The 72,089-nt window shown below is 34.0% G+C and overlaps 2 protein-coding genes and 1 pseudogene across 4 annotated transcripts; 1 reads left to right on the top strand and 2 right to left on the bottom strand.

Moving 5' to 3' along the window:
- Window positions 1-29,156: 29,156 nt before the first annotated feature.
- Window positions 29,157-30,528, top strand: LOC120142364 (annotated as a pseudogene).
- Window positions 30,529-31,633: 1,105 nt separating this feature from the next.
- LOC120142380 (phosphatidylinositol:ceramide inositolphosphotransferase 1-like) lies at window positions 31,634-40,881 on the bottom strand. 3 transcript variants are annotated; one of them, XR_005517843.1, is made up of 13 exons: window positions 34,730-35,118; window positions 34,555-34,644; window positions 34,149-34,235; window positions 33,979-34,047; window positions 33,752-33,832; window positions 33,340-33,411; window positions 33,151-33,211; window positions 32,946-33,048; window positions 32,564-32,659; window positions 32,440-32,486; window positions 32,193-32,320; window positions 31,959-32,096; window positions 31,634-31,925 (listed from the first exon to the last, which is right to left on the bottom strand). XR_005517843.1 is itself a non-coding variant. In XM_039157087.1 (13 exons), exons 2-13 carry the CDS (start codon window positions 34,760-34,762, stop codon window positions 32,016-32,018), a joined length of 948 nt encoding a protein of 315 aa, XP_039013018.1. In that variant the 5' UTR covers window positions 34,763-34,939; window positions 40,871-40,881; the 3' UTR covers window positions 31,634-32,015. The 3 variants fall into 3 exon arrangements, 2 of the variants coding, with proteins under 2 accessions (XP_039013018.1, XP_039013017.1); XM_039157087.1 differs by adding an exon at window positions 40,871-40,881 and having other exon boundaries at window positions 31,634-32,096; window positions 34,730-34,939; XM_039157086.1 differs by having other exon boundaries at window positions 31,634-32,096.
- Window positions 40,882-45,354: 4,473 nt separating this feature from the next.
- LOC120142353 lies at window positions 45,355-46,141 on the bottom strand. The gene is made up of 3 exons (XM_039157063.1): window positions 45,995-46,141; window positions 45,616-45,913; window positions 45,355-45,515 (listed from the first exon to the last, which is right to left on the bottom strand). The coding sequence occupies exons 1-3, from the start codon at window positions 46,139-46,141 to the stop codon at window positions 45,370-45,372; spliced, it is 591 nt and encodes a 196-aa protein (XP_039012994.1). The 3' UTR covers window positions 45,355-45,369.
- Between the last annotated feature and the right edge of the window lie 25,948 nt (window positions 46,142-72,089).

Genomic DNA, 72,089 nt, shown 5'->3' with positions numbered 1-72,089 from the left:
GTTCCGGAATCATTGACAAGTAAGATCGATCAAGGGGAAAGATAAGAGATTGGAATTGACTAGTGAGGCCAGGTGAGTTCATATTCAATAGTATATATGATGTGCGATGGAAATAAGACTTGCGATGAGTCTATTTCTTGAAGTGTTACACATGAATTCATGATTAAAGGCATGAGTTGAATATGCATGTATGTATGCTTGATTATATGAATTGATCTGTTCTTTTATGTGCTCTAAGTGATATGACTTATAGGTATTTCTATTATAATGTTACATGATATGTTATGTATGTTAAATGGATTATGTGATGGTATAAGAAATGATATGAAATATATATGTGAAAACAAGTATATGTTATGAGATAAGATCTATGTGATTACATGCAACATATGATATTAGATATATGTTTACACATACATGTGGTATGTGACAGAAAAAGAAGGAACATGTGATTATGAGATCAATGATTACACGTACATGTGATACGTGACTGAAAAGAAAAGATATGTGTTTATAAGAGAAAGCATATGAATAAGTAATGTGAACTGTTATAAATGATAATGCCCATGTTATGTGATATGAGAGCTAGGGGTATAGTTGGCATGCCAAGGGTCGAGGGTTTACCTATGTTCTTCGGGACATATGGATTGTTTACCTATGTTCTTCGGGACATATGGACTGTTTACCTATGTCCTTCGGGACATATGGACTGATTACCTAGGTTCTTCGGAATCTATGGACTGGTCCTTCGGGACATTGATCGAGCTGTGGTGACAGCACATGTGTGCACAACCTCAATGTACTCACATACCTTAAGTTCTCACTAGTGTACATGGGCTAATAAAGTGATTAAACAAGCATACTGAATGTGATATGTATACGATGGGTTTATAAGTGGTTTGAAATGTGTTACGTGAACCATATGATGTTGTGTGTGTACAGTGTTTGATTGAAAAGGTTAACAATAAAAGTATGTGATTACATGATAAACTGTTAATGATGAATTATGTGTATGTATGTATTTACTGTAATTAATCTGATATGATTTTATATGATACGAAGAATGCATGGAATTGGTATAACATGATAGAACAGAACATGCATGTATTGATATATGTTATGAAGTGCATTATAAGTCGTTATGCCTCACTAAGTCTTCGACTTAGCGTGTGATTGTTTCACACGTAGGTTTCGAGAAGAGTAAAGAGTAATGTGGAGCAAGACAGGTCAGTTTTCCTTACCAAATGTCAGATCAGAAAATATATGTACTGTATATAGAGTGTAGTTGGCATGTAGTCTAAAGACATAAATTGTATGAACTCTGATATATATTTTGTAAACGTTTTGAATAAGTTAAATGTTATCAAAGTTTTTAAATTACTCACTATTTTATACGAATAAATGTTTGAAAAGTCAATGTGACACTTCATACTCATATCCGGATCGGATACGGGTTGGGGTGTTATATTTAATGGTATCAGAGCTAAGGTTTAGCCGATTCTCGGCATAAACCGAAGTCCAAAGTGTCATAAAAGGTGTACATGCCAACATAGATTGAAAAATTTCTGATCTGATAGTGTAAGGAATATGTTGTCTTGCTAATAGAATAAGAATAGTTTAATACAGTAGAAAATCCGATCATGATAATTTCGAAGTAAGTGAAAGGTGATATTCCTGATTGTGATAGCTATTAACCTGCCCTGGCCAGGCAGGATGAAGAGCGGACACCTCAGGAAATGCCTAGTAAGATCAAAAGTTGATTTCAGAAAGCTGAAATCATATCTGAATAATAGAAAGTTTTCATCGTTTGGAATCGGAAACACGATATAGAGTAGTTTTGTTATTATGTGGATAAGATAGAATATGGTGAACAGGTGTCACCATAAGAATGTTAAAAAGATCTAATGACGTGATGAGTACGTATAGAAGAACTCAAGGATAAGTGCATCAGTGACAAGTGTATAAGATGTATAAAGTCAGAGCTTATGAGTTTGAAACGAAGTGATAGTATTGCGCATGAACAAGATTATGTTTATGATAAGAGTTTACAGTTAAGATGGAAAGAGTTAGCATTGGCTAACTAGAGTATGTGATAAAAATGTACTGGAATTATAAGATTTTAAGATATTGTCAGGATATGATAACCAAATCCGCAATGGATCTGGATACAGTTGCATATTTGGATCATAGTAATGTGGTATAGTAAAAGAAAAGGAAGTAAGAATTTGTATATTTAAGTAAAGCTGAGGATTGATAAGAAGAGTTTGAGAATATGTATATCGATGATCAGATTATAGGACACAGGAAGTCAGAATGTTGAGTTTGAGTAAAAGAAATTTCAGGATGTATGAGAATAGAGGTGAAATTGATAAGTTGAGTAAGCGAATGTTGAGATAATTTAGATTGGAAAGAATGTATATGATTGGTATAAGAGGGCTTGTGCCCTAGACTGAACAAAAGTTATTATCTAGCTGTCAGAGTAAAGGTGCTAGAGTTTAAGATTGGAGGAAAGATATAGTGGAGTTAATTGATTATGATGTGAATTTGAATTAGTTGTATATTCTGAGCAGATAGCTATGATGTAGAAACAGAGATAAGTATTGCATGGAACCTTCAGGAAGGAAATACAAGTATAAGAAATGATAAAGAATGAAGTTATGTATAAGAAATAGGTTATCAGAGTAATGAGGATGCAATGAAGATTGGTACATAAAGATGAGTATAAGTGATAAGACAAGAGTATGTGAATATGAAAGGAAATATATGATTTATGTATAAGGAGTAAAGAAATGAAAGGGATTGATTTAAAAGAATCAGATACGATAAATATGGAAGTACAGAGGACAGTTTTGATATAGAGTGATGAGATGAATGTTACTGTCAACGTGATGAGTGACATTATATGGAATTTTAGAAAGGTCAAAGGAAAAATGCATAATCGAATGAGAGAAAAGACAACAATGGATTGGTATTACTGGTTATTGTTTATATGATAAACAACAGAAGATGAATGTATAAACGAAAAAGATAGTTGGAAAACTAAAGGATTGAAAAGTAAGTTTCTGATGATGACAAGAAAGAATAAGTCAGGGAAGCAACATAAGAACATTAGAAGATATGTTCTTATTAAGAGGTGTAGTGAAAATTCGAGGGCGAATTTTCTTAAAAGGAGGGGAGATTTGTAACATCCTCAATACCGGGTTAGTGACCAAATTGTAAAGTTTCAGAATTTGGTGACTAAAGTAGAAGAATGAAATAATTCAATGATTATTTGAATATATATATTGAAGGTTATTTGGTAATTATTAAAGGAAATTAAGGGTATTATGGTCTTTTCCTTTAAAAGATATTCTTCCCCCTTTCATAAGAGTGAAAACTTGGGAAGAGAGCTATCTGGAAGCTTTCTTCTTCTTGCTTTCTCTTCTTCACGTGTGGCTAGCTACAAAAGGTAAGTTTAATTTCAGTTGGTTAATTCTTAAGTTTTAAGCTTAGTTTTGATTCTTTGGGTATTAAATAAGCTTAAGGAAAGCTTATATGGGATTTAAACAATAAGATAAAGGAATTATGAAGGAATTTGCAATATGAGTTTTTAAGATGAAATTTTAATATGGTATGGTTGTTGAAGTTTTATGGATGAATTTGACTTGTCATCAATCCAATTAAGAAGTATGAAGTGTTAGAATTAGAATTAGAACACATTGAAAATTTGGTATGATTTTTGAATCTCATATGGAAGATAGGATTTTGAGGTTTAAGATGAAATAAATGAATATAGATTGGTTTAAGTATGTGTATTAGAGTTAAGAATGAAAAGGGGATGATATATGAAGTGTTTGAGTGGAAATGAAGTAATTTTCGGGTTGAAAATATGATTTCTGGGAAAGGGGAATCGATACCCATTCAAGGGGAACCGATACCCCTTCAAACGAACAACATTTCCAGAATGTCATTAGGGAATCGATACCCCCTTAGTAGGGAACCGATTCCCCCTAAAGGAAAAATGTGCATATTGGTTTAATAAGTTCGTTTAAGTTGCTAGTATCCAATTACAAGGTGTAGGTATCTAATGATTGTCTTAAAATGTATAATTATGTAGATTCAGAGCCTAACCAAGTTTCGGAATCATTGACAAGTAAGATCGATCAAGGGGAAAGATAAGAGATTGGAATTGACTAGTGAGGCCAGGTGAGTGCATATTCAATAGTATATGATGTGCGATGGAAATAAGACTTGCGATGAGTCTATTTCCTGAAGTGTTACACATGAATTCATGATTAAAGGCATGAGTTGAATATGCATGTATGTATGCTTGATTATATGAATTGATCTGTTCTTTTATGTGCTCTAAGTGATATGACTTATAGGTATTTCTATTATAATGTTACATGATATGTTATGTATGTTAAATGGATTATGTGATGGTATAAGAAATGATATGAAATATATATGTGAAAACAAGTATATGTTATGAGATAAGATCTATGTGATTACATGCAACATATGATTAGATATATGTTTACACATACATGTGGTATGTGACAGAAAAGAAGGAACATGTGATTATGAGATCAATGATTACACGTACATGTGATACGTGACTGAAAAGAAAAGATATGTGTTTATAAGAGAAAGCATATGAATAAGTAATGTGAACTGTTATAAATGATAATGCCCATGTTATGTGATATGAGAGCTAGGGGTATAGTTGGCATGCCAAGGGTCGAGGGTTTACCTATGTTCTTCGGGACATATGGACTGTTTACCTATGTTCTTCGGGACATATGGACTGTTTACCTATGTCCTTCGGGACATATGGACTGATTACCTAGGTTCTTCGGAATCTATGGACTGGTCCTTCGGGACATTGATCGAGCTGTGGTGACAGCACATGTGTGCACAACCTCAATGTACTCACATACCTTAAGTTCTCACTAGTGTACATGGGCTAATAAAGTGATTAAACAAGCATACTGAATGTGATATGTATACGATGGGTTTATAAGTGGTTTGAAATGTGTTACGTGAACCATATGATGTTGTGTGTGTACAGTGTTTGATTGAAAAGGTTAACAATAAAAGTATGTGATTACATGATAAACTGTTAATGATGAATTATGTGTATGTATGTATTTACTGTAATTAATCTGATATGATTTTATATGATACGAAGAATGCATGGAATTGGTATAACATGATAGAACAGAACATGCATGTATTGATATATGTTATGAAGTGCATTATAAGTCGTTATGCCTCACTAAGTCTTCGACTTAGCGTGTGATTGTTTCACACATAGGTTTCGAGAAGAGTAAAGAGTAATGCGGAGCAAGACAGGTCAGTTTTCCTTACCAAATCTCAGATCAGAAAATATATGTACTGTATATAGAGTGTAGTTGGCATGTAGTCTAAAGACATAAATTGTATGAACTCTGATATATATTTTGTAAACGTTTTGAATAAGTTAAATGTTATCAAAGTTTTTAAATTACTCACTATTTTATACGAATAAATGTTTGAAAAGTCAATGTGACACTTCATACTCGTATCCGGATCGGATACGGGTTGGGGGTGTTACACATCTTAGGGATTGCATAGGTCCTATTAGCAATCTGACGATCATATCCGATAGGGCAAACTCAATTGACAACGATGTTAGAAGGTGTTTCCCAGATGCTTTTCATGGACTTTGTGGTGTTCATTTGTATAGAAATCTAAAATCAAGGTCTGCTGGTATAAAAAATCACAAATGGACATACTGCAAGGCTGTAAAAGCTTATCGGGAAGTGGATTTTAATAAGCATATAAATTATTTAAGATGTGTTTTGCCTCAGTGTGCTCAAACACTAGAAGATGTCGGGTTTGAAAGATGGTCAAGAGTACATCAACTTGGAGCAAGATATGGTTTTATGATATCTAATAGTGCAGAATCAATCAACGCTCTAAGTCATCTCCCGAAAATTACACATTACTATGTTAATGGAGTTTTTTCGAGCCTCTATTCAACAGTGGTACCACAAGAAAAGAAACCATGCAGGTATTATTTCTTTAAATTCGTAACTTATCATATATTTTACTAAGTATTATTTATTTAAATTTACACGAACATTGGAACATCGTGTTACACCATGGACTGAAAAAAAGATAACGAAACGTGTTGTGAAGTCAACGTCATGGAGAGTTGAACCATGTTCAAACACTTTATTTGAAGTACTGGATAATAACTTAAATGGGCTTGTCGATCTAAATGCAAAGACGTGTAGTTGTATGAAATGGCAAACATCTGGTTATCCGTGTGGCCATGTTATAAAAGTTGCTCTTCATCTAAACCAAGATGATTCAAGAGCATACGCTATGGATTGCTACACTACAGAAGTATATCGACAGACTTATGCCGAGATTATCTACCCTATTCCACATCCTTCTGAGTGGGACATACCAGATGACTTACAAACAGTTTTGCCACCAGCCATGGACAGAAGGCTACCTGACCGACCAAAAAGTCACGATCGTATACCGTCTAAGGGTGAAGAGAATAAGAGATCGACATGTAGTCGGTGCAAGGAAAGTGGTCATACAAGGTTGACATGTGGATCACCAATGCCATCACAATCATCTTTTCCTCTACCAAAATATGGATCCTCATCAAAATCCAAAGCTCATATGGTGTCAAGCAAAAGGCAATCAAAATCGCAATCAAAATCAAAATCTCAATCACAACCGGCTTCACCTTTTGGCACTATTAACTTAGGTGATTTTTAAATGCAAACGTTGTATTATGTGTTTTTTATGTGTAAACTTTTAACATTTTCAGTTAGGCATATATTAGTAACTTGAGTTTGAACATTGCTATGATCTGTTCAGTTGTTATCACTTATTACACATTCATTTGAATATCGCAACGCGAATTTGACTATCGCAATATGAATTTGACTATCGCAACGCAAAAATCGCTACGCGAATTTGACTATCGCAACGCGAATTTGACTATCGCAACGAGAAAATCACAAAGCGTATTAGACTATCACAACGCGAATTGACTTTCGCGTTGCGATTTTGGCTTTCGCATTGCGATTTTAACTTTCGCATTGCGATTTTGAGTTTAGCGTTGTGAAAGTGTACATTTAACAGGTCTTTTGCCTTCAATATGTGCAGATTGAAATCAACAAATCAACTTTTACATTTCAATCAATTAAACAAGCACAAATAAGAATTATTTACACATCAATTAAACAAATCAACTTTTACAAATCAATTAAACAAGCAAAAAATAATAATAATTCTTATTTTCCTCATCAATTAAACAAATCAACTTTTAAGAATCAATTAAACAATCAAAAAAAGTGTACCCCAGACAGTTGTTTATGCACCCATACATCAATTTCACGCAGCTCACTTCAGGATTAACCTGCAGAAACCAAACATTTGCTCAAACAACACTTTCTACACATCTAAAACCAACAAACATCAAATTATTGAATTCTAGGTACTTAACAATACTTTCATTTGACTTACCAATTGTTTATGGACACTTTCATAATGCGGATGCAGGTAGGCAACGTCTCGCATATATCGCTCTAGCCATAAAATGCCGAAACCACAAGTCTACTGCACCTCTATCTCTATCGGTGGGAGGTAGAAACTGTATACTTCCTGTCGTCAAACGCTCCAAGCACATGCATACGAGAGTACCATAATCCCCTCTGGCTCCCTGCGTTTATTGTGGTGCGGTCTCGTCTCTGATAACTGTAACATTGAACTTCTTTAGCTTATTGTTTCCAGAATAAGTCCAATAATTAATAGCATCCAAGAATTTAGCCAAATGAGAGCTCCATCCCTTAATAATATCTCTCAAATCAGACAATGATGATATGTAATTTATCATGCTGTCATATACTATTATCTTCAGGGATGGAAGCTGAAGCTCGACGAGAAACTAATGATTATGTTCCAAAACAGGGATAAACACCTGCAATCATAAGTAATAATTCAATTGCGCACTTATTTATGAACACCTTTAAAATATTTAAAAAATAAATACTAACCTTATCGACCTCCCACCTTGCAGGATAAAGTTTAGCTTGTCCATTACCCAACACATGTGATTCATCTCGTTGATTCTTCAAGTGAACTACGTGAAAAGACGTCGGCATAATTGTATATCGCGTACTTTTTTTATTTTTCCTCAGTTTCCTTATTATTAGAAGACGTAACACTCATGCATCAATATGCTGTTTTATAAAAAAAGACATATATTAGTGAATTACATAAATTTTAAAAAAAATTAATCAAAATGAAATATAAGAAAAATATAAGACTTACCCCCCATCGAAATAGCCATTGTCTTCAACCCCTAATAACAGACCCCACCAAGAATGATCAAGCAACAAATACATATCATCATTGAGTTTGTATATGTCAGCGTAACACCCCTGGCTCTGCTCATGTAGATAAAAATCAACTGCGGTCTTAGCCCAAAGGGTATTATCCAGAATTATTTCCGGTAGTTTTCTCCTATCCACTTCATCTATCGGAATGGTACTGGCCGGTAACTCATACGAAAGCCAACACTCATCCATCATGTCCGGCACGTGAGAGGATTTCTCAATAATTCGACATATTACGCCGTGTGAATCGGGCTCTTGAATGGTGGGAGAGACCTCTTCAACGATGACAGGGGCCTCTTGAACGGTGGGAGAGGACTCTTGAGGGATGATAGGGGCCTCTTGAACGATAGGAGAGGCCTCTTGAATGATGACAGGTGAGTCGGGCTTCTTCTTACGGAGTCTTAACGGATACGTAATGGCACATGCATCGTCTGATGTGTGGACCCCGTCGTGCAAGAAAAACCCGACATAAAGCATCCACCTTATCGAGCCATTAAAAATAAATTAATACATAAATCAGTAAATAAACAGACATGATATTAAACAGTGAAAACAAAGACAAATATGTTTCAAACTTGTAAGGTATTCACCTAAGTCATTATTCTATCATAGTTCAAAAAATGCATCAGATAACATTCCAGAAGTAAGCACTTATATAAACATTTAAAAGGACAACATATAGGTTTAGTGCATGTTCAAGGATAACATAAAGAGTAGTAGTTTATTTTTGAAACTTAAATTTGCAACACTGAAGTTAGTATCTTTGTCTTTTTGAAGTAATGCAATCCATTCAAGTTTCAATTTGTAGAAGAAGAATAGTTTCTGAAACTTAAAATCGCAACATGAAACTTAAAATCGCAACGCGAAAATGACTATCGCAAAGCGGAAATGACTATCGTAATGCGAATTTGACTATCGCAACGGGATAATCGCAATGCGAAATAAAAATCACAACGCGAAACTAAATTCGCGTTGTGATTTTCATTTTTGCATTGTGATTTTCACGTTGCGGTTTTTATTTCGCAATGCGATTATCCCATTGCGATAGTCAAATTCGCGTTGCGATTTTAAGTTTTGTGTTGCGACTATTCTTCTTCTGCAAATTGAAACTTGAATGGATTGCATTACTTCAACCAAAAGACAAAACAAAGACAAATACTAACTTCACATGGTTAGTTTAGAACTGTTTAGCAGTATTGGCAGCAACCGAATAAATTTACTAAGCAATCTAAGTGAAATACGAGTAATCAAGTTAAATATGAAAATCTCTAAACTTACCTTGTTGCGTAGAGTATGAACCTCATTCTACAACGATGCTACCATCTCACGTAGAGCGGCTACCTTACCACGTAAAGTAGATACCTCATCACGCCATGCACCATTGTTATCGCGTAAAGTACCGACCTCCTCACGCAAGGCATTGACCTCATCACATAACTCCCCTAACTCATCCCGTAGAGGTGGAGGTGGAGAACAGGGAGATAAATGTCGTGGCATCTTTGCCGGTCGCCTATCATGAGGTGATGGTAGAGAAGAGGCTCGATGATGTGACGGAATAAGTGATGGCTCTCGTTGTAGAGGTGTATAGTGTGGTCGATCAGGTGATGGCTCTGGGTGAGGTGATGGCTCTCAAAGTGGAGGCTGCTCATCATCCGTGCCATCAAAAAATGCTTACTAGCTTGCCACCAATTAGTGGCAAGCTCAGCCTCCGTGGGTGTTAGCCTCTGTAATGGAGTGTTGGCCTCCTAAAAATATAAAAGCTCAAACAAAGTTAAACGTGTACTAGTAATAACTTGTTTATATATAGTAGTATTTGTGTTAACTTACATAATTTATTGTCGTATACCGTAGTAACTCTTCCCAATCCAACATCCGCCGTTTCCTCTTCCAGGAAATAGCCCTAGGAATATCATTTGAAGTTTTTAATGCATATGTATGTATGTCGGGAAAAGCCTCAAATATCCAACTACAAACATATAATACACAACAGTAATTGTTAAAATTAATTATAATTTTGGAAACATTATATAGAAATTCTTACCTTAAAGGCCCAAATAAAGTCTAACAAAGTATATTTGGAACCATCGCCACGCAAACTTTTTCGGTCATCAAAGGCAGACGACAACTTATTCCATGTAGCTTTCCATAGATACGAACCCCATGAAAACATGTTCCATGCATTTAGGTCCTCTACCAATAATATTAGGTCCTTAGGAATAGGTTTTCTGGCCTCTCTGCCTAAAAAGTCGGCATGCAAAAGTACTAAAAGGTATACTCGGACAACATTGACGTCATCCATCCGAGTAAAACCATCTTTCTTATTAAATAATCTCGTCAAGTCATCGACGTGTAAATTCAGCTTCTCCATTGACAGTTCAGGAAAAACCCGGGATAACCATGATGGGCGGGTAATATGACTAGTGTATCGACCTACATCATCGTGTCCGAAGCGTAGACCAGTGATTAAGCAAAACTCCTCCCGCCCAAAACACATATACGCCGGTGGAAAATGAAACCATATCTCTTCATTACCACGTTTTATACTCTCGGGTAGATCGCTAGTCATGGTCTGAAGCCACAAATGGGTAAACATAGCATCTCCACCCGGATGTTGTACTTTCAGCCATGGCCCGAAGCAAGTATCCTCAAACAATTTTCTTTATACAGGTGAAAACTTCGACGCAATTGTAGTGACTAGGCTTATTTTATTCCTTAACGTCAATTGAGCCGAAAAAGTTCTACAAAAACAATCAAACATACAAAGTTATATACCAAAAACTACATTGTGAAGATATACCAAACAATAATAACATAAAGAGAGTAGTAATTTATTCTTTAAACTTAAATTTGCAACACTGTGAATTTCGTATTTGTCTTTGTTTTTTGGTTGAAGTAATGCAATTCATTCAAGTTTCAATTTGCAGAAGAAGAATAGTTTCTGAAACTTAAAATCGCAACACGAAAATGAAAATCGCAACACGAAAATGACTATCGCAACGAGATAATCGCAACGCGAAATGAAAACCGCAACGCGAAACTAAAATCGCGTTGCAATTTTCATTTCGCGTTGCGATTCTTGGTTTCAAATAGTCATTGTCTAAAATTGAAACTTGAATGAATTGCATTACTTCAACCAAAAGACAAAACAAAGACAAATACTAACTTCACAGGGTTAAAGACTAAACAGTTTAGCAGTATTGGCAGCAATCGAATGAATTTAATAAGCAATCTAAGTGAAATGGTTAATCTATTATTAAAATTACCAGTAAATTTATCATCAATTTCAATATGAAAAACCTAATAATAATCAATATGAAAAACCTAATAATGCAAAAATTTCAAAATAAAATAATTAAAAAAAACTAACTCTCGGTGGTTGATTTGGTTGATTTTCCATTTCTGACCGTGAATGATTTGATGGTGGCTCTGAGAGATGGAGATAGACGGATTTCGTCGGAGATGGGGACGGATTTCGTCGGAAATGGGGACGGATGTCGCCGTAGAGAGTGAGAGATGGAGATAGGACTGAGTTGTGATTTAGGGTTTTAGGTTATGAGTTACGATTACGGGATATATTAATATTCGTGTTTGGAATTTGAAAATAAAATAAGCGTTGCGATACTAATGGCGCTTTGAAAATCGCATTACGATAGTCAGAATCGCGTTGCGATTTTCGCGTTGTGAATCTGGAAACTGATTTGCGATACTGGAGATCGCGTTGCGATTTTATTGGTCATTTTGGCAAATCGAAAAAAAGTTTGTCAAAATCGTATATTATAAGGTATTTTCGGTCACTGAGGTTATTTTCTCTAATTTAAAATACATAAAATGATAAAATTATCTATCGTTATTTTTTTATATAATCACTGGTATCTTATCTATTAATCGATTAATATGGATCGGGTACTATAGAGATAATGGTGACCCTCCCAATCCAGTTTACTTCATTTGTAATTGTTAGGATTCAAACTCTTAACTTGTTTATGTTATCTAGTACCTAATCCCACTAGACCAATTAATTTTAATATTTTTTTTTGAAGTATTTTAATTCTTAACATTTTAATTTTTTTTGTCGAAATATCATAGGTTGAGAGTAAACAGATTTTTAATATCTAATATTTAATCGTGCTTGATAATCATATTAAACCGTTTACGTTGAAAAAGAATGCTGAATATGATAAATAAGTCGATGTATCCTTATCACTTCTGAAAAGATTAAGTTTATTTTATTTTTTAATAATCTGTATTTGAAAATTTTAAATTATTAAATTTTATTTTTATTCAAATCTCTTAAAATTATATAAAACAATATATTATGTACATTTAAATCTAGGAATTTCAAAAATTAAGGTTTATTTTTATTAAAAATATAATTAGTTCAACAAATGATTTTATATTTGAGTGTATACCATTTTCTTTATATAACTTTAATTAATCAAAGGTTTGAAAATGTCAATGTAATTTAACGAATATATTAAAATTTATATAAAAATATATAAAATTTGTGAGAATGAAAATATCGACGGTAAACGGTGATCGACGACAATAACAATGAAATGGTGAGGGACAATTGTAAACTTTAGTTATAGAGTACTTTTGTTATGAAACAAGAGAACCAAAAAGAAGAATATTGAAAATGATAAAATTGATATCAATTAGTTGGTTCAAGTGGTAAACAGCTTAATATATCATTTAATCAATATTCTGAGAACTACTAACTCAATTGATTTTAACTAATTAGTTAACATTTAACGACTAATAGCTCAAACCACTTAACATTCATCTTACTTCTCAATTGTTCAACATCCATCGTTTTTCTCTTATCCTAAATTCAGAATTGATTGAACAACCTAGAACCGAGAAGAAAATCATAATCTTTACGTTCATCTGATTAACTATATTCATATAATGTTTTCACAGTATATATTTGAAAGATGTTTTCTTTCTTATCTTCTTTTTTTAGACTTCTATACAGTTTTCTTTTTCATCTTCGTTATCCTTCTTCATCACTAATTTAGATCGTCTTTTAATTAAAAATAATGCGATTAAAGTATTAGCTTCTGGGTGTAAGATGAAACTTGTTTGAATAAGAAGATATTTTCATGTCTTTGAGCAAGAAAAAATACATTTTGTGTTAATTTTGGAAAGAAAAAATTCACAGTTAAGTTATGACAAAGTGAACAATGCATACACGAGAAGTTGATAAAGAAGGAACGACTAGAAGTGAGTTACTTTAAGCATGATGGTAATTGATCTACTTTAGTATAGGTTGGGAGTGACTTTGTTGTTTGTTGAATTTCTTTTGTATCGATAAACAGTCTGTTTAGTTGGTATATGTATGGGAAGTGGGTCTTCGAGATGTAATTTTTATTTAGTGGTCCTGTACTTTTTTCTTCTATATAGGTCGGATGTTTTTAATAAGACATACAATTTAGGTTTTAAGATTGTTTGATTAAATTCTTAATAAAATTATATTTGCCGATAAAAAATGATAGGAATATTATGTCGGAAAATTTAGTTAATATTGCATGCATTTTAGCTTCATTTTTAGCTTTATTTAGTTAATATTGCATGCATTTTACTTTAGAGCTTTCATGCATCTATATATTCAAGCATCCACTACCAACGCTCATCTTTGAGTATAGAATAATGAAAACCGAGGTGTTGGTTTTGAAATAAGAAGCCCTAAGTTTCAAAACTCTAAGGCCCGGTTTTGATATTAATCAAATTTGCAAAAATCTAATATGCATAATGAGTATCGATACCAACCTTAGGGCTTTTGAAACCCGGGATATGGTATCGATACTCACTGGTACTTAATGAGTTATTTGCACGTATGAGCCTTCTAAATGTTTGGAAATGTTAATTTAGTCCTTATAATTAGTGTACATGGTAATTTAGTCTTGAAAAGTATTATCGACGAATTTTATGATTGTATGTTCGATTTATGATTAAAATTGGTTAAGTTTTATCTTTCAGTAATTAAAGTAACATCTGCAATTCAATTTTTAAGTAAGTCATATTAGAGGTGTTACAATGATGACTTAAAAGTTGGTGAAAGGGTTAAGATTTATTCTTAGCTTACGTAGTAGATTCTAATGTCCCAGACTCAGTGCTAGAGAGCCTTCAAACCATTAAAGTGACATCGAATGAATGAAAGGATTGAAGCTCCAATTGTAAGAGTTGGATCAAGACTTTATCCACCCTTGTATATTGTCTTGGAGAGTTATACTTGTTCGTGAAGAACAATGATGAATCGATGAGGTTGTGTATCGACTATCGAAAGCTTAATAAAGTAAAAATGAAGAATAAGTATCCACTTTTGAGGATCGACGACTTATTCAACGAGTTGAAAAAATTGATATTTTCCAAGACCGAGTTAAAAGTATTGCTTAAAATTATTATAAATGTGTCAAAATAAGTGACAATTAAGAGTCAAATGGGATTTTTGCCATTTAATTAAATATGTCATGTAATCCCTTTAACCACAGCTAACAGGGAATGATTCGAAATTAGATCAAAAGATTAATGATCATTTTATAACTTCTGAAATGTCAGTAACCAAAAAGATATTTCTGCTTAATTTAGTGACAAGAAGTGTACTTTAGCCAAACATAAAAGAAAACTGAAGGAGAATGTTTCATTTACAAAAAGAACGTCAACTTTATTTCCTCGTGAAAGAACGTCAACTACTTTCGAATATAAATAAAACAATGATTAGCATTGTGGAAGATCCGCAGGCGGAGGAGGCAAGGCTGTTGCCGGAGTTGGTCCGTTCTCAACGACGAAGGCTGTTTCCAAGCCTATTGACAAGTGCGCGTCAAGGCGGCAATGCATAGACCATACACCTGATCAATTGAAGAAGAATTCATGTTGAGTTCCATATCTTTTCAATGCTTTCTGTCGTAACCGGTTTTCGCCCGGGCACGAATTTTGTACTTACTTGACAGGAAAAGTGATGTGAATAAATGGTTTTTAAAATAATTTGGGAGTCGCCATCGGCCTTTTGGGTTAGGTTGGTTGAATACCTAAAAGTTATCTTTTAAAAGAGTTTTAAGAAAACATCAGTTAAAAGATGAATTGATATGCGTTTATAACTAAAAATTCGTTCTTTTTAATAATAAAAAGGGATTCGTGGTCGGTTACGTTTAGGGAAGGATTAGCACCCCTACAACGCCCAAATTGGTACTTTTTAATTATAAATATTATTGGAAATTTAAAAATTCAAAGATATATTTAATTCATAATTCTATTATTTCAAATAATTTTAAGAAATATTAATAACATAATAAAATTTACTTATTTAGAAATATCATAAAAGGGCGTCTATGTGCTTTAAGACAGCTCTTTTCTTTGATATTAAAAATAAATAAATATCAAAAACATTTTATTTTAATATAATAAGATATTTATTTATTCAAAAATATCAGAAAAGAGCTTTTAGGTACCTTAAGACAGCTCTTTTCTTTGATATTGAAAAATAAATAAATAACCAAAACATTTTCTTAAAATAAAAATTTATTTTAATAAGATATTATTTATTTAAAAATATCAGAAAAGGGCTTCTAGGTGCCTTAAGACAGCTCTTCTTCGATATTAAAAATAAAAATATCAAAATATGATTATTTTTCTTAAAAGTAATTTATAAAATTAAATTTATAAATAGGAAAATAGAATAAAAAATAAATATTATATATATTTATAAGATATATATATTGACTAATTAATAAATAATAATATATAGTAATGATAATTAAATATATATGAACATAAATATATAAAGTAACATATGATTAAATAATTTAAAATAAAATTAAAACATGGTATGAAAAAAATAAAAGTAATAAAGCTTGTAAAATAAATGAAAATATTAAACTTAGGGACTAAATTATAATCTAATAAAATTAAATACCTAATTGTAATTAATTATTTAAAATTACAGGGATTAGACATGCTATTTTTTCCCATTTTAATTTAGTGACTAAAAAAAAATTATATAAAATTTTAATATCAAATTAAAATAACTTAGAACATACTGTTCAGGATTAAAATATTAATTATTAAAATTAAAGGATTAAATCAGTAATTTACCTAAAATATATAACATATTAATGATTAAATTATAAAGTACATAAAATTAAAAGGCTGAATTAAAATGATCAAAAATTACTTTTAGTGACTAAATTACAAAGTTACAAAAGTATGAGTGTTGCGGAAAGGGTTTTACCCTTATCAAATTACAGGCAAGCCCCTCATCAAAACTACGTCGTTTTGGTGAGGGTATAAATACCCTTTAAATGGCCCTAAAGGCCAAATTCTTTTCATTTTTTCATTTTCTTCTCTCTCTCTAGAAGAGAGAAAAAAATTTCTCTCCCCCTTCTCTCTAGAGCCTCCGGCCGAAGGGAGCTATGGCTCTGGATACAAAATCTTCTCAAAATATAGATCGGACCATTCTAAGACCGATTCCGACCCCGTTCTCCCTAAAAACCTTTAATTTACGTAGATCTAAAAAATACCTTCGGGTATTTTGATTCTTTTCGCGGTGTAGGGAGGCTCCGAGGAGGTAAGTTCCCTCTATCTCTTCTCTTCTTTTCGTTGTTGGTCGTCGTTGCTTGCTCTCGTTGCTTGCTCGTGGTTTTGGTGGTTGTTCCTTTTTTTCCTGATTTTGCAGATTTGGTGGCTTTATAGCCACCACCAAGGCTTGCTATGGACCAGTTAATAGGGCGATTTTCCGGTGAGTCACCAAACTATGGTGGTGACTCACCCTATAGCTTCAACGTGGAAAGGCAGCTGGCTTCTAGAAACTGCTGGAAAGGGTGCTGTAGTAGAGCTGAAACGTGGAGAGGGGCTGCTGCAGTTGGAAGCTGCTGGAATTTGCAACGTGGAGGGGCTGCTGCAGCTAAAAATTTAGTGTCTACACTTTCTTTTCAAGCAAGAAAGAGATCACTTTAATAATCAATTTCATCTCCATTGTTGACCTAAAGCTAACCCATATCTATACTAACATGTTTGTGCAGGACCTACAATGTAAAATTTTATGTTAAACGGTAAACTTCTAAAATTTTAGGACTAATTAGGGACGGATTTATAAAATTTTAAAAGATGAAAATAGATTATTAAAAAATATATTTAAAATATATAATTATTTAAAATTCAGAAAGGTGCAACCGCGGGTGAATTCACGAGATAATGTTCTCGAATTTTTTTTTCACGATATGGTGCACATTCTAGATTAATTCTTGGAATGGGGTGAATTCTACAGTGATCATAGGACGCCATGCAATCCAGGCGATCTTGTAGGACGCCATGCAATCCAGGCGACATACGGGGTGAATACGGGGTGACATACGGGGTGACATACGAGCCATACGAGCCAATGGGGAGAGGTCGCCATGCGAGGTCGCCATGCAGTCCTATACGAGGAATAGAGAGGTCGCCATGCAGCCTAGGCGACCTTGTAGGTCGCCATGTAGTCCCGGCGACCTTGTAGGTCGCCATGTAGTCCCGGCGACCTTGTAGGTTGCCATGTAGTCCCGGTGCCATTCCCATCATCCATGCACAGCCACATAGATTCCTTCACGTGCTCCCCGCTGCATGCTGCATGCCTACAGCTCCCAATGAAACCATGTGAACCATTTGAGCCAATGCATGTGAAATAATTGGTACAATAATTGAACCATTGCTGCGTGAAATATCATAGCTGCAATTGTACAATTATTGGTGAAAATAATTGAGGCAGCCGGTTGGTGAAATAATTGAGGCAGCCGGTTATAAAAGAAAGAAAGAAAGGGAGAAGAGATTGCAGAAGAAAGTTAGAAGAGATTGCAGCCGAGAAAGAAAAAGGGAGAAAGGAAAGAAAGAAGGGAGAAAGGAAAGTAAGAAAGAAAGGGAGATAAGGTAAATTTTTTTATATTTAAATTAGTTTATTATTATAAATGTTTAATTTGTTAGTTTAGGGTTTAGGGTAAACAAAAAGCAGCTAATTAGTTTGTTAGTTTAGGGTTATATGATTGTTAGTTTAAGTTATATACATAAAAAATTATTTAATTAATTAGTATATGTTTGATAGTTATATAGTTTAAAAATAATTAATTAGTTTGTTTTGTTAATAGTTAGTTATATAAAAAATTATTTAATTAGTTTGTGTTAGTTAAATAGTTAAGTTATATTTGTTTGTTGAATTTATATATAAAAAATTAGTTAGTAAGTTTATTAGTAGTATATTATAATGAAAAATTTTTATTAGTTAGTTTTAGTTATAGAAGAATATTTTATTAGTTGTTTAAGGGTTTAGCGTTTACGTTTAACTTATATTTTAAAAAGTTTAGTTTGTTAGTTTATTAGTTTATTATATTAGTTATTATATTAAAGTTTAGTGTTGTAAATTAGTTAGTTAGTTTATATTAGATTATATTAATGATTTTTTAAATATTGTTGTTTAATTTTTTTTACAGATTCATTCCAATGGCTGACCAAATTCCACTGTTGAGGCTTGACAATGAACATATTTCAAGTCATTTGGGAAAATGGTGAATAAAATTTGTTTAATGAATTATAATTAATATTTGAATATTATTTTATGATTGTGATAATTTTTTTGAAATATTTAATTGTAGGAGGACGAGCAGCGAGTCCTTCATCTTCGACTACATAAAGTGCCCAAGCCACACCCACTAATAGAAGAAAATTTGCAAGAGGCTGGATTTTGGTATATCACATTTGTGCGAGATTACAAGTTGGTCCCAGGTTTGATCAGTGCGTTGATTGAACGTTGGAGACCAGAAACGCACACGTTTCATTTGCCGTGTGGCGAATGCACGATAACTTGGAGGATGTGGCAATGCAACTCGGGGTCCAACTAATGGGATCCGGTGGTAATGTCACATGAGTTTAATAAGGTGGAACAACTTTGCAACTTGTTTCTTGGGAAAGCGCCCGTACCACCAGAGTGTAAAGGGTGGCGGGTGAGGTTGTCATGGTTGAAGAATGAATTTCAACTTCAATCAAATAGTACGGAGCACGAAATTATATATGCAACACGAGCATATATATTACAATTGATTGGGGGAATTTTGATGCCTGATAAATCCGGTAGTTATGTTCACACTCAGTATCTTCTTTTTTTAACAATTTGAGAATTGTAGGCAATATAGCTGGGTTCGGCGATATTGGCGTTCTTGTATCGTGAGATGTGCAAGGCGTCATTAGTCGTGAATGATAATAATACAGTAGAAATCGTGGATGTCTGTTGCTGCTACAATCATGGGCTTGGCATAGACTTCCGTTTTTGACACCGATTAGTCGGACTGCGGTTGACTTTCCACTTGCCGGAAGGTAATATGAATCCTCTATTTTAATATAAAATATTATTAAAAATATTTTTTTGATTAAAATTATTGAACAAAATGTCTCTATTTTTGTTTTGATTGATATACAGATGGAGGCATAAAATTGAAGGCACAGGGTTGGTGCACAACAACATTAAAGAGTTCAGGTTGAAGATCGACATTAAGGCCAAAAAGGAGGTATGCATATTTGTATTTTTTAATTATTATTTAAATTAACTATATTATCTGATTTAAATAAATTTTATTGTTTTTGTAATTTTACAGTTTAATTGGAGACCAACATGAATGAAGAATTATTTGCGTTGATACCATATTTTAGATGGGTTTCAATATTGGTGTGCTGTTACACCATTGATCAATTTTGCTTTTGTTGAGATCCAATTTGGGGATAGAGTGCTGAGGCAATTCCACTTCCACCAACCTATTCCGCGAGTCCATGGGATCATGACCTCCTCCAAAACTTAGATGGTCGTCGTCCAGTGAATTGGGTTGAGACGCATGACGACCTGCACACAGATTTGATGGTCGTCGTAAAGAAAGCATTAATTGGGTTGAGAAGCATGCAACCTACATTAATGCTTGGAACAATAGGGCTTCATTCATGCCAACTCTTGACGCCATTCAAGACGACGACTTTAATTTTGAGACTTCGGCTTACCTTGCTTATTTTTTGGATAATGGAAAGCCGTTCCTCACAACAATAGTAGAGAGGCGACAATTTTTGAGGTTTAAGAAAAGATTTGGTAAAGCTGAATACTCTCTACCGAGTGGGAGTGGGAGTTCATCTCTACAAACTGAAGCGGAAATGACCGATGTGGATAATAGCGCACCACAATCGTTGCATCACGTAGTTGATGATTCTACTGGCCCGCATACATACCAGAGTTTGTGCAGCCTGAGGCACCCATCTATTCTCCTACGTTTTCGTCGACGTATGACTTTGAACACATGACAGTTCAAATACCCCCAATGAATGAGGGGGATGGGTACAATACTCCTGAGCCACAACGGCCACAACGTATCAGACGTCCGCCCCGACATTATCATTCAACAACACCCCGACATCGACAACAATTGTAAACTCGTTTGCTATTTATTACAAATTATTATTGAAATTAGACTACTTTTTTTAACCTTAACAATGATTTTTAGTATCAAATCATTACTAGTATCAAATAATTAAATATTTAGTAAATCAACTATTTTAAATCATTAGTATCAAATAATTAATATTAACAATAAATCCTTATTAATATAATTAGTAAATCATTAGTATCAAATCATTAAATATTTAAAAATCATTAATAAATTCGACTATGTATAAATTTAAACTCAGTAATCCACACTTGTACACTCATTTGTTAGTATTCTATAATTATTAGTAATAATTATTAAATCATTAGTATTAAATCATTATTATAAATAATTACTAAATAATAACTAAATAATTATTATAAAATCATTATTATAATGATTATCAAATCATTACTAAATCATCAAATCATTAAATATTTAAATCATTATTAAATCATTTTTATAATGATTATTACTAAATCATTATTATAATGATTATTATCAAATCATTACTATAATGATTATTATCAAATCATTACTAAATCATCAAATCATTAAATATTTAATTATAAATCATTTTTATAATGATTATTACTAAATCATTATAATGATTATTATCAAATCATTACTATAATGATTATTATCAAATCATTACTAAATCATCAAATCATTAAATATTTAAATCATTATTAAATCATTTTTATAATGATTATTACTAAATCATTATTAATGATTATTATCAAATCATTACTATAATGATTATTATCAAATCATTACTAAATCATCAAATCATTAAATATTTAAATCATTATTAAATCATTTTTATAATGATTATTACTAAATCATTATTAAATGATTATCAAATCATTACTATAATGATTATTATCAAATCATTACTAAATCATCAAATCATTAAATATTTAAATCATTATTAATCATTTTTATAATGATTAATAAATACATAGAAATACATATATGATTACTAATGATGAGGCCTATATTGGTAAATTAGGACAATTGTTTTTGAATGACCTTCACCCCTACATAATCCGCATCTCTTTGCTTGACCTCTCTCTTTAGCATGAAAATCCATACTGGTATGAATTCGAGTGGACTCAGGTCGACCCTTTGGACTTCTGCGAAGCATTGGATTTGGTAGCCTATCATCATGATCCTTTTTGGGCCAATATGATTCATTTGGGATCTGTCTGAACACATAGCTGTAGACATTTAATATCCTACGTAGGTGGAAGCATTCATCAACATAAGTGTATGCGCTTACACCAGCATACATACATGCAGCGACTGCACAGGATATTTCCCCTGAAAACGACTACAATCACACCATTTGTGTAAATCAACTCTAATGTTTGGTCTTCTCCTCCCGACGTCGCACGACACGACAAAAGTATGACCAACTCGGTCGAAATTATGAACAACCATTGATGTTGCCAATCGCTCATTTGCTTCCATTGATTCCACCACTGTAGGAGCCCAAGTTTTACCTCTATTTATGAGACTCTCAATTTCCTTGCCTTTGTCCGACCAAACTTTACCCAGTCTAAAGTACGTCTCTTTCCACACACTCGCTATTGGGAGATGGCGTGTACCTTTTAGTACCGAATTAATGGCCTCAACAAGGTTTGTGGTCATATGTCCGTATCTCTGACCTTCATCGTATGCTTGCGACCATTTTCCCCGCGGTATTTTTGAAGCCCACTTCCAAACACGCTGATCATCAAATACCTTGTCAAAATTTCTCGTATCCTGTTCCATAATATTGTGTTAAACCGCAATTAAAAAACCACGTAAAAAATACACAAATATTGAAAATAAAATACCCATGCTGACTATCTCGCTACGAATGTGCGTTATGAAACTGGTTGATACTATTATTGCCAATATGACGGATACAAAATGTCGGATATGCATACGGAGGTATCCAACGACTTCCTCGTCGTTCAATTGCCGCCAAAATACCCGTTCCTCTATCGGATATCAAGCAAACTCCATCTTCACGAACGACATATTGACGTAGATTGGTCAGAAAGAAATCCCAAGCCCTCTGTTGTCTCTCCCTCAACAATGGCGAATGCAATTGGGAAGATATTTCGCTCACCATCTTGAGCAACTGCCATCAAAGTACATGCCTATATTGACCATACAACCACGTACCATCTACTTGGATCATACGTTTGCAAAATGGAAATCCTTCAATACATGCCTTGAATGCCCAAAATAGTCTATGAAATATTTTCTTCCCTGGCAGAAGTTGACCTTCTTCGTCATATGCGGGCATGGTTTGAGACTTCACTATAGTTCCTAGGATAAATCGCTTCATTGCTTGTAGCAAATGTGATAGCTCATTGTACGATGTATCCCAATCTCCATACGTCAACTTCATTGCCTTCATTTTCGCATTCCACACCTTGCCATATTTTACTTGATATCCAAATTGGCTTCGAATAGATGCAGCTAACACTGAACAAGATATCCTTGGATCCTTTTCAACCATCGCCTTCACGTATTCACATATTACATCGGAGTCCAATAGTCGGTGGTCTTGTTCGATGGAGTTTCGCAAACATGTGTGCGAACCATTGTACCTCGTGATGACCCAAACATCGTGCCTTTGATTTTCGACACTCTGATCTTCCACTTGCACTCTGGTCCATATTTTACACACTTTGCGTATAGGGTTTTCTGGTTGGACTCTGCAACATGGACATCAACATGGCATTTGATGCAGTACTCTTTAATCGCCAACGTGGCTTCATTTTTTCCTCTGAATTGCACCCCAACTGAAAATTCACCAGAATTATCGAATGATTCAGTCATTTGGTACGGAGGTAAATGTGGCATGTCTGGGAATTCAGGTGCCCTCATTGCATCATAGTCTATCTCGTACATGTGAGGAGTAGCTTCATACGGTGCCGGAACTTCATCAATTGCACCTCCACCAAAAATATTTTCGTCGTCGCCCAAAACGGGTTCTTCGGTTTCTTCATCTTCGCTTGAATCATCGTGAATTTCTCCCCATCGATTTTCAGCGTCAATATTAACAACCAATTTCGATATGTTTCTCGTCTCATACTCTGCTGTTGCAGATGTCCCCCCGACTTCATTTACACTTTCCAATAGTGCCATAAAACTGTTCGGGAACCTGTACGTCGGCTCCTCAAACTAACTATATAAAGCCATTTCAGATGGATTTTGAGCCACACCTCTTGATGACCCAGGAACATCACATATGTTACGCACATCAACAAATAACTCAATAACTGCTATATTGGTTGACTCATGTAATCCAACCATGGTTCCAATATCATCATCTTCTTCAAGTGGAACTGCAGTATATCTGACTGGGTTGGGGCATATCATAAACCTATACCTCAAACCATCAACTGCAGCTCGAATTTTTCTTTCTATCTTATGCTTCATTTCTATAAATGTGATGTCTTTTTTGAACATCATATTTTGGTTTTTCAGACTGAAAAGCTACTCCGACCTCATTTTCCAAATCTGTCCATTATAATGGACAATCGTGAAAAAGTTGTTGCTCATTTTCTCTACAAATAAAAAATAAATTAATTTAGATTAAAATATTAGATAAGATAATTTCATAAAACATTAATCAAATATAATATATATACTATTATATTATTAATGATCAAATAAAATTTGTTATTTAACTTGATTAATTGATTAATTACTAATATTATTAATAATGATTTAATAATTATTATTAATCTAATGATTTGATATTTAATGATTTAATAATAATATGATTTAGTCATGATTACTAATAATTATTTATTATAAATATTTAATGATTTAGATTTGATAATTATTTAGTTATTATTACTAATAATCATGATTAGTTTGATAATATTTTTATTTTTTAAAAATATCAAACAAATTTGTTAGGCAAAATATCGTAATAATGCGTTGGCCGGATTATTTCATTCAATTAATTTTTACTCCTTACTAATTTACACATACAATATAAATAAAACAAAATATTTTTTTAAAACAACACTAAATATTTTTAAACACAATTTTTTTTTAAACAAAAATTATCTCGCACAAATTAGTTATATAATCTAATATAAACTTACTATCTAACTAATTTACACATACACAACAACAAAAATAGACAACAAAAAATAATAAATTACTCATGTATTTATGCCTTCCTCCTTTCCTTTCTTTTCCTTCTTTGTTTCTTTATTCGAATCAATTTCAACATGGGCAAATGTTGTGGAATAATGCCCTGTATGTAAACCGTTTAATTTATTTAAACAACAATAGCTCCCACAAATTAATTTTATATAATCTAATATTATATAACTTAAACTAATAAACTATTTCTTTATTATAATATACTTAGTTAAAATAACACACTAATTAAGCACTAATTAATTTTTTATAATATACTTCAACTTCAATGAACAATCTAATATATGTTTAAAGACACTAACAATTAATTAATATTTTTTTATATTTAATAACTTAAACTAATTAACTAATTAACTAATTTTTTTATATAATATAATATATAACTTAAACTAACCAACTAATAATTTATACTAACAAACTAATTAACTAGATTTTAGTTTTACCCTAAACTAACAAACTAATAATTTCATATAATAAACTAAGTTAAACAATAAAAAATTACCTCACAAACTATGTTTGATCCTTTATCTTATTTTCTTATTCCTTTTCCTTCTCTCGGCAAGTTTATATGTGCTTATGCTTATACTCCTGGTTGTTCTTCTGCTTCTATCCTAAACCCCATATCATTTATATAAAGCAAAAAATCGTTGTACAGAGTCATTAAAATTTGACTATTGAATAAAATATTATTAGGATTGAATCGTATAACTATTGAGCATTGAAAGTCTTCAATTGAACAGCAATATTTGCTGTATTTAACAGCTAAATTAACGCTGCAATCATACAGCTATGGATGCAACGCATGCAGCTACGGATGCAGGAATCTCCCAGCTAGCTATGGATGCAACGCATGCATGAGTGATACAGTTAAAGCTTGGTCGTTGCATGCATGAGTGATACAGTTAAAGCTTGGTCGCGATGCAGGAATCTCCCAGCTATGGAGACTCCATGGCGACCTACCACCTACCCTACCACCTACCATGTCGTCGGGACTCCATGGCGACCTACCATGTCGTCGGGACTCCATGGCAACCTACCATGTCGCCGGCAACCTAGAACCGATCCTTGGTCGCCCCGAGTGCCCCATGCATGAACCGATCCTTGGTCATCCTTGGTGCATGGCCCATGCAGAGGTTTGCCGAGATCAGACCACGTGAACAAAGCGCAGCGCGACCTATCCCATGCCTCGTGCATGGCCCATGCATAGCACCAAAGCAGCATCAGCGAGCAACAGCGGGCACCAAAGCAGCATCAGCGAGCAACAGCGGGCACCAAAGCAGCATCAGCGAGCAACAGCGGGCAAAGAACCAAAGCAGAGGGCAAATAATGATGGACGCCGGGCGTGCATGGCGACCTATAAGGACGCCGGGCGTGCATGGCGACCTATGTTGCCACTGTAGAATTTACCTCATTCGAGCAATTAATCTGGCCAGTGCATCATCTCGTAAAATATTTTTTTTGAATGCATTATGTCGTGAGTTTTACCGTGTAACTGCCTCCTACCGCCCCTCTTCTCTTGATCCATCTATGCATGTGTGTGAAAGTACCTCCCTTGACATGATCTCAAGCTCACATGAAGCTTACCATTTCATTATAAACGTTGAATTAAAACTAATCTATTGATATAGAGCTGGACTTCTAGTTTTAAATCAGAATCTTGACTGTGTCAAGTTAAAAGAAAAAAATAAAAGTAAATGACGCTAGAAAAATAACCTGGATTATTATCTACGAATCTGATGACGGCCCATCCTCCAACAGGAACGGCAATAGTGTTGCACATTTGGGGGTCGAAAAGATTGAACTTGTTTGTATCTGTGGCAGGGTTATAATTTCCGAACCCTTGAGCTATTACATAGAAATCAATGCCATGGAGGTACATGGGATGATTCTCCACTCCAATAATAGCCGTGTTCTGCAACACCATCTCCACAGTGGAGTTGAACTTAATCTTGGTAACCTTGGTTCCTTTAGGAGCAAATGGTATAGGTAGGTCGTTGTTAACGGCTCAGTTTGTGTAGTCAAACTCAATAGGAGGCTTGGCAGGGAAATCGGCGGTGTAAACACCTCCGACGTTAAAGTACAAGGCTTGCAACATAGACAAGCCTGTAGGTGGCTCGAAGGATACATTGTTCATGCTGGCCGACAGCTTCGTTCCATTATTTGGACCCTGGCAAGTTGTGTTTGGTGGGCAGACTTCGAGCGCCAATCCAACGGTAACGAACATTTTATGGTCCACTTTAAGCGGGACAGGGTCCCAGTGAGGCCCGCCGACCAAACTGGTAAGGTTAGTGTAAAACTTTTGAGCCGTGGGGGTGTCGTTGAACGCAGGTAAGAGCGGCATTAGCAGCTTTGTTGAAGATGGTGCACCGTCGTAGCTTTTAGCTGATGACCATCAATAAATTATAAAAAAAAAATTAACAATGGTAAGAGTAACCAATAAATTTTAGTTGATGTATAATTTAAATCATTAAACTTCAATTTTCTAATTACAACATTAAACTTTAATTTTAATTATAATTATGTCACTATATCGTTAAAATTCAAATGATGTATGACATAAATAAAATAATATATTTTTAGGTATTAAATTTTAAAGATATATAAATTTTGCCACTAAATATTTAAACATTTCACTTTTGGCATCACGTTTTTTTGGTTGGTCGAAAGTTAATCATCACCCTAGTCGATCATCTTTTACGATAAGATCATTGTTAAAATATTCATATTTCTCTCTCATTTATTTTCTTATTATTGGTTTTCATAAAATCCACTCAAAATTCATAATTTGTAGAGGTTTAAGATTTTCTTAGATTGAAAGGGTTTGAAGTGTTTGATCAAAAATATGAATTGTCAAAATTAATATTTCGAGAAGACGAACAACATACCTTGAACTAACCTCATCGAACGATTATTAGAAGAAATTAAAGAATTACATGTTGACCCTTCAAATATTTCTTTGTCAATTTTAAGTTGGTTTCGTGGAAAACAAATCCTTGCAGAAGAAACATGAGTGAAATGTAAACATTTTGACACTGATTTAACTAAGAAATACGACTAATGACATACGACGATTAGTTATCGATGTCGATTGAAAACAAATTAATGGAAAAAATAAATTTTTTAAAGTTTAGCAACAAAATCAATATACTTTTAAAATTCAGTTCTAAAATTAATATCATTTTAGACATAATTATATAAAAATATCATTTTATCTATGTCGTTATAACGATGAAAAATTTTATTTACATAATCATACCGTTAAAATTTATAGATCAAATCATACAATTAAAATTTAAAATCAAAGTTTAAAACTATAATTGAGGGATCTAAAATTTTAATAATAAAAACCAAAAATTCTAAAATATGCATTCAATGCATGGGGTAATTTAACCAAATATTTAAAAAAAAACATAAACGGCGAGAAAGAATATTAATGAAAACACGCACTACGGCACTAGAAACGACAAGAAAGAGAGGCTATTCTATAATTTTCCGACAAAAATTTGTTAATCTCAAAAACGTTTTGTTCTTCAAAGGATTATGAGAACCCCAAATCTGGAACGTCTGATAACCTAAAGATCGTCACATATCAGCATAAACTGATGGCATCGGACGTACAGATTGTGGTTCAGACGATGATCCCAAAGTACAAACACCAAATCTCTTCTGTTTTCTTCAATTGTCTGATAATGTAAAAACGAAAAATGAAATCTTTTTCTCAGTTTACCTGTGCGCCCACTGCACGTTTCTGTTCTTCTTTGCAGCGCGTCTGAGTTTCAACAACACTGTCAACAGAGCACGAGTTCTTCGTCTCCTTAAGCTCCTCTCTCTCTCTCTCTCTCTCTCTCTCTCTCTCTCTCTCTCGTTTACTGAGCATTTATGAAGATGATCCTTTCTTTTTTCATTTTATGAGTTGATGAATCGGTAATGGAGTTAAAAGGGTCGGATACTTCGATGCTAAACTATTTAAATTCCCATGTTTTATGTAAACTTGTTCAAAATCCAGCAAAAGCTCGAAGCTTTGAGCGCATCGAGTATTGATCCTCAAAATATTCCAACTTCATAACATCATTCCCCCCCCCCCAAATGTCATGACTAGAGATGTCCCATATCGATTTAGAGCAAGGGACTCACCGGCGCAACGGGAGTGACGTCAGCGCTGGAGAGGCTACCGTCTGCTTCTCGGATGGCGATGACGACTCTTGCTTCTCTCAGTTTTATTCCACTGCAGGTGGTTCTCGCCGACGAAGAAATCGGCGGCGCGTCAGATACCAGGAGGGTGTCTTCGGCCTCGGATTGTTCCGTGGAAGCGGAGATTCAAAGGGAGGTCCCTGAAATCAAGGTGCATTTGGCCAAAGTTGAAAGTTGAGAGGGATTGTAGAATTTGCCATTTGGGTTTGGAAAGTAATAGCCATGAATCTGGGGTTCCTATTGAACTGGGTTGTTCTTGTAAGGATGATCTCGCTGCTGCTCATAAACACTGTGCTGAAGCCTGGTTTAAGATCAGAGGAAACAAGTAAAACAATTCTAACATTTTTAACTTATTGGTGAAAAACTGTCTTTTCATGGAACTTTTTTATCACTGCGTAGACTAGGAACTAATTACTGCTTCTTGACAATGATTTTACAGTTTACTATCTATACATACACTAGAGATTGACAATTGATTATTTTGATGTAAGTTTTGCAATTCTAGCTTGTTTGCCAGCAGTTGTACCATCTGAACATTACACTTAAGTGGTTGACTAGGCCCCAATCCCCTAATTGACTTGGTTGATCAGGTAGGATTTGAAGCTCGAAAACTTGGCACGTTTGGAATACTGGTGAAGAATGCCTGCCAAGTGCTACGATATCACAGTCTTCAATTGTTATCTTATTATGTATAATTGAAGATTCTGATAACTTTACTAGTAGCTTTAACTTTTAATAATGTATGATTAACAGGTATTCTTTCTTCCGATGGAATGTTAGCTACTCTTTGTACCGAGTTCCATCGGTGGTGAAATCTTTTTCCCTGCAATTTATCCTCTCTCCCTATACTCGGTCTGTTTTATCGTTTTAGGACTAGCGAGATTTGTCATTCAATTGCACGCAATGTAGTTGGAGCGAACGAGATTGAGTCAACAGACCAAGCGAACGAGACCAACAGTTCCGCGACAACAATCTCAGGACCGACACACCATACGGACTCTCGAAGCTTCTGGCACGGCCATCGCATCCTCAACTTTCTCCTAGTTTGCATGGTATTGGCATTTGTTATCTCATGGATCTTTCACTTCAATATGCCATCATCATAAAATTCAGTTGGGAATTACTGTAGAGGAGCCTGGTGAAACTTGTTGCTGTGATTAGTAATGGAATGGCTGATAGTCATTTTATTCACCCCATCTCCATACATGTGGAAACTTTTGGTGTTATCTTTCTTTGAGTGTTACGCTGGAGTCACTTGCTATACCTCGGCTAAACACGCAAATGGATATCGGTATAGAGCAGTGGGACACTCAATGGGACACAAACAACCGTTGCATGGCATCTCCAGGGACCACTTTTAGTCGTTCATTCAAGTATAACAAGCAGCGTTTGGCATAGATGATTATTTGATGACACCATGATCCCGCCACAAGAGTCTTTTGAGTCTATCCAATGCTGTTCTAAACCATAAAATCTTCCCTTTGTAGCTCTTTAATGCACAAGTGGTCGACATAAAATGGGTGTGCATTAATGTGGCAAACCAAATACAAAAATGTAAATATCCAATGCTTCATCTAATGTTTTGCGGGAATAAATTTTTAAAGATCTCGGGTTTGAACAACTATATTTACAATGGATGTGTCTTTAATAATTAAGATTTGAACAAATATTATCGGTCGAACAATTGTATTTATAGAGGTTGCATCTTTAATAATTAAGAAAGATTTTGAATAAATATCAATAGTATAATCATATAGACTATTTGAATATTAATTCTCTTTCAGGTCACTCATTCTACAAGGGGAAAATTAACAAAATCAAGTGAATCTCTTCAGGCCACTCATTCTACAAGGGGGAAAGTAACAAAATCAAGTGAGTCAAGGGGTCCATGTCTCACAGGTGTTGGCATAAGCATAACCACCCACTTGGGGCTCAAGAGGACCCCATTTTGGCTATTTTCCACTGTATAGAAAGTGATGGTTATTCAAACATGCAACAATAATGCAATTGTAGCATCATCTCTAACCTCTCAATCAGACAATGCCGTAAGTACATACCGAAACCACTCGGTTTTTCTACCTAGTTTGTACGACAGTTACTTAACCTCTCAATCAGACATGTTTACATATGTGCTCCTCAACAAGGCCACGTTGGCTCTACTGAAGACAACGTGCATATCAATAAAACATTGTAGAAAGGATAATTGAATTTGCCGACACGACCATGAAAGATGCAGCAGCCTGGCCATTATCGTGCCCAATCAATCGTACTAAAAAAAGGGTGGCAAAGAATTGTGCAAAATTGAACATTCAGACAATACGCATTAGCTTACATCATTATCACATGCATCATCTGTAATGAAATGGAATGTCATGTGCTCTTCCTTTTAAGTTGCAGGGATCACAGGTTTTTTAATTCTTGGCTACTAGAAAAAACCAACTGCAAATTGCAATGCCTTGACAAGAAACATAAAGATTCAATACACTTAAATACTTCATCTCAATAGCCTTCGGCATCGAGAGAACAGTTTCAAGTTTCCAGCATTCGAAATTGTTGAAAGAAAAAAAAACGGAATTCTAACAAGCATCAACACAAGAGAATCACAGTGGCAATCGGAATTCGGAAAATTCCATGATATATGTAGGATGCTGATGATGATGGCTGATGACTTTAACCAAGATAGGGAAGGACAGCACAATGTACAAGTTCACTACTCTTTTCTGTTTTCTTAAGAATACAAATCAAATTAGCAGTACTGGAAAAGGCTAAGCCTTTTCCTCCGAGATCAGATGGATTCGAGCAGAGCACAATTACAGTGATCAAAAGCAGCTTCCATCATCTATGCACCATTCATTGCAGTATCGACATGGATTCCGTTTGCATCTTCCAGAATCTTGCCATTAACTTGAGTTCTCGGCCTCTAAACAAATAATATAAAAACATAAATGCCGATATAAATTGGATATTGCCATGAAAAAATTCAAAGAGGAAATATTAGCATATACAATTACTATACCCAATCTGCAGGGTCTATCGAATTCCCATTCAAGAGCTTCTGGTTCTCTTCTTTGGTCTTACTATCCTTGTCTTTGGTGCTCAAAGGTAGCAACATTGGTAAATTTCCACTGGTTCTGTCGGGCAATTCTGCAATAATATCTTGGTGTTAAAACTATTGGGTAAAGTTATGACCCGACCGACAGAAATAGTATATGTTATACCAAACTAGATAAGGTAAAAAAGTCGAAAGCATTCTAATTTCTAACCTGGCAGTTTCTTGTCTATGAAGAATACCACTAAATTAACAGTATACCTGTGCAGAGTGCATACTGAAGTCAAAAGAAATATAAAAAATATACATAATAGAAATTTCAAAAGGGTACTTCATACCATGCGACAACTACGTCAACCGTGTAATGTTTGCGGGATGCCACAATCAAGAGACTTTGGGTGACGGCTACTAACCAAGCTAACTGCTTTATACACCTGCAATTAGACAACAATGCCATCAAAAACCAAATAATTGTCCGCTCTTATGTATAGCAACATAACATGCTAGAATTCTTTGCCCCAATTACTGTATACAAGAAAACTAATCAAACATGCTTATGGTACAGCTTTATCTAAACATTTTGCTATTGAGAATCACAAGTAATACAAGAATGGTACTTGACATGATAATCTCAAGGTGTTCCTAATAGTTATATTATTTTCCCTTTATCAACGGGCTAATACCTAAAAATAAGTTAAATGAATAAGCCATGCAATTTACCTTTGTGTGCCATATTTCTGATAGGTGAGCACAAAGACCAGGGTGAAGATCATGTGTGATGAAAAAATCAAGTCACCACAACCATATATTACACCTCGAGGAACTGAAAAATCAACAAGTAAATTAGCCAAATTAGTTACTAAAAATCGTAGTTATAAATTTAAAGGAAATAAATTGAAATTTTATATACGATAAGAATACATACAATTAATGAAGAGGACTTCAAGCACACTATCTGGTTTTGGCAACCTGGCAAGTTTTGAACCCTGCAAAGAGAAGAGGTCATAGCTAAATGTTGTTAACCCGAAGAACAGGAGTGTCTGATAATAAATAATAATAATAATTCCATTTCATAGTGTAATCATAAAGTTAAGATCACTGTTGAAGACTGTACCACTCGGCAATGATAATTTGGACCAGGTAGTTGAGTAGAATAGAATGTAATGATTCGGAGAAATTGAGAAGCCTGCATCACATGGATAAACAAAGGAAATAAAAAACTGAGGAATGGCCTAAGGTTTCATGATTTATCAAGATTCATAATGTTCATAAAGTTAGTTGAACAACTTCAGCATTGCGTTCAGTTTGATTGAACAGGTTATTGATGAAAATGGTACTTCAAATTGATATACATTCTATTATATTTTTTTAGCGGGCACAGAACAAGGACAATCATTCTAATGTTCAATAGGAGAATCTAACGATTCTAAATAATCACAGTGACATACATAGGCTTACTTTGACAGAAGGAATAACCTACAAAAAAAAAAGGTCTTACAAGAAGGCCATATGTTGGGTATACTTACAACTAAAAATGCTAGCACCCTGCACCAAACTAGAACTGTATAGATCTTTTTGCTCTTGAAAATGAAAGGATGGAAACTCCACTGCAAATGGAGCAATTCACGAGTTAGAAATTGGAAATAAAAGATGCTAATGGAGCAGAATAAAAGAACTGCATATCATGTACTAAAAATGTGAGAACTGAACAAAAGTAAAGAAAGAAACGCCAACAACATGAGAATAACTTTACCAATACAAATGATAAAAAGACACAGCTGAACAATGTCTCACTGATATAGCCTTTATCTTGCCCAAGCTCCTAAATTTACACAAAAACTAGATATAATAAGACATTTCACCAAATAATTGGCATGAACTAGAGATAAACAAAGAACAAAACCAAAAGAAAGTTGTTCCTACCGGAAGAAGAAAGAAACCAAGATCCTGAAGTGTTGGCCCCGGCTGATGTAAATAATGAACTCCTCGGGCAGCTAGACCATGAATATACTGCAGGCACAAAACCAGATATTAGACCCACAGCCTTCTTAATGTTCTAATTTAGCATACTTGAAGTTTGAACAATGCAAAAACACTAAACAAGCTCACCCAAAACTTAAACAAACGACAATAACATCCATTTAGGTAAAAAAAGCATTGATAAAGCAATATATATGTATGTTTTTTTAAGAAAGATGGCAGCTTTTCCACTCACCATTCACTACTTCAAATGCTAAAACTGTTTCAGAAAGAAATAAACTTTTGAAAATATTTAAACGCAACAGATCGAAGAAAAACGATATGGGTTTAATCTGAAACGGAATAAAACCTGAAAAACTATCCCAGCAAGAAGGTATTTCCAATTGTCGAGAAGAAGGTTGATCTCTGTAGCTGTCTCTGAACAAATTCTCTTCCACAACTACAGAAATGAATAAAAAAATTAAATTAAAATCCCTTATAATTCCCATTTCTACAACACAGAGAAGAAGGGCGAAAAAAAAAACCTTTGAAGCTTCGCGACCAATGTAAAGCGTCATCTTGTTGTCGTGTAACAACCAGTTCCTTAGTATTTCAAAGCCCAACGGTTATGGTCAACATCTCTAAAATTAAAAACCGCTCAAAATCTTATGCAAATCCCCTTTTCACCAAAACCTTAACCTCCCCAAAAGAATAAATAGTAAAAGTGTATCAAATTCAATTTATGTTCTGTTTTTCTTTTTGCAATAACCAACTTCAAATCCGCCACAACTGTAACCCCCGGCCACCGACGCTCGATCGATTCTTCGAACGATCAAATAGAGGCGATCTACGATCAGGATCGGGGAACGAGGAAGGCAGAGAATATGAATTAAGAGAAAAGGGCTGATATTAAAGACTTCTTCGGCTTTGATATAAATGAACAGGGTTCACAATTGTGAACAATGAGAAATTTATTTTGAAGAATAGATTAAAGAAACTTCGACGCTACTGTATAATATTTGAGTAAACTATTTTTCTCACTCAATTTTCTTTTCATTTTTTATTTTGACCATTAGAATTTAAAACATTTCAATTTAATAATTTAACTTTCAACTTGTTATTGTTTCGATGAATCCATTCTAAAAAAATTAACTACCCCATGACAATTTATACTAAAACGATATCATTTTTGTATTTTTAGCGAAAGTTAAATTTAAATCAAAATAATATCGTTTTAGATATTTATCAAAATAATGTTGACTTTGATGGGTTAATTTATTTATTTTTTATTTCATGTGCCTAATAATAAATTGGATTATCATAGACTTATAGTTCACGTATGTCTGTCCATTTGTTACTTTAAAAAGCTAATATATATCTTTGGGGTTATCAAAAATCTTAAAATATTCATATTGAATAATTAACCGACTTAAAACCGTTCCAATAACAAAATTTTGGGATGCACAAATTGTTTAATCTAACAATAATGTATTAACCACGAATAAGTTATAAAAATGATAAAAGAAATTATTATTGTTCCTTAGATTCCGAGTGAGCATATATAATCTTATATTTACATAAAATTAATAAAAAAAAAGGCTTAAGGGTTGTTATTGTTCTTGTAGTAAATTCAATTTATCATTTTCGTCCATATCGTTTTTTGCATCAATTTAACTTTTGAAGTCCGTTGACTGTTTTTGACTAACAGGATTGTGACTCTTATGCGTCTGTGGATTAAGAGGTTATGTTAAAATATTTATTAAATACATTGGTTAGAACAAATTCTTAATTTTTTATTATTTATTTCCGTTAAATTGAGGAATTATATCAAATTTTTGGATATTTTTTTATAACCGTTGTATTTAATAAATATTTTATTAATAAATATCATGTTATCAACAAGCCACGTCAGTAATATTTAGATGTTATGAAAATTGTTGGTGTTGAAAAATGCAGAAGGCTAATGGTTGGTTATGTTAATTAAAACAGACTTCGAGGGTTATGATGAACACCATAAACAATTTTGAGAACTAAATTGATTTAAAAGAATATAAGAGCGAAAATGATAAATTAGGTTTACTACAAATACAACAGTGACCCTTTTACCCCAAAAAAAATCAAAATTAAAATATACTATTAAAAAAACGGTTAACGTTCTTCAAAACTTAGTTTTTTTTCTTATTGGTGTATTGTCCATCTCTTTTCCTTTTCATCTTTATTGACCAATGGCGGCATAAATTTTAAAGTTAGTTGTCGACTGTTGGTATTCTTTATTATTTTTTTTTATATTGCATCTTTATTTTCTTTTATTTTTAAAAATATTTAATATAGTTGTTTGTATGACACATTTTTATCTGCGTTATGACACGTTTTCTTATGTCTTTTAGCATGTTTTTTCGATCGTTTGACTATTTTTTATTTATCTTTTTCTAATGGTTAATTTGACATGACAGATCAAGATGACGCTTATATGTTATATTTTTTTATCTTTCCTGCTTTGGACGCTCAGATTGGGTTTGTATACTCAATTTGCGTTCGTTGATAGTTTTTCACGTCGTTTGAGTCTATCGGTGATCTTTAATTAACCCGATCCCCTTTTATAGTTAATTTATCGATGCGATCATATCTGTTTGTATCAATCTTTGTTCGAGATTATTGGTTAGATTTTTAATATTTCCTTGTATGGTCCTTATGTGATCTTAAGTCGCTAGTTTTTGTTTCAATGATTATAGGAAATTATCCTGATCATATGCTTAATTTATAATTATGATTATTAATTTTCATTGTATTTTGAGATATTTCTTATTTTGAATAAAATCAATGGTTTATATATATATATATATATATATATATATATATATGCTCTTACCAGTTTTATCGTATAATAAATAATTATTTTATTTTTATTTTAGTTTTATTTATTACTATTATGATAATGAATGAACCCCAAAAAAATCAGATTATGAAAAAGATTTTTTTTATTTTAAAAAATTAATAACTTTTATTTGCATAAAAATAAACGGAATTTTATCAAAATTTAATAAACTAAATTCAATAAATAAAAAAATTTAGACAATCGGGTCTTAAATTAATTGATATTATTGTTGTTGCAATATTTTAAAACTCACGAGTTTGAACGTACTTAAACCTACAATAACATCTGATTTATTATTTTATGGTAAGGTTATTTTATAATTTATTTTTTAAATTCATTTTAATAATAACATTTAAATTTTAAATCAATTTTTTTAGGGATAACCATATGATTTATTATTTTATGGTAAGGTTATTTTATAATTTATTTTTTAAATACATTTTAATAATAACATTTAAATTTTAAATCAATTTTTTTAGGGATAACCATATGTATCTGATCTATTAATCATTTAATTCAAATAGGGTATTACAAAGGTAAGACTACCTTTCCAACCTAATTTACTCTTTTCGCAAACATCGAAATTCAAATCTCTAACATTATTTAAAAGATCTAATATTTCATTGACCAAATAATATGTTGGTTTTAGATAAAAAAAATTATAAAATATGTTGGAGTGGCTATTACTAAGGGTGTGTTTGGTTCACAGAATGTAAGATTACAAGTGTGAATAAAAGATTATCAGGGAATATGATTACTGGGAATGTTGTATTTTGTGTTTGGTTGGTTTAGCATGAATGTAAAATTACCGTGTTTGGTTAAATGAATAAAAGATTATTGGAATGTATATTTGACCAAATTGTCCTTATTATATATTTGTATAATATTACAAATTGTAAAATATTTATATATTTTCTTTAAAAAATTAAATTCATAATATTTATATAATTTTTTTACAAAATTAAAAATATAAAAAAGGTTTAATGAGAGGGAAAAATTTTTTTAACCCCTGAACTTCATATAAAATTTTAATTATAGATTTTTTTTTGTAAATCTAAAATAATTTAAGGATAAATTTTTAATTTAACCTTCGTATAATTTTTATTATTCAATGACAGAAGAATGATATTTTTGAAAGAAAAAAAAATTAAGGATATTTTAGTCCAAAACGCCGGTAATGTTACAATACCTAAGGGAAGGGAGGTAATGACATTCCAGGTAATATACCCTAAAAAATCTACTATTGGTAATAAAACATTACCGGGAATGAGATTCTCGGCCAACCAAACATGGGAACCCCACAATCCTTGAACCAAACACCCACTAAAAGCATTCAATTAGAGGTATGGGCCATAATATGGGGGATTCTTAGAAACGACATATTAATATAAGACTAAAAAAGGCGTCACCGAAAAATTGAAAAGTCTTTAACAGAACTGATTTAGTGGGACTGAAAATGTTAACTTATTTATAATATATTGAGTTGTAACTATTTTAAAATAATTTAAAATGATATAATTGAGAAACCTATTTTACAGGTTAAAACCGGAACACAAAATGTTATAAAGCATAACTGAAAAAGTTATCAATACAGTAACACAATAGATTACACCTAAAATGTTATAAACAATAAAAAAATGTTACCAGAGTTTAAGCTGATGGGTCCTTAGACATTACTATGATAAGCAAATAGGTTAAAAGCTGAAAAATGTTATGAATTATATAACAAATATGGGTGCGCCTAAAAATGACATGGTTCACTAAGAAACAAGTTGTGATCTAGAATGTTAATATTTTTATTAATAAAATGAGTTACACCAAAAAATGTCACGGTTTACTAAGAAATATGTTGTGATATGAAATATTAATATTTTTTTTAATAAAATGGGTTGCACCCAAGAATGTCACGGTTCACTAAGAAATAGGTTGCAATCTGAAATGTTAATATTTTTATTAATAAAATGAGTTTCGCCTAAGAATATTATGGTTCACTAAGAAAATGAGTTATGATATGGAATGTTAATTTTTCTATTATAAAAAACTCGAAAGTATGGATATTTTCCCAAAAATAGCGATATTATCGATACTTTCGAGTTTAAAGAAAAACATGAAAAAGGAAAAGACTGCAAAGTTTCAACACTTTTAAATTCAAAAGTTAAAATATCATTTTCCATGTTTTTTTAAATTTGAAAGTATCGATTGTAACACCCTAATCCGACCCAAAGTCCGAATGATTCGAATGTCACACGGAACCACCAAAGTGATTAATCACTTTTTTTCATTTAAAACACTATATATTTATGAAATGACTTTAACAATATTCATAAAATACTTTTACAAACTGGAGCTTCGCGACATATAGTTTAAATCAAAATAATAAAATCTCAAAGTTTACAAATCTGAATACAACAAAAAGGGTCCTATGAATAAACATGCCCACTACAAATAACCAAACATTACTCTATGAGGAATGTCGGAAGTCCTGCGACAACGGTGCTCCTCAAACGGCTCAATATACTAACATGTGCACGGAAACACATTCCGAACGTTGAGCTCACAAGCTCAGTGCCACACAAATAACACAACTATACTACATGCATCCAACAAATGAGCATGCTACGGGTATAGTTATGAACATAAGAGTAAATTTAACCCACAACAGCAAAAGCAAGCATCATGGTGTAGTTCAGGATCGCAAAAGCATAACGGAACTCGCACCCCTATTTGCTCACTAAAGAAAGAGATCTGAGTCACATAGCATTAGCATTCACAAGTACCCTAGGCTAGGTCCGGGTCACATAGCGTCAGCACCTTGACATGCTAGTCTACTTCTCTAGAGTACTTAAATTGTGTTTGGGTTACATAGCGTCAACTCAACGTCTAATTAGTGGTTTTAAGTGCCCAAGCACTAAACTGGATATATATGAATAATCCTCTACTCAACTATACCAACCATTACCCGAATCCCTTTGATTCTAACAATTACCCGAATCCTTTGATGAAATGGGGTTTATAACCATTATTATCATGTCAATACTGATACTTCACCGCATAGCATCGGTACTTGCCTCACTATGGTACAAATATTATCCCGAGTATTGGTACGATTTGGGTATTCTAGAAATCGCAAAGTTTTCCCTAGTATCGATATTGAACCCTGAGTATCGATACCCTATGAATAATATCAAGACCCCAAGAACTGGGTATCAATACTTCTATACAAAACCCTTTGATTTTCAGCCTAATAGACGAACGGTACTGGTACTATTCCTATAGTACCGATACCATAAATTCATATTGTCATATCTCTCATGAGTGTAACACTCTAAATATCTCCTAATACCCTCCCAAGGTCCTAAACATTATTTAATGCTTATATATGTTCAAAGGATTATAAAAGGTCTTTGCATTATGCTTGAATAACATCAAGTACTCATTTTTATGCTAGAACTCAAATGCTTCATACACCTATACAAGTAACCATACTACACATATTGAGCTACAAGTAGTAGAGAAGGGTTAAAAGTGTGTTACATTACAACTAGGAGTCATATAAACAACCTCAAGAACTACTTTCTCCTTTACTTTGCTCTTGGAGCCTTTCCTCACTTCTCTCACTAGAACAACATGGAATGAGTCATTAACCCAACAAATAACTTAGGAGAGGTAGAAATGTGATTTTAAACCTTAAAATGATATAGAACCACTCTAATGTTCTAAAACCTAAAACCTCTTTAAAATCTCATCTTGATCACCATAACCAAAACATGAGAAAGTGTGTTTGGAATTGAGCTCTAGGAGTGAAGGTTACCTTTCTTACCTCTACAAAATCAGAATGAGAAGGAGATATATCAAAGCTTTCATCTTTTCTTAAAACACTTAAAGGAGGAAAAGAGGTTTGAAGTCGGATGAACAAGAAGAAGTCAAGGGAACATTTTTCCCTACGTGACTTAATCTTCTTTAAATGATTTTTAGCTTTTAGGTAACTTTATTGGTAGTTTACAACTTTATTCTTTCTCCTAATAAACCCAATTTAAAAATACCCTTTTCAATCAGATATAAACCATGTCACCTTCCTGGGTTGGAGTCTTCCCAAGGTAAGAGAAAAGATAAAATCTCCATTTCTCAAAAGGAATGGTCACACCACCTCAATACGGGTACCAAGACTTGCTCAAAAAGGAAAAATAGGAAAGAGCTTCACAAGGAAAGCAACAAAGAGGCATCACCAACTTTGGTTAAATGCGCGGTCCGAAATAGCTTATGGTCATCAACAAAAATCTTAGGCTAAAATGCAAGTCTTGATGCGGTATTATAGAATTCAATTGAGGATTACGAGGAAGAAACCAAGGAGATTTGACCAGAATAGACATCATGTGGTCTTCCCAAGGAGTATTGATAAGACTAGATATTGGGTTGTCTTCCAAAGGAGTTTTGACAAGACTAAATATTGGATTGAAATGATCTCTTATTTTTATTTTAAAATTCAATCGGGTTTAATCGAAACTATCAACCCGATATTCAGGGCGTTAGATCGATACTTCCGAATTTAAAAAAACATGAAAAATGATAAGGCTGCAAAGTATCGATAATTTTCCAATCGATACTTTTAAATTCGAAAGTTAAAATATCATTTTTCATGTTTTTTTAATTCGAAAGTATGAATACTTTTTCAAAAGTATCAATACTTTTGAATTTAAAGAAAAACATGAAAATTGAGAATGTTGCAAAGTATCAATATTTGTCCACAAATATGAATACTTTCAATTTATTTTATAAATATTCATTACATTTTAAGTTTTTAACTTATTTTGTTATGCTCATGATAACGTAGTAGGAAACTCCTTTTTTTTAATGTCCATCGTTTAAGTTATAAGTATGAAACCTTTTATATGATCAAATGTAAGACAAAATATGTTTCTCATGATAATGTAGTAGGTAGCGCCTTTTTTATGTCAATTGTTTAAGTTATAAGTATAAAAATGTTGATATTATGCAAAAGCTAGACAAAACATGTTGCTCATGATAACGTATTAGGTAGCGTTTTTTTTAATGTCAATCGTTTAAATTATAAGTATAAAACCATTTATATTAGCCAAAAGTAAGACAAAATATATTGTTCATGATAATGTACTAGGTAACACATTTTTTTAAATGATAATCGTTTAAATTATAAGTATGAAATTGTTTATATTATGTAAAAGTAAGATAAAACAGGTTTTTCATGATAACATAATAGGTAACATATTTTTTTTATATAAAAGTATCAATCAACATAGATTAAGTATCGGTATTTTATATTTTGAATTGCTTTCTTAAATAATTTATCTCGCAATTCGCTCATAATAAATATCGATACTTCTCCACAAAAATCGATACTTTAGAATTAAAAAAAATATGGAAAATGAGAAGGTTGCAAAGTATCACATTTTTTCACAAATACAAGAGCATAAGTATCGATATAAATAAAAAAGTATCGAACCTTATGACATATGTATCAACATTTTAACTATTGATCATATTCATCAACTTGTTCAATATTTAAAAGTATCGATCATTATCGCATATGTATCGATATTCGATCTTTTTTATCAACTTTTTAATTTTAAAATATTGATCATTACCGTATAAGTATCGATATTTTAAATTTCAAACGTATCTTCAACTTTTTTAATATTTAAAAGTATCGATATTTAAAATTTTGAACCATTTTTTTATTTTTTTGGCGCAACCTATTTTATTAATAATAATATTAACATAACATATAACAACATATTTCTTAATGAACCATGACATTCTTGGGTGCAACTTATTTTATTAAAAAATATTAACATTACATTACAGATCACAACTTATTTTCTTAGTGAACCATAACATTATTGGGCGTAACTTATTTTATTAATAAAAATATTAAGATTACATATCGCAACATGTTTCTTAGTGAACCATAACATTATTAGACGCAATTGTATTTCTTATATATATTCATAACATTTTCAACTTTTACTTTATTTTTTAGCGTGAGAAAATCCAATGCTCTATCAGCTTAAACTCTGATAATATTTTAGGCGTAACCAATTTTATTATTAAAAATATTAAGATTTCATATTGTAACATGTTTTTTTAGTGAATAATGACATTCTTGGACGCAATCTATTTTATTAATAAAAGTATTAACATTATAGATTACAATCTATTTCTTGATGAAACATTACATTATTAGGTGCAATCGTATTTTTATATATTCATAATATTTTAAGCTTTTAATTTATTTTATTATTATGAAAAATTTTAATATTTCATCGTCTTAAACTCTGATAACATTTTAGGTGTAACCTAAATTATTAATAGTATTTATAATATTTACTATTTATAATTATTTTAGAATTCATAACATTTACCGTTTATAACTCATTTTATTATAATACAAATTATTATATTACTCCGACTAATAGTTTTTTTAATTTCAGTTTATAACATTAGATAACGCTTTTAACTTGTAACACTTTTTATTGCCGTTTATTAGTCTTATTTTAGACCTTCGTAGAACCTCCCCATAATACGTGGAAATCAAAGATGGGAAGCCAATAGTGAGTCAACGGTCGTTCTTGCCGCCGACGGCCGACCCTTCCCCAGAACCGAGGCGCGTTGGGATATTTTTATCATAAAATTGTAGAAAAATGCTTCAAAGAAGTCGAAAACCTTGAAGACAAAAACAAAATAATAATAAATCAACAAAGGCGGGAGCGATGCGTTTTGAAGAATCCAAATTAACAAAACAAATGGACTGTTTTGCAGTCGGTGGAGACAAAACCTCCATGCCGGCTTTTTTCCCTCTTTCTTTCTCTATTTCTCGTCTTTCTCAATCCTCACAAACCATCCTAAAACCTAATTTGCACCCATTAACTAGAATTAGCATCTTTAAAACATGGGTAAATTGTATGGTCGATCACTCAATTATCTTATTACTCTTATTTTTGTCAGTGAAATTTAAAAGTTTTCAATTTAATCATTTAATTTTTGAATTACTCGTGTTTTGATCGCTGAAGTTTATTTTATTAATATTTTGTATGATATGTCATTTTCCATTATTATTTTATTCATCTATGATTTAAAAATTCAAAATCATAATCTTACCATTAGTCTCTCTGTCCCGTCTATTCCTTTTCGGCAATCCTCTATCCACCACCGATACCACGCCTCCCCTAAAGCCTAAATCAATTTAGTGACAGATAAAAACCGAGACAATGAACAACTGTGGGTTTTACCTGGCAATGGCGGTAGCTCAGTTTGTTTATGGTGGATCAAATACTTTTGTTGGGAAGAGTTCAAAGCAATGAAGATAATACACATATATGGAAACTTCTTGTTTTCTACTGGAAAGAGTATGCTTGCAAATGGCTATTCTAATCAGCCACCACATTTGCACTGTGACTTGGATTATGGTATGGAATGAAATCACATAACAAAAGTTTTAAGAAAAATTATACTCCACCAGTGCTACTTTTAATCGACTCTGTTTTTACTGTTTTACAGCACGCTTCGGTAACTCATCAACACCGCCAAATTCATGTATGCCTCCCAAAGATAAAAATCGTCTCTTTCTTTTGTTTTCTGAACTCCATTCTAGATTCATTTCACAACTCTAAACTCGAGTTCAAATTCATCCTTTTTAAATTATTAATAATCTTTTACAATGAGCAAAGATGCAAAATTCAAGCTTCCAGAGACATCGACCAATTCATTAAATATTCAGGCCACCTTAAACCATAATAGCTAGTAAATGACCAATCTGCTATCTTTTATTATTACAACTGTTTCCATTGCCACCATGATAACACACAGTTAGATGATAGTAGATCACCCCATGTGCTTAGGGTTCATGTGGATGTACAAGATTAGACAAAATACTGTCCCCGTTCATTTCATTAAACATTCACTTGTCAACAACAAAATCCATAAACTTATTGACACATCCCAGATTTACAAAAGCGTAAACCCTGTAATCATCTTCCTGTGTCCCCCCCCAAAAAAAAAGCTGCTTCATAACTAAAGATTCCTACTTTATTTTCCCCCAAATAACCATTTCATCTTCTTAATACCTATAGTCAACCACTGGCAGATGAGCAAAGTTGAGAGTCAATATGTCCATTCCTGAGGTAACCCTACTGCGTGATTTATTCCTTGATGTTGCCTGAAATTGCGTTGCTTTTGATTGCCAAATACATTCTCACTTCGAAGCATCCTCAAAGCAGCATCTGCAAATATACAACAAAGTCAAAAAAGAAATACATACAACTATAAACGTAAAACCTAAGTAGATTGACATGATTTTGTACCAGCATCTGCAGTGAAATTTGGGTTGAAACGAGGATGAAGTTGGGGTTGGGCGCCAATTTCATCTAGATTCAAGTTCAAGGCCTGAACAACTCGTGCTGGCAGCAGAACAGTAGGACAAGCTGCCAAAATAATCAAGATAATAAAAACAAAATCAGATACTGATAAAGAAAAGACAAAGAAAGTAATGCATTTGTATGAAAAGAGAAAATATTAGAGGACCTGGCTTCTTGCGGGGTTCAGAAGGTGCACCAATACGGCGAGGCAAGAAAACACCAGTTCCAGCACGTTCCCTTTTTGCAGTTGGATTGTTCAAGTAAACAGCTTGCATACCCGACCCGTTTGTCATCCGGGTTTGCTGCTGAAGAGGGAGGCATGCAGATGGTGACAAACCCATAGGCCTATTAGTACCATTGTTGCTCCTCACTCTGTTTTGAACCACATGGTGATGGTGCTGCTGTTGATGTTGCTTTTGTGCATTTAGTCGTTTCATTAGCTGCTGTTGCTTCAGTATCTGAAACTGCGAACAAAAAAACGAACAAATTTATATAAAAATCCACGCTGAAAGAAGCATTTTTATCACTGTTTTGAGGTTTTTTACTTGAGCGGCCTGCAGCTTCTGGTGAGAAAGTGTTTGGGGAGGCTGGTAAAAGCCGGAAACATCGATATTTTGAGAGATCTTTGTTGCCGGCGAATGCAATAGACCTGTGTTGTTGAATCCGCCGTATGCTTTTTCATTCACGGGCATCCTATCAACCTCCCCTGCCGCCGCATACAACAGATCCCATGTTCCCGGCGGCGACGAAACCCGAGAATGACAAGTAGGGCTTCCACGGCTAGACCCTTACATGCAGCTGCAGCTGCTTCTCAACGGACATAACGTAGATTGCGGCGAACTTGGCAAGACCCAACGATAAAAACAAAATAAAAAAACTAAAATAAAGTACATCAATTATCACTCAACTGTATTTTCACTCGTATTTTAATCATTAAAATTTAATTTTTTTATTTAATTACTTCACTTTTAAATTACTTATAATTTAATTACTCTAACTTTTAAAATTATTTTTTTTTATTTTATAATAATAATATAAAAAAATTATCAATTCAAAAATTATTATTAATAAAATAAATTAGAGTGATCAATGCCTAAACAATTTGAATGTTAAGTAGTTAAATTAAATTTTTTTAAATTTTAATAACTAAAATTAAGAGTAATAAAAACTTTAAATGATGTAATTTACCTATAAAAATAAAAATTTCATCAAATTGTTAATACTTATATTAAAATAAAATAAAAATTAAATATTATATATAATTTTAATAATAAACAGATAAAAATTAATAATTTAAGTAATAAGCATACAATTTATCCTTAAAAAAATTATTCACAAATGAGCAAAAAGGAGAAGGTGGCGGTGGGGGGTCGAGATGGGGATTTTTTAGTGATAAAAAGCAAAGAAAGAGAGAATAGCGGAAAAAACCAGGATGAGTTTCCCACTCGCTTACGAAGGAAGGTTTCCAACACGCGCCCACTATCTTGGTGGGGTCCACGTATGGAGTTGCAGGCTTGTAATCCAGGTAAGTGGGGCCCAATCCATTTTCTAATTCTTTAGAAAGTTTTAGACTTAAGGCTAATTAATTTACTTAATCAGAAGCGAGAGATAATCCTAAATTGCACAATTATTTTAAAATAAAATGTCATTTTCTGGAGGGCTAAGCTTTCCACCTGGCAGTCCAGGGATACACTATAGCGTATCTCCCAAAAATAATCATATTTTATTTTCTCATTTAAACTTGATACCGACTTTCGTTTGCGTTACAAATTTCATTATCCAATCACAAATGAAGTGATTGAGATCTTAAATACAAATTTTCAATATCCATATAATTTTGATTTGATAAGTTCATTATTATTTTTATTTCATTCTAATTATTTCATTACCTTTTATTTTAAAATTATATCTAACATAATCATTCACTATTAAAAAGTTAAAAGTCACATTAACGCGTCACTATAAGTTAAAAATTTAAAAAATCATGTATGCGATTCTGTTAATCTTTTAATAACATATAATTAAAATGAAATTAAAACATAATATTAGATATGATTTTGAAATAATAATATTTGAGGGATCAAAATAAAATAAAAATTATAATCGGGGTTAAATGTGTAGTTTATTTTATATTATACTTTTATTGAAAATCTTATTTTATTTATGTAATTGATGAACAATAACAATTTTCAATAATTTACGTATTTGTTACTTCAAAAAGTTTTGAGCGTAAAATTCTCTCTTAAATTATATTTTCATTCGGGTAAATTTCTTTTTTCGTTAATTTTTCTTTTATTGTTATTTGATAAAAACTTTTTTTTTACAAAAAAAATGATAAAAAAAAAGTTTAATGGTCATTCATTATGATACATAAATATAAAGTAATAATTAATGTATTTAAAAATAATAAATAAGATAATAATTGATTCGATCGTAACTCTTTTAAATTATATTTTAATTCGGGTAAAGCTTGCTTTCATTAATTTCTCCTTTTATTGTTATTTGATAAAATTTTAATGTCATTCGTTATCAGTAACGGATACAATTTTAATTCTGTAATTTAAATTTTTAATATCAGTTATCTATTTTATTATCGTATCCACATTAAAATTTTATTTGTATATATTTTATAAAATATTTTTAATAATTAATATATATGTATCCACTCTTAAATACTTTTAGATCTGCTACTATTTATTACTTTTTATAAATATAATATCTACAATTATTGAATGAGTCGTGCACATATATAAAGTAATAATTAATGTATTTAAAATAGTAGATAAAATAGTAATTGACTCGATCTTAACTCCTTTAATTCCTCCTGCTTTGGTATTTTAACAAGTTGTCTGGATATTTGTGTTGAATTAATTAATTTTCCTAATTATTGTACTCATTTAAATTGATTTATTTTATAATTTGTTTATTTTTGTATGCATTACTGTTGAGTTAATCGAATGACGAAATTGGCCAAGAGGGGGGTGAATTGGCAATAAAAAATTTGTGGAAGCTTTTGCAGAAAATTGAAAGTAATTGCACAGCGATTTACAGTGGTTCGACTTTCTCAAACAAAGTCTACGTCCACTACCTTAGCTATCCACACTAAGGATTTTCCAACAAATTCACTAATTTGTTCTTTCTTTTGAGGCCAAAGAGATAACCTTACAATTCCCTCAAGAGTATACCCCAACTCTTGAGAACACTCTTTTCTCAAAGAGAAGATTACAAATTTGCAAACTTACAAGAAAACCTCACAAGGTAAGATGTTTGCACAATTCTAGAAAAAAGAAAAGAACACTCAAATATGAATACAATTGAGCACAAAAAGTGTTCTTGAAAGCAAAATGAATATTGAATGAAAATAGGCTTGAAATGCTCAAACTTTGCTCAAACTTGAGGTTTGATGCTTTCTCTTTGATTCTCTCTTGATTCTAGTTGCTTGATGTTTCTTGTTTTTGATCAATAGCTTCTAAGCTTGCTTAAATACACCTTGGATCACTTCTGAACGTTGGGGATGATTAGAGAAGATATTATAGCCGTTTTAGTGTGAAAACATTTAATAAAACAGCTTGGAGCGTGGGGAGAATCGGTTCCTCCTCATAGGGAATCGGTTCCCTAAGTGTAAAATTCAAATATTTCGACCGTTGAACAGGGGGGAATCGGTACCCCCTTGGGGGGGATCGGTTCCCTCCGAGCATACTGGAATTCTCGGAAAAAAAATGTTTAGGGGGGAATCGGTTCCTCCTATGGGGGAATCGGTTCCTCCTATGGTGGAATCGGTTCCCTCCGAGCATTCTGGAAATCTCGGAGCCAAACCATTCAGGGGGGAATCGGTTCCTCCTAAGGGGGGAATCGGTTCCCTCTGAGCAATCTGTAATTTTTGGCTTTGAATTGGTTCGAAATACTTTGTAAAATTATTTTGAAATTGTTTTATGATTAAAAATTAATTTTACACTTAAGTACGGATTAAAAATGATTTTTGAAATATTTGGAGTAATGTTTTGATATTCGAATAGTTATATCGAATATACTTAGAAAATCATTTGGAAAATCTTAAAATCCATTTAACTTAATTTGTTATATCGAAATATTAAAATGTTTCAACAATCTCCCCCTTTTTGATATAACAAAACATTTTAGTAATTTTAAGATTTTTGAAATCAAGTTTTGAAATTACTCCCCCTTACTTTAACACTTCTTCAATTTATCATGTAAAACATTTAACACCTATTCTTCTCCCCCTTTTTGTTAAATCAAAAAGACATTGTAAAACAAGGTTTTGAAATTATTTAGCCAATTGATTTATTAATTATAAGCTTAAGCTGCTAAGATCACAATCAAAAGAGAGGTTAGCCATTAGTTTAATAAATCAATATTCATAAATAATGTGATATGGCAAAATTGGTCATATTGCTAATGATGATTTAAATGATGCAAAAACGAATAAAACACACCAAACATATAAGTTCACACTATCCATAAATCCAAAAATCCAACAATCCACAAAATCAAACAATTCAAAATGTTGAAACAATATTCATTTTGTTCAAAGTTTTAAAGCTAAACATAAAATCAAGCATCCGGATCGGTAGGAGGAAAACGGGCTCGCATAGCAGCCATTTCATGAGTTAGTTCATTGATACGAGCGTTGGTTGATTCATTGTTTGCACGCATCTCCTGAAGAATCTCTAATTGTTGAGCTCCCATTGTGGATAAATGAGACTCTATAGAGGAAAAAGCGCGAGTCCATGGTAGCGTATCGGAAATCGAATGTCTCCATAAAGGATTGAAAATATGGAGGCATTTGATGCGTTTGTTGTGCTTGCTCCTCGGGCTGCTCTTCGGGCTGATCAGGCTCATCTTCGGCTTCATCAATATCTTGCATTAATTTCTCAAGCTCGGGATCTTCGTCAGCTTCGGGTGGAGCTTGTGAAGAACTAGCTCCCGGAGTAGAAGATCGAACCCATTCACCGGTTTCTTTGTTCTTTACCCATCCCGCTCTCGTTAAGGAAAGAAGATTTATTTGTTTCTTAAGAGGAAAAACGGCATCTAGACCGACTCTAAGCCCAGCTTTGGAAAACAGATTACTCAAAAAGCAACCGTAAACTAGAGATGAACAGTGTTTCTTGTTAGGAACAAGATTTACGGTTTCAACAATTTCAGCAAAAATAATCTGAGGTAGGTTAATTTTAATACGGTTTTCGAAACAATGTAACCACCAAAGATCCAAAGCTCTAAGAGTAGAATAACGACCTCCGGATGGTCGAAACCACCAAGAAATCATTAGATGAAGAAAACGCTCATGTAGGTCTAAGACACTCGCACTATCTCTTCTTTTATAACGAGATCCTAAAATTTGTTTTTCATTCGAAATACCATCATTATCTAATCCAAATGTATTGGCTATATATGCAGGGTCAATATATAAGAATTGTCCTAGGAGGTAGGAACGAATTCCTATGGTTTCGGTTTCAGCTTGTTTTTTAACACATACGGCATTAGAGTAGAATATACGAACAAGTTGATGGTAAACGATGGGTTCAAGATCAAATAGTTTATCAAATTTCCATTCTTGTAAAATGGGAAGATATTTAAAATTGATAGCTAACATAGCTTGACGAGAAGGAATACGTTCTTCCCGGATTTTGTAAGAATCGAAATATTGATAATACCAAAATCGGTGATTTCTAGACCCAGGATGATTAAAACACGAATTTTGAATAGTCAAGTTAGGATCAGTGGGATTGGGATTAGAAATTGGAATAGAAGGAGGATTTGGAGGTGGATTTGGTTGACGACTAGATGAAGACCTAGGACGTTTAGGATTTGACATGGTGAAGGAAATCGGAATAGATAGAATAACCTGCAATTTTAAAACAAATGTATGCAACTCAATTAATCCCAAAACTCAATTGAGTCCTCAATATTTCAAGGTTCTCTAAATCAATCGTAATGGGCAAAGTTTTTGAGAAACTTTTGAAAAATATGGTTTTGAGAAACAATATATGTATAGTTTTCATAATAACAACATAATTTAATCAAAACACAATAATTTGAAAAATAACATTTTTTTTTATTTCGAAAATTAAAAATTTTTGAAAAATTCTTGTGTTTTTGATGAAATTAGTTGTAACATCTAGTTTCTAATCCCTAAATAAGCAATGTCCGATCACTATTTCAACCTAGAACTAATTACAACTAATCCTATGTTCAAAAATAATGAAATAGAGAGTTTAGAAAAATTACCTTGAAAGATGAAGATTGAGGGGATTTAGATGTTGTTTGCACGACTTTAATGATTTCAACAGGTTTAGAAGATGATATTTGAAGTAAATTCCGATTAATATCGTCGATTTGAGACAAAAATGGAGATTTGAGGGTGTAGGAGGTGAAAAACGGCAGAAGAGAGGGAGAGAAGAGGGTTTTGGGATTTTGGGGGTGTTCTGCTCGATTTTAACAGAACCCCAGGGGGTATCGATTCCCCTGTGGGGGGAATCGGTTCCCCTTCAAAGGGGGAATCGGTTCCCCTTCAAAGGGGGAATCGGTTCCCTCAGGGGGGGATCGATTCCCTCTGCACCAAAATGCTAAAATCCGATTTTTTAAGCACAAAATGCTAAATTAATCTTTTCTAGTGGTATTGGCAACTCATATATCAAAAATTAATTATGTTCAAACAATTAAATTAATATTTAATCGATTTTTGAACATAAAATTAATTTTCACTAAGAATCACAAACTCCCCCTAACTAATAGCAAGAATGTAATCAAAAATTATTATTATAAGCATTTTTCAAGATTTATTAAAAGTGCTAAAATTATTTTAAACACTAAGTGAAGATAGGTTGGTCAAACCTAATTCTCTCCTAAGTGTCCAAAATCTTTCCTTGTCTAAGGGTTTTGTAAAGATATCCGCTAATTGGTGCAAAGTATCAACAAATTCTAGAACTACATCTTCCTTAGTGACATGGTCTCTAATGAAGTGATGTCTTATTTCAATGTGTTTAGTTCTAGAGTGTTGGATGGGATTTTTAGTGAGACAAATAGCACTAGTATTGTCACACTTGATAGGAATAGTACCTACTTCAATTCCATAATCAAAAAGTTGTTGTTTCATTCATAAAACTTGTGCACAGCAACTACCGGCTGAAATGTATTCCGCTTCAGTGGTAGATAATGCAACACAATTTTGTTTCTTTGAAAACCAAGAAATCAGCATATTTCCAAGGAATTGGCAAGTACCGGAGGTGCTTTTCCTATCTAATTTGCATCCTCCATAATCCGCATCAGAAAAAGCATGCAAGCTAAAACTAGAGTCTCTAGGATACCAAAGTCCTAAACTAGGAGTGTCCTTAAGGTATCTAAAGATTCTCTTAACAGCTAGTAAATGTGATTCTTTAGGACATGATTGAAACCTAGCACACAAGCAAACACTAAACATAATATCCGGTCTACTTGCGGTTAGATAAAGCAAAGAGCTAATCATTGACCTATATAATTTAACATCTACACATTTACCTCCTTCATCTAAGTCAAGCTTTGTTGAAGAGCTCATTGGAGTGTTACGAGGTTTCCCATTTTCCAGTCCAAACTTCTTGAGCATATCTTTGACGTACTTAGCTTGATTAATGAAGATGCCATCTTTTCTTTGCTTGATTTGGAGTCCCAAGAAAAATGAGAGCTCCCCCATCATGCTCATCTCAAACTCACTTTGCATTAGCTTAGAAAATTCTTGACAAAGAACATCATTAGTAGAACCAAATATTATATCATCAACATAAATTTGAACTACTAATAAATCTTTACCTTTTCTCTTTAAAAACAATGTAGTGTCAACCTTTCCTTTTAAAAAACATTTTTCAATTAAAAAATTTGACAATCTTTCATACCAAGCTCTAGGAGCTTGTTTTAAACCATAAAGAGCTTTTGTCAATTTTAAAACATGATCCGGAAAATTTGAATCTTCAAAACCTGGAGGTTGTTCCACGTACACTTCTTCTTTTATAAAACCATTTAAAAATGCACTTTTAACATCCATTTGATATAATTTAAATTCATGAAAACATGCAAATGCTAATAACATTCTAATTGCTTCCATCCTAGCTACGGGAGCATATGTTTCATCGTAGTCTATGCCTTCTTCTTGAGTATAGCCTTGAGCAACAAGTCTAGCCTTGTTCCTCACTATGTTACCACTTTCATCAAGTTTATTTCTAAAAACCCATCTAGTACCTACAGTAGATTTATTACTAGGCCTTTCAACTAATGTCCATACTTTACTTCTCTCAAATTGATTTAATTCTTCTTGCATAGCCATAATCCAATGTTCATCTTTTAATGCTTCTTTGATGTTCTTAGGCTCTATGCATGAAATAAATGCAACATAATTACAGATATTTCTAAGAGAAGATCGAGTAGTTACCCCTTTTGATGGATCACCTATAATTTCACCATCCTTGACATAGTTGTACTCTCTTGGAAAAGATACTTCCCTTTCTTCAATGGTTGGATTCTCGAGGGGATCATGAGTTTCCTCATCTTTTGTTTCTTTCTTTGATGATGATTCTCCAACGTCATGTCTAACGTCATTTGCTTGTACAATACCTACATCATCATTAACAGAAGAATCCTTCCTCGGAAGGGGATTATCATCGAAAACAACATGTATAGACTCTTCTACAACTAAAGTTCTTTTATTAAATACACGATAAGCTTTAGAATTTAAGGAATAACCCAGAAAAATTCCTTCATCACTTTTAGCATCAAATTTACCAAGATTTTCTTTACCGTTGTTTAAAACAAAACATTTACATCCAAAGGATGAAAATAACTAATGTTAGGCTTTTTATTTTTGAGAATTTCATATGGAGTTTTCTTTAAAATTGGCCTAATCATTACTCGATTTACAATATAACAAGCGGTATTTGTGGCTTCCGCCCAAAAATATTTGGCAAATTATTTCACAAAGCATGGTTCTAGCCATTTCTTCTAAAGTTCGATTTTTCCTCTCAACAACTCCATTTTGTTGAGGGTTCTAGGTGCTGAAAAATTGTGGCTAATACCATTAGAATTACAAAACTCAATAAATCCAAGATTTTCAAATTCAGTTCCATGATCACTTCTAACACTAGTGATAGAGTAACCTTTTTCATTTTGGATTATTTTTGAAAATGTGATGAAATTTTCTAATGCTTCATCTTTAGTACTTAAGAATAGAACCCAAGTGTATCTAGAATAGTCATCTACCAAGACAAATGCATATTGTTTTCCTCCCAAGCTAGTAGTTCTAGTTGGCCCAAAAAGATCTAAATGGATCAATTGTAATACTCTACTAGTTGATACATCATTAATAGATTTAAAAGAAACTCGTTTTTGTTTTCCTTTAGCACAAGCATCACAGATTTTATCATTATCAAATTTAAGCTTAGGCAATCCTCTACTAAGTCTCCTTGAATTAATCGTTGCAAAACACTCATACTAGCATGACCTAGTCTCCTATGCCATAACCAACTATCATGCTCATCCTTAGCAACTAGGCATAAATTAGTCATATCAATAGAATCTAAATGCACCATGTAAATGTTTCATATTCTATGACCAACAAGCATAATCCGATTAGATGCAATGTCAATGACTTTACAACCATTAATTTCAAATAAGACATTGAATCCTTTATCGCATAATTGACTAATACTCAATAGATTATGCTTTAATCCATTCACATATAAAACATTCTTAATTTGTATGGAAGAGGTATTACCTATTGTACCAATACCTTCAATGTGACCTTTTGAATTATCTCCAAAAGTCACTTCTCTTCCATTTTTGGCGTTAAGCTCAATGAACCGGCTTTTGTCTCCGGTCATATGTCTTGAGCATCCACTATCAAGGTACCATGAATTTGAATTTGTTTCCCGTGCCTTGTAGCAATGCTCCTTTCCCTACAAACATAGATTAATTTTGATTTTTGGTACCCAAATTCTTTTGGGTCCATATTCATTAGTTTCCAAATCCTAGTCCCCTTAGGTATCCATTTGTGTAGGATATTTTTATCTTTAGTAGTAATGAGTTCTTTAGGAACCCACATACTTCTAATGATTTTTCCATTAGAGGTTCTTTAGGGACCTCTATGATTGTAGTTTCTAAAACTTTTTCTAACAAAGTTGGATTTTGAATTTCCACCTTTTTCAAAATGTTTTGTTCCAACTTTATCAAAAGAAGTTTTAAGATCATCAATTTTCTTTTGATGATCATCATTGATCTTTGAAAGTAAATTTTGCAAATCTAAATTTTTCTTTTCAAACTCTTCTAGTTTGATTTGCAAATCTTTGATTTTACTTTCAAGATCGTTGTTGGTTTTGGATATGAGTTTGTTTTCATTTTTCATTTTGAACATCATTTTTATATTTTAAAAACAATTTCTCATAATCCGAAGCCAACCCATTGTATTCCTCAAATAACTCATCATAAGATAAATCATCAAAATCGGATGAGTTAGAAGTTACCTTAGAATCTTCCCCGAATGCCATCAAGCACAAGTTTGCTACTTCTTGTTCCTCTTCATCGGAACCTTCTTCATCGCTCCATGTAGCCACATGAGCCTTGTGCTTATTCTTTGATTGACCCTTCTTCTTCAATTGTGGGCAATCATATTGACATGCCCTGGCTTTTTGCATTCATAGCAAATGATCGGGTCCTTCTCTTTTGGTTCATCTTTGAGGCCTTCATTTCGTTTGAATTTTCTTCCTCGGTAAGGTCTCATCATTTTTCTGAACCGTTTGGCAAACAATGCCATTTCCTCGTCATCATCATCATCATTAGAATCACTCTCATCTTTTGTGGATTTGAGAGCAACTCCACTGTTTTTCTTCTTCTCATTCTCCTTTGGTGTCTCTTCAACTTTATCAAGGTCCACCTCATCTTCAAGCATCATCTCATGAGTGAGGAGTGAACCGATAAGTTCTTCAAGAGTTAAGGACGATAGGTCCTTAGACTCGATGATTGCCGTCTTCTTTGATTGCCATGATTTTGGGAGGGAGTAGACTAACTTCCTCACAAGCTTTTCATTTGAGATGATTTCTCCATATGATTTGAGACCATTGACAATCGTTGAAAATCTATCCGTCATAGCTTTGATGTCTTCATTTGGTTTCATCCTGAAATTTTCATAACTATGCGTTAGAATACTAATTTTTGATTTCTTTACCTCATCGGTACCTTCATGTGTGACTTGAAGCTTGTCCCATATTTCTTTGGCGGTTGTACACGATGAAACTCTTCCGTATTCATCTGGTCCAAGAGCACAAAAGATAATATGGATGGCTTTGGAGTTGAGCTGGAACATTTTGTATCTCCTTCACTCCACAACCTTGGATGAGTGATAGGCTTAATGTATCCTTCTTCTACGGCATTCCATGCTCCCATGTCACTTGCTTGAATGAAGTACATCATTCTATTCTTCCAATAGGCGTAGTTAGCTCCATTGAAGAAAGGAGGCTTGTTGACTGGCATCGAATCGAGACCGGAGTCGAAGTTTGAAGCGGAGGCCATTGATGACTTTAATAATCGATATAACTCTTCCCGAATCGACTCAAGAGGCGATAAAACCTTCAAATGAGTTAGGCTCTGATACCAATTGTTGAGTTAATCGAATGACGAAATTGGCCAAGAGGGGTGAATTGGCAATAAAAAAATTTGTGGAAGCTTTTGCAGAAAATTAAAAGTAATTGCACAGCGATTTACAGTGGTTCGACTTTCTCAAACAAAGTCTACGTCCACTACCTTAGCTATCCACACTAAGGATTTTCCAACAAATTCACTAATTTGTTCTTTCTTTTGAGGCCAAAGAGATACCTTACAATTCCCTCAAGAGTATACCCAACTCTTGAGAACACTCTTTTCTCAAAGAGAAGATTACAAATTTGCAAACTTACAAGAAAACCTCACAAGGTAAGATGTTTGCACAATTCTAGAAAAAAGAAAGAACACTCAAAGATGAATACAATTGAGCACAAAAGTGTTCTTGAAAGCAAAATGAATATTGAATGAAAATAGGCTTGAAATGCTCAAACTTGAGGTTTGATGCTTTCTCTTTGATTCTCTCTTGATTCTAGTTGCTTGATGTTTCTTGTTTTTGATCAATGGCTTCTAAGCTTGCTTAATACACCTTGGATCACTTCTGAACGTTGGGGATGATTAGAGAAGATATTATAGCCGTTTTAGTGTGAAAACATTTAATAAAACAGCTTGGAAAGTGGGGGGAATCGGTTCCTCCTCATAGGGAATCGGTTCCCTAAGTGTAAAATTCAAATATTTCGACCGTTGAACAGGGGGGAATCGGTACCCCCTTGGGGGGGATCGGTTCCCTCCGAGCATACTGGAATTCTCGGAACAAAAATGTTTAGGGGGGAATCGGTTCCTCCTATGGGGGAATCGGTTCCCTCCGAGCATTCTGGAAATCTCGGAGCCAAACCATTCAGGGGGAATCGGTTCCTCCTAAGGGGGGGAATCGGTTCCCTCTGAGCAATCTGTAATTTTTGGCTTTGAATTGGTTCGAAATACTTTGTAAAATTATTTTGAAATTGTTTTATGATTAAAAATTAATTTTACACTTAAGTAAGGATTAAAAATGATTTTTGAAATATTTGGAGTAATGTTTTGATATTCGAATAGTTATATCGAATATACTTAGAAAATCATTTGGAAAATCTTAAAATCCATTTAACTTAATTTGTTATATCGAAATATTAAAATGTTTCAACAATTACGTATTTAATTTGTGAAATTGTATGTAAAGAAATAACTAAAAGTATACATATTAACTCATCAATTAGCAAAACTTTTATCTAATTATAAGTTGCAGTACAAGACTGTATGCAATGCAGAAGACAACTTATATAATTAGTGGTTAATATAAGGGTATTTTATTTTCCATGTAATTGGTTTTTCAGAATTTTTTTTTTATTTTTTTAGTGCGTAGTTGATAGAAAATAGATTATTAATATAATTCTTTTTTTGTTAATAGAGTTTTCTTTACATAATGTCTATAGTAGACGTTTTATCTTTTCAAACTCATTTTTTAACAACAATCTCAAACATTTAAATTTTAAATGGTATTTTTAAACAACAATTTTAAAGTTTTTTTATACCGTACTTTTAAAAAGCCACGTTTTAAAAGTCATGCTAAACTGGTAAAGCATTAAATATGAAATTGTCAAGAGACTCGATAAAGCATTACTCTATAGTCAAGGGACCATTTGTATATTTTACCCAAATATGAAATTGTAGTAATGCTTTACCGAGTCTCTTGACTATTGAAAGTTATAAAATGATCCTTCGACTATAAGATGTTACGTTTTTTAGTCCCTCGACTATTAAAAGTTACATGATTGTTAAAATGGAATATATTATTGTGACAAATGGTAATTATCATGATTTTTAAAGGATAAAGTTGTAATTATGTATTAAATGAATTTTATATTCATTTACTTAATATGTTAACAAGTGTACATATATATTTTTATAGAAAAATCAAGAAACTCCTCTCTATAAATTTCGTGCACCATAGATAAAAGAGGAAGCAATGTATGTTTTCTTTCTTTTTCTTCATTTTAGTCCTTTTTCCTTTGATTTTTGGATTAAGTTATTGAAGACACTAAATTTCATCCGTTTTAAATAATGTTATTATATTTGCTAACTATATTATATAATATACATACTTATATATATATATATATATATATATATTATGTTTGTGTAGGCCCTTTACAAATAAAAAATATCAACAACCCACTACAAGCCCAACTGCACACATGCAACAAGACCCAACCCAGCATCCAAGAACCCAAGCAGTTTAGGGTTTTTGAAACCCTAACCCTCATCATCCTTAGCGCCGTAAGTCACTCCCAAAGATTCCTTAGCTTCTACGCCTCTCCCCATGCTTCTCATCAACAAGCCATGAGCGTGAACGTATGGGACTCCAACCAATACGCCTTTCCCACAACCCCAACCGCCCGAGATTCACGACAATATTATCAACACGCCAACAAACGTGGATACATGAAACACGAAGCATTAGTGTTCTGTTAGGATTTAAATTCCCAAAAATAGGAGTAGATGAACACTATAAATATAATGTAATCCCTACTGTAATTTGGTCACGGATTGAAATACGAAATACAAGCAAAGTTTTGAGCAAAATATAGTCGAAGTAACAGAACGTTCGAAGCACTTGTTTTTAGCAATATTTCGAGAGAAGAACAAAGGTAAAAGGCTTACCTATTTCGATTGTTGGCTCGCATGTGTGATTTCTTTGTTTATTTTTACTCGATTCAAACCCCCAAAAGCAAGTTTTAGCCGATGAACAGGGGGCGTTTATGAGATCTTCGTTTGTAGATCTAGCCCCCGAGGCTTTTGATTTAAAAAAACGATTTGGTTTTTAAAAATAAGTTTTGAAAAGCATTCGAAAGAGCAAAAAAATCATTTTTTGCCACCGATGACCGGCGCCGATCAACGACGGCGGCGAGGCGGTGTGACGACCATGTTCTGGAAATCACGACGCCTGTTCATCTTTTAGGATGAACAATTGAGAGCATTTTGAATTGGGGGAGGCTTTCTTGTTTTGCAAATGAGAGAAATGAAGCCTTAAGCAAAAAATTTGGCTTAAATGCGCGACCCGATGACCCATTTACGACCCGCGTGTTAACCCATTTGCTCCATTGACCCGCGCGTTTTTGAACCATAAAGGGCTAATCTCTCATTTGGTCCCCCTGTCTCGTAAAACAGTCGTTTTGATCCCAAGATTGAATTTAAGCTCCGATTTTCTTCTAATTTGGCCACTTGATTCGTTTTTCTTTTCGATTTGGCCCCTGTAAAGTCAATTCGTGTTTCTAATTTTATTTATTTATTTACTATTTTACTATTTATTATTTGTTTTATTATTAATATTATGGTATATTATACATATATATTCCATTTTGTTATACTATTATTATTATTATTTTTGTTTTACCAAAATTTTATTGTTTAAGCACTATTTTATCATTTTGTATATATATACTTTCAATATTTTATTGTTACATCTATTATTAACGTATATATATTTATTTGTTTCCCTTATTAGTTTTTTTTTTATTTTTAATATTTTCGTTTATTTTTTATATCATTATTCTTATTTATTATTTATTTTACTCTTTATTCATACTATATTTTCTCTAATATTTTATATATTTATACATATATATTTTTATTTTTTATTTTTATTTTCCCCCTTATTACTATTATTATTATTATTTTTTCTAACATCTTGTTTTTACGCTATTATATATTTTATTTTATTTTTTTATTTCGTTTGTTTTTTTATTTTTATCGTGTTTCATTTTTTTTCTTATCTCTTTATTTCTTTATTCTATATTTTATTTTATTTTTTCTCTCTCTATTTATCTTTGGTTTTTATGCTTGTCGTTATTTTTATTTCTTTCATCTCTCTTATGCTATTCACTATTTGTTATTTATTTTGTCTATTTTTGTTCTTTATTTCATTTTTTATTTTTAATTATTTATCACTTTTTTAACACTTTTCATGACTTTTTAAGGGTATTTTCATAAATTCGTCAGAGGTAAGTAATTTGGATAGTCTTTTTACCCTTTAATTTAAATCTACAACTTTCTTAGTTAAGACAACCGGAAATTACGTAGTACCGAAAGGGCGGTTCAGGGGTACTAATACTTCCTTGACCGTAATCGACTCCCGAACCCGACACATCACTGGTAAGACGCATATCAGGTAAGAAATAAGGTATCCGGTCAACCCATTTTGTTTAAAATAAATGATCGGTGGCGACTCCTAATCCATTTTATTTAAGTTGAAGCCCAATTCCGGGCCCAACCGAAAGATGGTTGCGACCAATGTTTTTAAAATCGGACCGGACATTGAACCGGTGAAGGTACTAGTTCACTGGTTTAATCGGGTTCAACCGTGGTTGAACCGGATTTTATATAAAATAAATTTTTTTTAATTTTACATAATATTCAAAAGCAATATTAATATATATATAACACTTTTTTTAGGTTTACAATATTAAAAGGTATAAAAATATCACAAGTCATAACATATATAAATTAAAAACCATAAAATCAAGTAAAATAAAATGATTCAAATCAACTACAACATAATATTTAAGGTAAAATATATTAAATAATAAATATAATTATATAACTATAATCAAAAAAATAAAATTGGGGCTTAAAAAAATCATAACAAATGATGTCATTTGGTTTAATTTAAAAAAAAGAATAATCCCACATGGCTAAGAAACATAGAAGAGCATCCCAAAAGTTTAAAGAGTAAAAATATGAGAACAAAACAATCCCACATGGCTAAGAAACATAGAAGAGCATCCCAACTTACTTCTATAAATAATAGAGGTAATTTGACATTCAAAATCATGGAGCCTTTTTGGTGAGCACAGAGCGAACTATTCTTTCGCTTCAATTGAGCTCAAATTTTAGGCTTCAATTGAACTTCTAATTTTTTTTTGAGTTCGAGCCTTTTCGAGTTCAAGTTTTAATATTAAATTTCGAGTTTGAGTTGAACTTGATAATTTTTAGCTCGTGAGTTTTTGAGTCGAGTTGAGCTTACTTTTAAAGTTTTCGAGTTCGAGTCGAGCTTAGCAATACTCGAATTTGACTTGGCTCGTTAAACAAATGATGTCGTTTGGTTTAATTTTTTTTAAAAGAAAAAAAGTGAACCGGTAGTTCAAACCGATTTTGCCGGTTTTCAGTCGGTTCACCCCGATTTTCAGCCGGTTCATTGCCAGACTGGTTTTGTGAGGTAACTAGACCGGACAGGCCACCGGTTCACGGTTCAACCAGTTGAACCGGTCGGTCCGGTTTTGATAACCATGGTTGCGACAGCTTGGCGACTCTGCTAGGGACAGGTAAGTGAGTCAGGCTAAGGTAATTTCCAGTTGTATTTTTAACGAAAAGAGTAAGTTTAAATTTTAAGGTAACATTTTGATCCTTATTGCTTACTTTTGATTATATTTTCGAGTAAATAGTTGTACTAATCATTTTCTAATGATTTCAACCCCTAAAGATTTTTCATCTAAGGCTCTAAACCCGAGCTCTGAACCCATTTTAAGTGGGGGTGAAAGCGACGCCTTCGTGTGAATTTATTCACCGTATGGGCCTAGCAAGTAGCCTTCGGGATTCATATACCTTATGCCTTCATGTGAATCTATTCTTTGTATGGGCATAAGGGAATGTGTTCTCTTGAGTTTAACTTAGACCACACAAGCCTGTGATGGGTTTAGGACTAAGGGTCTGGCAAGCCCAAGGAGGCACCGGCAAGGAGAACTCGGGTACCGTTTTTTAGAACCTAAACCGGGAGACTATGGAGAAATAGTGTGTTCGCGTGTTGTGAGTACTATAAAATATACGCAAATAATGTGCAAGTATACACAATCGCTCAAGTAATATAATGATGAGTGAGTATCGTCTCCACGGGGATTGGGTGAAATCACAAAAGTCTAACCAAAGCAATGCAATATTCTATCTAAGTATAGTTAGTCTTGATATATACAAATGTCACGGCAATGGATATGTGTATGCTGGTGGATGCGGATTGATGGTGTGATGGTGTAGCAAATGGAAATGCAGTGGCAATGATGGATGTTTAATGTTGAGTATGGTGAAATGTTGAGGCAATGAGAAATGGTAAAGACAGTAAATAAAAAGATAAATTAAATAAGAAGAAAATAATCCTCACGTGACAAGTTTCCAATGAAATGAATGGTAAGGATTGGTCTAAGGTTGCTAAACTTATTTCTCAAGTATATTTAAGCTATCTTGTCTTTACTTACTCGACAGGACTTTCCTAAGGTGTTCAAAAGAACCTAACAGAATAGGATGCCAAGGCATCTGCTCTCACTCAACGATGTTGGACAGCCTACCCTATTGATAAAGACACCCTTTTTAGTCGTTGAAATCCTATCCTAGTCTCTTCCGAGATCTAAGGGATTAAGTTATAATATTCCTAGGCCCGGTTCAAAGCCCCTTGAAAATACCATAACCCATTGCTTATGAGGATCTTATCTTGCGTTTCTTCCGAATACTTACAAGTATTTTTAGCTTAGGATTCTTCCGAATACCTAACCTTCATCTAAGAGATGGACATTTCCATGCCTCTTACAAGCCTAGATGGTGAAGCATTCATAAGCAAAGCAAATAAAGAACCCAAAATAAACTTAAATATACCCTAAAAATAAAGTTTAAACAATCGTTCAACCAACCACCACCAAATAAGTTAGTTCATGGTGGGGTTCAAAATATCCAAACACAAAGTCATGAAAATATTCGTTCCAACAACCCACAAATTAATAGAAAAATAGCAGCAAAAGGGAAGTGAGAAGAAACCTTCGACGCGCCACCGGAGGTCTCCTCTCGGCCACCATGAACCAACTAGCAGTGGTAATGATTTTTTCTGCTCTATGCGTGTGCTCTCTCTCCTCTATTTTTTCTTCTCTCCCATGAGGTGTCATATATAATAAAAATATCTAGGGGTAATGATGAGGTTGTTGGGTGCAAAATACCCCTCATACCCCTAGAATCACATGTTGTGCATGAACCTTATCCTCCAAGTGGCAGTGGTCCTTTGACAGCTCTGGCAGGCGGTTACAGCAGTCCTTCACATGCAGAGACAGCTGTCCAGTGCCAGCTGTCCTTATGTAGAAATATCTTTTTGTCTTTTTCTGCGCCAGAAATGCCAAGGCATTTCAATCTGCTTTAGCAACGTGTGATGCCGCGGTATTACTTCCCAAAGAATCATTTTTCTTGCTATTCCCTGCACACCATAGACAAATTGCACCTTCCCTCAAACAGCACCATTAAGAAATAAAATAGCACAACCACCACAAATGCAACTATATGCAACTACATGATCCTAAAATGAGCTTTTAAACAAACAATAACTTAAGTGAAAAAGGCTTTAAAAGTAGCCTTTTTAGGAAGTTAACATAGTGCCTACCCCGAAATCACATGCCAAACCTAGGATATTTTTACCCAAACCACATTTTTTTTGTTTTTTCCATTCCTTTTGTCACTCTTTTTATTTATTTTATTTTACTAAAGTTTATCCTTTGTGTTTGTTTTCTTAGCATTTGCATCATAACAAGAAGCCATTGATCCCTAAAAACGTGTTTATTAACATAAAATAATCTGAACAAATGGAAAAAGGTGTTGTAATGCAAGAGATTAAAAACCCCGAGGTACGACTATAGTCCGAGAAGACTCAGAAGAAAAAGGGAGATAGTCTTCAAGGAAGTTATGTGTCAGAGCTGGTTAGCTATGCCTCTATCAGCCTTAAACAGAACAATGTGCAAGAACTTCGAGACATCTGGGACAGTTGGAAGAATGATCGGAAATATAAGTTCAGCCAACGGTATGGTGACATTGCACTTTTACTCCATGTTAGGACTGATGAGCCCTTAATCAGAGCCTTGGTTCAATTCTAGAACCCAGGATATAGTTGCTTCACTTTTAACTGGGAGGAAATGGTGCCCACTATCGAGGAGTACACTACACTACTGCACTGTGAAAACATCAAACTGGAGCGAGCCAATATTAAACACATTAAAAGTCAACATTTCAAGAATGCACTGGCTAAAGTTACAAGAGTAGACGAGAAATGGGCAATTGACCGGACTCAGCGCAGAGGCAACGGGGAAGGAATTGAATGGATCCACATAAAGCAACTAATGAAGAACTACCCTGATGAGTGGAAGATTATAGACCTATTTGGATTGGGTCTGTACGGCTTGATTATCTTTCAGAAAGCTTTGGGGTGTATTGACGCAGCCGTGGTGGAACTGTTTGAATAACTTCCGAAACGAGTCAACCCAACACCGACCATCTTGGTCGAGACCTTTCGATCACTCAACCATTGTCGAAGAACTAGCGGAGGAAGGTTAATTGGATGTGTTCAGCTTCTTCAAGTCTGGATTCACAGCCATTTCTAAAAGACTAACGGGGTTGCCTATCGCCGATTCAGCACTACATATTCACCTTTGGGAGAGTTCATCACTATGAAATAGCATGAAGGTGCTTCAAGGGAAAAGTGGATGAAAGTCTTTACACATCTTCAGGATCGGGATATTACCTGGAGAGCCCCATGGTTATTCCTCGGTGACGTTCTTTTTTAGTATGGGGATTCTGACACTATGACCTTACTTGGACTTTGAGGTACAATTGGGTATGCTCCGTTGTTGGCACTGAGACAGTATGGGGCACGTCAGTTCGTCCCGACTACATATGGATTATCTGCATCAGAGTTTGTGTACCATGGTGATAATTATAAGAAGATGATCAAAGAGGTAACTGACTCTTGGAAGAAAGTGTTCCAGATGAATATTGTGGCTGCTAGAGACATGCTTACTCCGGATTATGTGGAGTGGAGAAGACTGAGAAAGGATGATAACATCCCGGTGTCAGACTGTGAAGACACCCGGACCATGAAAGAACATCTCAGGCATGCCCCTTCCGAACTTGAGATAGCCAAGGCAGAGTTTGAAGCTGTGAACAATGAGCTGAAGCAAAGGGTTAAGGAACTCGAAGCTAAACGTTATCAGTGGAAATTAGATGCCGACTCTCAGAAAGATAGAGAAGACAAACTGGAAAGAGAACAGAAAATAGTTTTGTTTTGAGCTCGAAGACTTGAGAAAGGGGTATCAAGATAAAGTCAATGATAACTCCAAGTTGAAAGTGACCTCTGAATACTGGAAAGACGAAGCTCACAGTCTGAAAAGGAAGTTTGAAGGGCCTGATGAAAGAGCTTTGAACAATGAGCTGAAGCAAAGGGTTAAGGAACTCGAAGCTAAACGTTATCATTGGAAATTATGCGACTCTCAGAAAGATAGAAGACAAACTGAAAGAGAACAGAAAATAGTTTGTTTTGAGCTCGAAGACTTGAGAAAGGGTATCAAGATAAAGTCAATGATAACTCCAAGTTGAAAGTGACCTCTGAATACTGGAAAGACGAAGCTCACAGTCTGAAAAGGAAGTTTGAAGGGCCTGATGAAAGAGCTTGGAAGGAACAACTGAAGACTGCTCAAAGGCGCTTGGCAGACAGTCAATATCAGAACCAACGCTTGAGAATCCGGGTGGCTGATCTAGAGAAACAACATGAGAAATATGGCAAGACAATAACTGAGTTAGAAGCTATTGTAGATGAGTTCAAGAAACAAGTGAACGAGCTTCAGATAGTGCCATTCGATGGAGAATTACAGTGTCGTTTTCGTTGGGAGCAAGCACAACAAAGGGTGAGGGCCAAAGACACAACCATCCGAGATTTCCTAGATCAAGTACAGAAGACAACCCATCATCTTCACGGCCTGGAAAGAGAAGCTGGAGTGGTTCGACAAGGCATTCAACCAGTGACAGACGAAGGCAGAAGACTTGTCATCCTACTAGAAGCTATTCGAGGTCTAGAGGATTTAGTTCGAATATACCTTTGATTTGTTTTTATGTCTCTTAAAAGATAAAACATTTTTTCTGAATAAGGATTATTTATAATAATGAACACTTTTCTGGATCAATGCCTCCAAATTGCATACATTATACATTGCATATTTTTCATTTTATATTTCATGTTTGTTTTTTATTTTATATTTTCCATGTTTTTACATTCGTATTAACTAACAGAACATGTCTCAGACACCAAGCTTACCACCGTAAGCATTAGATACACATCACCCTCACAATACTCGTGCAAAAAAGAAACAAATAGAAGCCAGAATGGAGAAGATCAAAGAAAACATGGCAAGGCTGTAGAAAGAATTGAAGGACAAAATGGCTCAGAATAGTCAAAGTACCATGAAGTCCATCAAGAAAAGCCATGAATCCTTAGTTGACCAAATCGTGGCTAATTTGTATGGTTTACAACCACAAGCAAGTGCACCCGAAGTAGGTGCTTCTGAGGGGGTAACCATTTCTCCGACCCCATAGCTGGTTATTTCACCCGGAATCTTGCTCGGACTGCAAGAAAACTCTTCCGCAACCAAAGGAAAAGCATCATCTGCTGTGAAGGTGCAAACTTCCACAACTTGTCCTGACAACCATCCGAACGATTATAATGTCCCGGATTTCGATGAAGATGACAAAACAAAGAAAATGGAAGAAAATATTAATTTGTTAGAAGAGCAAATGAAGATGGTCCAAGGGGACCATGATTTTTATGGAGTGAATGCAATAGAGCTCAGCCTGGTTCTAAATTTGGTGTTTCTACCTAAGTTTAAAATTCTTGAGTTTGAGAAGTTCGATGGGAACAGCTGCCCTTCAGCCCATATCACTATGTTCTGTCGGAAGATGACAGGATACGGGGGAAATAACCAACTCTTGATCCACTGCTTTCAGGAGAGCCTGTCCGTTTCAGCTATCCGATGGTACAATCAGCTCAACTGAGCTCATATCAAGACGTGGAAAGACTTAGCCATTTCTTTCTTGGAGCAGTACAAACATATCAATGATATGAGACCAGACCGAGTTATGCTGCAGAGCCTGGAAAAGAAGCATAACGAAAGTTTCCGACAGTACGCACAGAGATGAAGGGATTTATCTGTGCAAGTTCATCCACCCTTGAATGAAAAGGAAACTAGAAAGCTATTTGTACAGACCCTGAAGACACCTTACTTCAGGCACCTGGTGGCAATCATATCGGGAAGTTTCTCAGATCTAGTTATGGCTGGCGAAATAGTTGAACTGACCATAAAGCAAGGAAAGATTGAGGGAGATGACTCTAGTAAGAAGCTTCCCCTTAAGAGCAAGGATCGTGAGATCAAAAATGTCAACACCTACAATGCTAACAAAGGTGTTACGATCTCAAGTTCAAAAACCATTGCAGTTGTACCATCTGGTACTTCTAACCAATCTCAGAGAGAACCAATGAGAGAAAGGGAAAGGGAGCAGTTCGATCCCATTCCCATAACATATAAAGAGTTATATCAACAACTCTTTGACATTCACGCGATATCACCCTACCCAATGGATCCGATAAAGCCCCCATATCCGAAATGTTTTGACGAAAACGCCTACTGTGAATATCATGGAGGTGTGCATGGGGATTTAATTGAGAACTGTCTCGCATTCAAGAGGCTTGTACAACGAATGCGAAACAAGAATTGGATCTATTTCAACTCCGGAGCACCGAACGTTGCCCAAAATCCCTTGTCTAATCATCCAGAGGAAGTAATCAACGCAATCACCACCGAGAATGGCAAGAAAATCAAAACTTGTGTTTCGGAAGTTAAAACTCCTTTGGCTTGGGTATGGAGACAAATGTTAAAGGTGGGGCTTCTTACACTCCATTCACGTGCAACAAGGATTGAAGATGGTAACCATTGTTATTACCACAACAAACAGGGGCATAATATGCAAGAGTGCCCAGAATTCATATCGATAGTCCAGCTCATGATGGACCGGAAAGAGCTAAAGTTTTATGAGAAAATTCAAGATTCTTTGGAAGCAGAGGTTTATGCTACCGGAGAATCATCTGACAAGAAGTAGGATAGGGGTAGTCATTTGATAATTACCCCTAAGGCAAAGATGACAACAACAACACCAGCCAAGGTAGTGATCACAGCACCTCGGCTTTTTTAATACAAGGACAATCGACAAGTGCCATGGAAGTACGAATGCCAAGTGAGTACTTTCAAAGGCTATGATAGCAAAGTGGGGCAAAGATCACTTGAGCCATTCAAAGAATATGTGCTAGTTGTCAATGAACCTATAAAGGAGGAAGAAACTAAAGAGTTCCTCAAGATCTTGAAGCACAGCGAGTACAACATTGTAGAACATCTCCATAGATTACCTACGCGTACTTCAATGCTAGTATTATTTTTAAACTCGAATGCACACCGAGAAGCACTGTTGAAAGTCCTTAATTAAACGTCAGTGCCATAAGACATACCAATCAGTAAGATGGATCGACTGTTAAACAATATTCAAGCTGATAATCTCATCTTGTTTTCAGATGATCAGATTCCATCCGGAGGAAGAGGCCGAACAAAGGCACTGCATATCACTACGTATTGCAAGGGGCACGCTCTACCAAGTGTATTGATTGACAATGGCTCGGCCCTGAACGTGATGCCTTTGGTGACATTGAAGAAGCTGTCAATAGATATCTCTCATATGAGAGCCTGTCAGAACATGGTCCGAGCATTTTACGATACCAAAAGATAGGTAGTCGGCAAGATCGATGTACCGTTGACCATCGGACCAGCCACCTATGATGTTGAGTTCCTTGTGATGGATATTATGCCGTCCTATAGCTGTCTTTTGGGAAGGCCATGGATTCATCAAGCAGGAGCAGTACCCTCCACGCTACACCAAAAAGTTAAATTTGTTATTGACGGGGCCTTAGTAATTATCAATGTTGAGGAAGATATCGTGGCAAGTGTGACCACGGAGGCCCTATACATCGAAGTATATGAAGAAGCGGTGGAGTGCTCATTCTGCTCCTTAGAGTTCGTGAATGCCACATTCGTGGCAGAAGGAAGAAGAATTCTAAAACCCCGACTCTTTTAGTGTACCAAAATAGAGATCAAGCAAACCTTGGGACGAGACGCCAAGATCATAAGAGGGTTTGGGAAGTTACTACAAGGAATAATCAATCTATTCCTTCCTGTTTTGAAGTTAGATCAGTTTGGGCTCAGTTTTCAGCCCAGTTAACATGAAAAGAGGAAGGAAGTCCAGAAGAACCGAGAAAGAAGACTGGCCAGGTTAACTGGAGGTGAACTTCAACGGAAGCCTATGACATTCCTGCCTCTTTACCACACATTTAGGTCATGTGGTTATGTGTTTGAGACCACCTCCTCTGATTTAGAAGCGGTTCTAGAAGATCTGAACATCAATGTCGTGACCACAGAAGATGTTGATAATGAAAATAGATCTGGGATATGCCCTCTGCCACCTGGGTTCGTGCCTAGCAGTTGGTCGGTGGAAGAACTACCTGTTTACAAGAGTCTTTCAGAGTAATATTCGAACTATCCCTATTTGCCTATACCCGGGGTAATAGGTGATCTTTTGTAAGGGTGAGTAAACATTTTGTTTAAATTCAATAAAAGATGCATTTTTTTCCTTTCCATGGCAAACAAGTTTTCTTATTCCATTTCTTTTTGAATTCATTGTTTATTTTCTTCATTCCCGCACTTCATTTCCATTTTCTTTTAAATTTAATTCTTTGACTGTTTCGTGTGGGATATTTCCTCTCTCACACACATATCTTCTTTGTTCCTTCAGGACCCCAGATAACGATAATGTAGGCACTGATGATCTTGATCCGAAAGTGGATTTTGAATTGGCCATTTGTCTCGGGGAATTTGATGAATGCGACACTAAAGAGGAGTGTAACTTGCCCACTGAATTATTGAGAATGATAGAAAGAGAGGAGAAGCAAATACTACCACATGAGGAGGCGATCAAAATCTTGAATCTAGGCACTGAAGATGACAAAAAGGAGGTTAAAATCGACACAACTCTTTCGGCTGAAGCAAGACAAAACCTGATAGTCTTACTTCAGAAGTATAGAGATGTATTCGCCTGGTCATATCAAGACATGTCGGGACTAGACACAGATATAGTAGTTCATAAACTGCCAATTAAGCCAGAGTACAAACCCGTGCAATAGAAACTGAGAAGGATGCAACCTAAGATGCTCCTTAAAATTAAAGAAGAAGTCAAGAAGCAATTCGATGCCGGTTTCCTTTAAGTGGCCAAGTATCTTTTCAGGATATAACCAGATCAAGATGCATCCTGAAGACATGGAGAAAACCACATTCGTCACAATGTGGAGAACCTTCTGCTACAAGGTGATGCCCTTCAGACTGAAGAATGTTGGGGCAACATATCAAAGAGCTATGGTGACCCTGTTCCACGATAAAATGCACAAAGAGATAGAAGTTTATGTCGATGACATGATTATCAAGGCACAAACCGATAATGAACATGTCGAGAATTTGAGGAAGCTCTTCCAGAGATTGAGAAAGTTCCAACTGAGATTGAACCCTAGCAAGTGCACATTCGGTGTAACATCCGGAAAACTATTAGGCTTCGTGGTTAGCAGAAAAGGCATAGAGGTCGATCCCGACAAAGTTAAGGCTATTCAAAGTCTATCTCCACCACGAACATAAAAAAAGGTCAGAGGTTTTCTGGGCAGATTGAACTACATAGCACGGTTCATATCTCAGTTAACCGACAAGTGTGACCTAATCTTTCGTCTTCTCCGAAAGTACAACGCTAGAGCGTGGGATGAAAAATGTCAGATTGCATTCAAGAAAATAAAGGAGTATTTGTCTCTCTCCTGTCATGATGTCCCCTATCCTAGGCAAACCTCTGTTATTGTATCTTTCCATATTCGAGAACTCTATGGGGTGTTTCCTAGGTCAACATGATGAATTCGGGAAGAAGGAAAAAGCCATCTACTATTTAAACAAGAAGTTCACTGATTGCGAGGTCAGATATCCTCCTATCGAGAAGGTTTGTTGTGCTTTAGTCTGGGCCACAAAAAGACTCCGATAATATATGTTGTATCACTCTACCTGGATAATTTCCAAGTTAGATCCCCTGAAGTACATGATGGGTGTACCTGAT

Source organism: Hibiscus syriacus, unplaced genomic scaffold (assembly GCF_006381635.1).
Source record: "Hibiscus syriacus cultivar Baekdansim isolate YM2019G1 unplaced genomic scaffold, ASM638163v2 tig00110828_pilon, whole genome shotgun sequence".
Lineage (NCBI taxonomy): Eukaryota > Viridiplantae > Streptophyta > Magnoliopsida > Malvales > Malvaceae > Hibiscus > Hibiscus syriacus.
The sequence above is the reverse complement of the archived record's forward strand: the minus strand, read 5'-3'. Positions and strand labels throughout refer to the sequence as shown.

Excerpts from the sequence above, each read along its gene's own strand:
- LOC120142353 (XM_039157063.1), bottom strand. The coding sequence starts at position 46,141 with ATGCCCGTGAATGAAAAAGCATACGGCGGATTCAACAACACAGGTCTA. Across the intron at positions 45,914-45,994 it reads AGAAGCTGCAGGCCGCTCAA|TTTCAGATACTGAAGCAACA; the intron begins GTAAAAAACCTC and ends TTTTGTTCGCAG. Across the intron at positions 45,516-45,615 it reads TGAACCCCGCAAGAAGCCAG|CTTGTCCTACTGTTCTGCTG; the intron begins GTCCTCTAATAT and ends TTATTTTGGCAG.
- LOC120142380 (XM_039157087.1), bottom strand. The coding sequence starts at position 34,762 with ATGACGCTTTACATTGGTCGCGAAGCTTCAAAG. Across the intron at positions 34,645-34,729 it reads TTGGTCGCGAAGCTTCAAAG|TTGTGGAAGAGAATTTGTTC; the intron begins GTTTTTTTTTTC and ends TCATTTCTGTAG. Across the intron at positions 32,097-32,192 it reads CGATAGACCCTGCAGATTGG|AGGCCGAGAACTCAAGTTAA; the intron begins GTATAGTAATTG and ends TTATTTGTTTAG.